Source organism: Quercus lobata, chromosome 4, assembly GCF_001633185.2.
Source record: "Quercus lobata isolate SW786 chromosome 4, ValleyOak3.0 Primary Assembly, whole genome shotgun sequence".
Classification (NCBI taxonomy): domain Eukaryota; kingdom Viridiplantae; phylum Streptophyta; class Magnoliopsida; order Fagales; family Fagaceae; genus Quercus; species Quercus lobata.
The window spans coordinates 30,458,828-30,530,916 of NC_044907.1; the positions used below are offsets into that span (position 1 = coordinate 30,458,828).

The following is a 72,089-nucleotide window of genomic DNA, read 5'->3' on the forward strand; positions in this document are numbered from 1 at the left end:
AATTAGGTTAAATATATTGTGTTTTCTAGAGGTCTAAAATGTTGGAAAACACAGTTTTGTATGTCATACAAAAACACAGCGGAAATAAACGAATCTACTTTATTCATGTGAGATAACATGGAACATCTGTATTTTAGAAACAAAGAACAAGAAGATGTACCTTAATGCAGTAAAAAAAAAATAATAATAAAAAATAAAAAAATAAAAAAAACAAACAAACAAACAAACAAAGATTGAACTTGGGAAGACTTTTAATCTTCACTTCAATTCCACATATGCCCAAGATGTATGGTCTCTCAATTAGTTTTGTATGTACTTGTTCAAGAGAATAATAGAGAGTATCGTGAGAAATTTGTATGTTTCTCTTTTAATCATATGTATATGTCCTTAATTGCCCTTAGCATTTATTTTATTTAATAAATTTTATTAAATAAACAACTGATTATCTAATTGTGTTAGCCTTTTGGGCCAACCCAATTGGGGTTTAGTGTGTGGCTTGGGGTGGGACCAAAAGGAACAAACAAAACTCTAGCTCCAATGGGCTTTAGGTTTATCTATCAACTTTTGACAAGCTCAAAGTTACCATTAATTATATTTAATACCACGGTATAAATATAATCACATTCTTGACCTTATTAATAAATTATATCCTAAGACTTTATTATCTAAACATTTAACCCCTTCATGAAAATATTCGTAGCAATACAAAGTCATAATATATAACTGTCACTTTGAAAATTACTACCTCTTAATCCTTGAGTATCTGGTTTAATCCTTTAAGTTATTCATATAAATATATATATATATATATATATATGAAATCCAATTTCATAAAATAAAAACTTTAGTAACTCTTTACTAAAGTGATTAGACCTAACACTCAGAATAATTAAACTTATTAAACTTATCTTAAGGGAATATTTTATATCTCTATAAAAAGATTATGAATTCCATCTTGAGAATATGTTTTCCTTTAACACTACATGTGATTGCCCAACATACTGAGGTTTTGACCATTAGATTAGATCTCTGATGGTTTTTAGACCCTTTAAAACACAATTGATTTAACCTAGTTAATTAGCCAAGTTGTTACTTAGTCCAATTTAACAAATCTAGGTTATCACAATCACAAAGATCATATCATGCAAAGCAGCGGAAAGATAAATAATACAAGATATGATCACCCAGGAAACTAAACCAGTAAAAACCTGGGGAGGATTTGACCTAGTTATCCTCAAGGTAAACTTGAATCCACTATCTTGAAATAATAGAAGTTCATACAATAAGACTTACAAGCCCCCACGCTCGACTTCTTATTGCTACCAACCAGTAGAACTTACTGACACGACCACGTGCAAGCTCCGAATCCACGGACTCCTTCTTTCTTGGATTCACCACCAGATACAAGCACACCCGCTTGTGTTTTCTTTAAACTTCAATGGCAGCAACCGAGTTGATCTTCAAGGTGTAGAAAATGTCTTCTCCTTGAAAACCTTAAGTTTGTGTAAAGGAAAGCTCCTCTAGATCTCACAAGAGATTTACATAAACCGCAATATGAGCAACACTAAAACGTGGCTAGGGTTTGCCTTTTATACTCAGGACAAATTAGAAAACCCTAAAACGTTTTAAACAACTAGGGCTGAGTTGGAAATCTGCAGAAAAAAACATTCTGCCCGAGATTTGATCGATTGAGCCTAAGTTTCGATCGATCGAGCCAGGCCGAAATGCACAATACTTTTTGCATTAGCTCGATTCCAACTTTACATAAAATATACAACTTTGAGCAAGACTAAAACACTTCCAAACACATTGTTTTGATCATGGTTTGCCAACAATACACATTAGAGTTCTAAATACATAAATACCTAAGTCTTTAGAACCTAACAAACTCCCCCTTGACAATCCGTGACAAAACACAACTAGAAGCTCAAAGTTTACAAAATAAAAGCCCTTTACACAAATAATGCTCATAAAACAAATTCAATCCTAACTACTATCCATCAGTTGCAAGTGTAGACAGTAGCTCAATTGAATCAACATGTATATTTCCCGAAACATTAAACAAAATGCATAACCGCATGTGTGGAAAAAATACAAGTAAACAAATTAAATTCTTGATTTCAAACAACACACACTAAAGACATATATCAATGAATAACTCATAAATATAAATCAATAAACAGTTTGAAACAAGAAACATATAAGGTAGCAAAAAATAACACTCCCCCTAACATGAATATCCTATCAAAAACATGGCAAGAGCTAAAAAGATAAAATACAATGTGAAGGACCTAGATACAATCTAAACTCCACAATATCCAACCAACAAAATACACTCCCCCTGAAAACAAAAACTCTACAAAGTACTCCCCCTTTTTGTGACGAAATGCCAAAGGGCAAACAAAATCTATCATCAAAAGGGAGGTGGTCTAAACTGTGCCAACTCCGCACACAAGGTACGGATCTCATCGAGCACGTCCACCAAAATCTGTCCATAAGCCACCTGAACGGTCAAGACATGATCCAACGTATGTCAAATGTCTGAATCATCCGAAGTAGTCGGTGGAGGAACATCAGCATCAGCAGCAACAACACCAAACGTCTCAGCATCTTCAGCACCTGTAGATGAGGGAGGAGGGGGGGGGGGGACAGCACTAGATGACGCACCTCTAGAACGCGAAGGAGCAGCTCTCAAGTGAGCAGCCCTCTGTTTAAGAAAGGTGGCACCTATGGGAGCAACGACATGAACAGGCTCACCAGAAGGGAAACCATCTAGACCCAAAAAGAGCAGAATCCTATGAATGAATATAGGATGAATAAGCGCATGCCCTATGGCAGAACTCCTATGAACTTCGTTCAAAGAACGAAGGAACAGATGAGGGAAATTGATAGACGCTCCAGAAACGAATGCATACAAAAACGCACATCGCTCTAGAGGGATGGTGTGGAGATGAGAAATAGGCCACAACAAATGACACGCTATCTTAAAGAAAAGATAGGTAGTCTCGGTAAACTCAGCGGACGTGATCTGAGGATTAGAACCGCACTGGATAGATGACCCAGTGATGTAAGACATGACTACATCTAAGGAAGAAGACTCATCATAAGGATAGTCAGGCTCCCGAACAACCGGAACCCCAAGAGCCTCAGCCACTACCCGAGGGGTAATGGTGAACTCAACACCTCGTATCCAACTCCTAACAAGGGTGTTGGAATCATAGACGTGGCAAGAGAGGTTCGAGAAGAACTCTCTAATCAGGGCGGTTGAGGGTGGATAATCTATCTCTAAGAGAGGCAACCAACCTCTAGACTCAAAGTTAGCCCTAATGGCTGGATCAATTTCATCTAATATCACAGCACACTTAGCCCAAATCTTGCGCTTACTGTTCAAAGTCTCAAAGGCCTCTCTGCTTCTATCATTCCTAAACACCTTACTCCTAGAGGGAGACTCAGAGGAAGTGAAAGGGGTCCTATGGGCTCTAGTTTTCCTAAGCATGGTGCTAGGATAAGGACCAAAACACAAAGCAAAGGAACAAAAACACAAAAAAATACGAAGGGTAGACTGCAAGTTAGCACATGAAAAAAATATAGAACAAAAACTATATGATGCATGAACAATTTAAATGGCATGATGCATGTCCTAATGCAGTGCAATTAAGTTCAAATTTACAAAATTGGCTTGAGCATAGAGTTTTTAACACAAAAACCCCAAAATTTTGAAAAACCACTTGATCAATTTGAAAGATATTGACTAATTGATCATCATACAAGATAGATTTCAGAAAATAATGACCAATTACACAATTGAACAGGCCAATTTCATCAATTTAGCCAAATTTGAACAAAATCCCCAATTTGGGTCAATTACAAGCCCTAGAATTTTTAATTTTCCACAAAGCCCCAAATTGATCAAATTAACCAACATATGTCAAGAATATAACAATATAGGAGCAAAACCCAAAGATCAATTTCAGAAAAAGAGGATTGATTCAACAAAAATCCCAACAGTGAAAAGTTCCAAAAATTCCCTTAAAATGCATGAGTGTATGCATGAAAATAGAAAATAAATGAAAAAGAGAGGGTAATATGGACATACGGGCTTAGGGAGAGAAAAACCTTGCAAAAAGTTTGGCCGAAAACGACAAAAAATCCTCAGTGGAGCCTTGAAAGTCAGAGAGAGAGAGAGGAAAGTTTGCAAAAGTAAGTTTGAAACAATCCAATTTGAGTTTTAAAAAAAACTTGAGTCACGAGTTTCGATTGATCGAAAAATAGCTTCGATCGATCGAAACAGACAGAGACTTAACAAAACAATTTAAAAAAATTTTGATTGATTGAAAATCAATTTCGATCGATCGAAACAGACAGAGACTCTCTAAAACATATTTTAAAAAATTTCAATTGATCGAAAAATAGAATGGATCAATCGAAATGGGCAGAGGCTCACTAAATTTGAGGAAAAACACAGTTTTTGAAAAAAAAAAATCCAGACACAACTCAAAGCATTGAAATTGAAGAACAAAATGCATGAGTATATGATGATGTGATTTTCACAAACAAGAATTTAAGCTCAAACTTCCCAAAATCAAAATTTCTTGCATTCTCCCTAAATTTTCAAGCATCAAATTAATTTTGCACAAAATTCAAAGTATTTGCAAAACTTGGTTGGTTAGACCATAAACACACACAATAACATGTACAATGTTTAGCAAAGAGTAACTTGTAGAGTGTGTGCAACTAGCAAAAGCTTGAGATACATGTGAGGTGATATGTGAATAGCAATCAATCACAAAGTCTACAAAATTCATCACAAAGAATTTAAAAGAGACTAACACCTAAAGAGTTACATCATATAACTCCCACATCTCCTAGATCATAAGCTTGCAATCATGTAAGTTTCTTGAATTTTTGCCTCATAATATACACACCAATTTTAAGTCATGTGATTTTGGCATCAAACCTAACAGTATACACCAATTTTAAGTATTAAGCAATTTAAACCGAGGTTTCATCTTATATTCTTTTTGTGCATGTACTACACTTTCTCGAGCACGAAATCTTATGATATACACTAAGGTGTTCATGATTGGCTAGTGAACAGTAGTGAGATAGTTATTTATGTCTTTCTTTAAAAGTTCAAGTCCGACAGTCAAAAACATGTGACTTCAAGATTAAGATAGAGTAATCGAAGACCATAAACATCTTTTCCACACAACATGCACTACAAAACTTCAACTAGTAAAGTGCAAAAAGTAAGCTCATCAAAGCTAAACAAGGTACAAACGATATGTTATGTGAAAATAATTGACCAACCTTGTTCTCAAAAACCAAGAAGAATAGTACAAAACGCATTTTGCTTTCTTTTTCTTCCCTTTTTCCCTAAAAAAAAAAAAAAAAAAAAAAAAAAAACACCTAGAATGAAATGCATGAATATTATGCAATGCAAATCTTAGAAAACAAAAAAAAAAAAGAACAAAACCAAAGAACCATGGTCACAAAGGGTAGAGCAATGAAGTATAAGGACCATATCAGAGAGACTCAGTTAGTTCGAGTCTTTTGCATCCAAAACCTTTTAGATACACCATGAGCATTGGAGTTCTTGTTCACATAGGAATGATTACCAACTCCAGGATTAGAATAAAGGTTTAAAACCTTTACCAATTCACCAATAAGTACCATAAGATCTTGTGTTTGAGGCACAGCTACTTTTGGTTTGTTTGCTCTCTTTGCAGCTTGCAGCTTGTAACAGTTTGGACATATGTGTCCAGACTTTCCACAAAAGTGACAAACCTAAGCAGGCTTATCATGTAATCTTGTCCTTATATAGGGTAGGCTTCTTAGACTTAGACTCTTTCAAATTGACCCTAATCTTCCTAGACGATGAAACTTCTATGGGTTTGACAATCTCACTCACAGGGGGTTTGACAGTTTCACTCACAATCTCACTCACAAAAGGTTCATAAGAAGATAAAGGGAAAAAATTTGTGGAATGGGAAGCAGACACAGAGATGCTTTCAACGTAACCTAAACCAGATTTGTCAGAAGGAGACTTTTGAACACTCAACAATTGATCAAGTTTAGAACTAGTAGATCTAGCAACAGATAAATCAAGTTCCAAAGATTTAACTTTATCAAGTAAAAGCATATTCTCAGTTTTCACATTGTTCAAAAGTTCATTAGCATCAAACAGTTTTACAAGCAAATTCTTCTTATCAAGTTCAAGAGATTCAATTTTCTTCAAGCCAAGTTCAACATTCATAGCATCCTTTGCAGCAACTTTGCAAAGTTTATTATAGGCTTCTTGAAGATCTGCATCCTCAGAGAGTTCCCCATCAGAAGGGTTCTCTTCAACAGATATGCTCTCATTGACTACAGTAGTAGCAGTGAAAGCAATGAAGTTTCCATCCTTATCACAATCAGACTCGTTATCAGAAACTTCACCATCACTAAGGGTTACAGCCATAGCCTTACCCTTAGACTTCAAATAGGTAGGACATTCAGATTTCATGTGACCATACCCTTGGCATCCAAAACATTGAGAACCCAAAGAATTATTAGAAGATTGACCTACTTTTTTTCTAGGTTTATCATTATTGTTAACCTTAGTGGGATCATTCTTCTTAAAATTTCTAGGTTCAGCAGTGTTCTTGCCTCTTGCCTTTCTGTTACTATTCTTGAGAAAGTTTCTAAAGTTCATGGCAAGGTAAGCAATCTCTGTAGTAGAGAGCTCATCATCAAATTCACCACCTTCAACATCATCAACTGACTTAAAAGCCATTGATTTGGATTTGGTAGTTTTGGGTAGATCCAACTCATAAGATTGAAGAGATCCTACAAGTTCATCAACAGGGATGGAGTCCACATCCTTGCTTTCAGTAATGGCAGTCACCTTGGGTCTAAAGTCTTCAGTTAAAGATCTAAGAATCTTCCTAACAATTTTAGGTTGATCATAGATTTCACCCAAGTTAAAAGCAGAATTAACATTATCATTCAATTTAGCATAAAATTTATCAAAAGATTTATCATTAGACATCCTAATGCTTTCAAATTTAGAAGTCAGTTGCTACAATTTATTGATTTTGACAGCCTTTGCGCCTTCATGCACAGTCTAGAGGATATTCCAAGCAGTATGAGCAATCTCAACATTAGAGATTCTCTTAAATTCCTCCATAGAAACAACATTAAAGATAGCATTCATAGCCTTGCTATTGAACGCAGCTGCTTCTTTTTGAGAAGTTTCCCACTCACTAATAGGAGTAGTGTGCTTCTCCCATCCGTATTCAACGAAGTTCCAGACTCTCTCATCAATCGATTTCAAGAATGCTTTCATCCTTACTTTCCAATAAGCATAGTTATTCCCATCAAAGTGAAGAGGAATAACTAGAGAGTGTCCATGTTCCATGGTAACAGGGGTCAAGGATAAGCTCAGTGATCAAAAGATCAACAACAAGAAAGCAATCCACTCTGATACCACTTGATAGTTTTTAGACCCCTTAAAACACAATTGATTTAACCTAGGTAATTAGCCAAGTTGTTACTTAGTCCAATTTAACAAAACTAGGTTATCACAATCACAAAGATCATATCATGCAAAGCAACGGAAAGATAAATAACACAAGATATGATCACCTAAGAAACCAAACCAGTAAAAACCTGGGGAGGATTTGACCTAGCTATCCTCAAGGTAAACTTGAATCCACTATCTTGAAAGAATCGAAGTTCATACAATAAGACTTACAAGCCCCCACGCTCGACTTCTTATTACTACCAACCAATAGAACTTACTGACACGACTAAGTGCAAGCTCTGAATCCATGGACTCCTTCTTTCTTGGATTCACCACCAGATACAAGCACACTTGCTTGTGTTTTCTTTAAGTTTCAATGGCAGCAACCGAGTTGATCATCAAGATGTAGAAAATATCTTCTCCTTGAAAACCCTAAGTTTGTGTAAAGGAAAGCTCCTTTAGATCTCACAAGAGATTTACACAAACCGCAATATGAGCAACACTAAAACGTGGTTAGGGTTTGCCTTTTATACTTAGGACAAATTAGAAAACCCTAAAACGTTTTAAACAACTAGGGCTGAGTTGGAAATCTGCAGAAAAAAACATTCTGCCCGAAATTCGATTGATCGAGTCTAAGCTTCGATCGATCGAGCCAGGCCGAAATGCATAATACTTTCTACATTAGCTCGATTCCAACTTTACATAAAATATACAACTTTGAGCAAGATTAAAACACTTCTAAACACATTGTTTTGATCATGGTTTGCCAACAATATACATTAAAGTTCTAAATACATAAATACCTAAATCTTTAGAACCTAACAATCTCACTCTTAATATATCATAAAACTTACATTTCATGATCGGGTTCACTATTCTCTCAAGATTAAGAGTTCATGTAAATAAAAGTTGTGAGATTTATTATTCATTTGACAGTCATTAATAGAATAATAAATCTCATAGCGGTCTAGTTCAATATGTCTTATACACTTAAAATATATTAACATATCAACTAGAAGTTTCCACTTTCACGATTGAGACAAATCATCTTAGTTAATACATTATAGTCTTTACAGATAAAATGCCCAATTTCATCACTGACTATGAACTAAGATTTTGATTTTACAAAGAACTTGTGATTTACATCTTTTGTGACTAAATCACATAAATTACATATTATGCATCTCAAAAACTATATGATAATGTCCAAATATTCATATTACCATTATTTTAGATAATAAAACAACTTTATTACTTATAACATAATGTCATACATAGTATTATACAATAGGACTTTAGGACACTAATCCTAACATAAAATTTATGGGATGGTACTGGTAGAGAGATTTTGTTATTTATAAGTACTTTTTGAATGTGTAAACACTTTGTAACCTCTCGTTGACGTTAAACCATGTTAATCCTTGGTGTTTGTGTAATCGATTTTTACTATATTTTTTTGTTCCAATTATTTATTTATGAAAATTTTCCCAAGTCCATTATAATATTTACAATCAATCTTGCATGGAAGTGCTTCTGAGGCTCTTTTGCATAACAAACTAGTATTATAGAATTTACAGTCTCAACAAACTGGTATCATAGACAAGATTCATTATTTATTCGTTTGAATTTGTTCTTCAGAACCAATGTTTACTGCCTATAGGAGTTTGGATTTTTCTTCAATGCCAGGTTTGGGGCTATAGGCTTTAAGCCGCGTTTCCTATGGCTGTGTTTATAATGCGGCTTAAAGACCGCAGCTCAAAGACTATAGCCGCGTTTTCTAACCACAGCTATAGGATTCGGCCTATAGCCACGTTTTTGGAAACGCGGCTATAGACCAGATTTAAGCCGCGTCTGAAACGCGGCTATAGGTTTTTTAAAAAAAAAAAAAAAAAAAAAAAAAAATTCTGGGAATTTTTTTTCCCCAGAAAATTCAAAATTGAAAAATCAAATATAAAAATTCAAAATTAAACACAAATACAAAAAATTCAAAAACAAATACAAATCCATAAAATTCAAAATCAAATACAACATACTCACAATACAAACACACCCAAAAAATTTTAAATTAAACACAATATACTCACAATACAAACACATGCACCCAAAAAATTAAAAATCAAACATAAACCCAGAAAATTCAAAATCAAACACAAACTCGGAAAATTAAAAGCAAACACAACATACTCACAATACAAACACAACATTCTCACAATACAAACACAACGAAAAAATTCAAAATCAAACAAAACGTGTTCCAAAATATAACACAAACCCATGAATCTCCTCTCATTCAACAAAACCAACCAAATGTAACACTAATTCCATTTAATAAAACAAAAGCACAAGCTCAGAATCAAAAAAGAACACAAACCTGTGAAGAAGGAAGAAAGAAAAAGGAAAAAAAAAAAAAAAAAAAAAAAAAACGCAGTACCCAGATGTGAAGGAAAAGAGAAAAGAGAAAAGAGTTGCCTGGATGTGGAGAAGGAAGGAACAAAAAAAAAAAGAAAAAAAAAGAAGAAGACTTACCCAGATGTGAAGAAGGAAGAAAGAAAAAGAAAAAAAAGAAGAAGAAAGAATGTACCATCTGAAGAATGAAGAAAGAAAGGGAATAGGAAGAAAAGAGAGCAAGTGGGGGTAGGTGGGAAAGTGGGGTGCAAGTGTGAAAGGTAGTGTACATGGGAAGCTTCAGAAATTTTTTTTTTTTTTTTTTTAAGCGCTACCTATAGCCGCGTTTTTAAAAAGAAAAAACACAGCTACAGGTTACCTATAGCTGCGTTTTCTAAAAAACGCGGCTGTAGGTAACCTTTAGCCGCTTTTTAAAACACAAAAACGCGGCTATAAGTCCACCTTAAAAAATTATTCGGTTGGACCTATAGCGGCGTTTTTTAAAACGCGGCTACATCTTATCTTTAGTTGCGTTTTAAGTAAGCTATAGTGGCGTTTTTAGAAAACGCGGCTAAAACAAACGCGGCTATAGCCCGCGTTTTTTGTAGTGGACCTAGGAATTTGGATCTGTTCTTGTTGGAGATTTCGTTGATTGATTCATGGATTTGAGTACTATTGGGGAAAAATATGTCAAAGAAAGATTGGAAGAAGATTAATATATTACTATAATTGGAAAAGCTTTTTCTTTTGTTTTAGTTTCCTTGGTTCGGAAAATGTTTATGAAAGAGTTTTCAGGTATGTCGGTGATACTAGCTTTGGAGGGTTTAAGATTTATAGGGAAGACTGAAGAGAGTTTAAGATGTTTGCGCACTTTGAGGTTAGATTTTGTTATTATAATATTTATAGCTTCGATAATTATTCTTTTCGACATTTCTGTGAAAGTTCTTGGTGGGGTTATATTTTGTCACGTGGAGTATTTGTATAAATTACTACTACATATTTTGTCTTTTTATAGCTCATTTATTTTAGTTCCTCGTTTAGTATTTTAAGACTTATTAATTTGATTTTAGATGTAAGTGGAGGCTGATTAGCGATGACATCAATGCTTTACAAAAGCTGTGATTAATTAGCAAGCTAATATATAAACTATAGAAAGATACAATTGCATGTGTGGAAAAATTAAAAAATATTTCAAACAAATTTTACAAAACCCTAGATTCCTTAATATATAACCATAAATTTATTATATCTAGAATCCACAAACCCTTTTCCTAATGAAGTTGAAAAAAGAAAAAAAAAAAAAAAAACTCAGTTTTAAATATAAAGAATTGCTTGACTAACTTCAAGGGATCATTTTTTTTGGTAATGCTTAGACTCACTCAATATGGAAATAAATTCATAGGCAAATTAGGAAGATAAAATCATGTTTTTCCAAAGATTTCATAATCAAATGATCAAGAGATATACAAGAATAAAATGCGAATCATCCAAGAGGTCAAAGAATATCGATGATTTACATATAATTTGCTTAATCTTCCATCGACCTTATTTCTCCAAAATCCAAATACATTGTCAAAAATATATTACATCTATTATTCTAAATGTAGTAAAAGAAACTAGCAGTTCATAAAAAAATTAAAAATTAAAACAAGTAAAAGAAACTAGCAAGATAGAACTCAAAACAGAAATATATAAAATAAGGGTATTAAATTCAATCATACAATAATTGTGTAATATAGAGGAATGATAACTTGGTTGATAGTATCCAACGTCACAACCAATAGAATAGAGAAAACAACCAAATAAAAGGCATATTAAATTAATCCAACATAGTGGGTTCTAGTTAAATTAACTGGAAAAATTTTTTATAGTTAAATAAAAGATCTAGGGTTCAAAAACCGATTGGTGTTTTGGTCTGATAATAAAAAACTATCATCAGGAGTGGACGCCATAAATTGAAACTCTAAAAAAAAAAAAAAAATACAACATAAAACTTAACTCCCATATGACATCAGTTTTGGACCCAATTGATCATGTATCTTTAAAATTTAATATAATATAAACGCAAGTGATACACTTTCTTTGAATAATGCTATTACACAATTCAAAACACATTTTAAAATTAGAGACACTTTAAAATTTATACATAGCAAATATTATTCTTGCACCAGTCTCAAAATTCCTCCAATTGAACCTGTATCCATAACACGCTGAGAACGTAAAACAAAACTCAATAAATAAAGTAGTAGAAGAAGAACATAAAAGAATATGAAGATTAATGGAGTGTCGCAGCGAACCGTCTAATCATTAATGGAGTATCGGGCTGCCCAGCCAAGGAAGCAATCAGTACCGATCAGAACTCGTGCTAGGTGGTCTCCGCCTCCTAGGAATCGATATAAAATTAACTTCGACAGCACTGTGTTTAAGGATGAAGACAGAGCAGGTATTGGTGTGATCATTCAAGACAGCCAAGGCATGGTCATTGCTTCTTTATCTCAGAACATTCCTCTCCCTTATTCTATTGTGGAATTGGAAGCGATTGCTGCTAGTGGAGCACTTGAATTCTCCGTAGAGCTTGGATTTGAAAAAGCTATCCTTGAGGGAGACTCGGAGATTGTAATGAAAGCACTTAAGGATGATTCTTCATCTTTAGCTTCTTTTGGTCTTTTAATTTGGGATGCTCAAATGTTTGCATGCTTGCTTAATGGTAACCCTGTAGCTCACAACTTAGTTAGACATTCATATCATGTCACTAGCTTTTCTGTTTGTATGGAAGATATTTCATTCCATACTTTTGCTGCTTATCAAGCCGATTTGCTTGTTTCTTAATAATATTCAAAGTCTTCATTCTCAAAAAAATAAAAAAAAATAAATGTTCACCATAATTATAATATGAGACTCTGATAACATTTCTTAACAATTCATCAAAATAACAATTATGAGTGCTATTGTACATAATGCATGTCTACAATAAATGCATTTAAGAGGTTATTCCCTATAATAAGGTGAAGATTTCTTGGTGAAATTTGAGTTAAGGTGAACATTAGTTAAGAACTGTCTCAAATTCCTAATTTGACTTGTTTTGTTTTCTTCTTTCATTCTTTCATCCGTTTTTATTTATTTATTTTATGAAAGGAAAATATCTATTCTTTGTTGAAGAAGTAAATTGGTATTTCTTGTCCACAAAAGAATATATTTCTTATCCACAAATAATAGGCATTGAAATATTGTAAATAGCCAATATTACAAAGTGTTTTGAGAGTTTGGTCCAAAAGTCATGGAGAGACTTTGAATTAATTTGAGAGAGCTCTACAAAGATTTTGTTATTTGTGAGTGCTCTTTGAGTGTTTAAACACTTTATAACCTCTATTTGATATAGTAAATTCATCCCCTACTACCCAGTGAACTTGGTCTATTATTGAACCATGTAAAACATTGACGTTTGTGGGTTTTTTTTTCAAAAATTATTTTTCTTTGTTGATATAATTTATTTATGAGATCTTTCTCACGTTCATAACAGTAATCGCTATCAATCTTGAGTGGAAATAATTTTGGAGGACCAGTGGTGCAACATAGTTGGGGTTAGGGGAGGTGGAGTTTCGAATCGTGAATCCTACTTCCGAAAGCAAGTAGCGCCTCCTGCCAACAGCCCAAGTCGTGCTATCCTGGGGGGAATTCATCATCCAAGAAGATTCACCTTTGAATAGAAAAAGAAATGTACAGCTAATTTATAAAGATATTGATACTAAAAACCATTTGGCATTTTCAAAAATTATGGCTAAATTTAAACCTGATAGTAATTCTAATACGTGTTTGGGGTTGCTGGTTGGAATTCAAGTCTGTATTAAGGTGCACCGCACCTAATAGAGTCCAGCCAACATGGAATCCTATTTCATATAGAAATAGGTGTACCAATTGCACAAGAAGTCCATGACTTCTGTTCCTAATTATATTAGGAATGTCAGGCGGCTTGAATGCTTTATATAAAGCTTAGTAGGTGTATTTCATAGATAGAGAGGGATTCAGAGAGAGATTGAAGAGTGAAACACAGATTTGCAGTCAACTAAAGGAAAAAGAATAGTGCTTTGTGTGGCATTAAGGGAAAAAAGAAAAGTTGATTTTTCTTTTGCTCAAGACACACAAGAATGATAAATTTTGGGTTTTCTCTAGTACGATTATTTGAGTGCTGAAAAAAGAAAATGTGATTTTTTCTTTTGCACAAGACATACAAGGAAGATAAATTTGGGGTTTTCTCTAGTATGATTATTTGAGTGCTATAATTACAAAGAGTTGAAGTATTCAAAGTGGAAAATCTTACTAATGGGTTTTGTGATGAGGTTGTATTTGTTTCTAGAGGTATTATTGCATTTTTCCAATTTATTGTGAACTCGGGTTTGGGTATAACTTCAGTGTTGTAATTTGTAATCTCTATTTTACTATAGTAGATTGATCGGATTTGGCTCGTAGTTTTTCTTTCTACATTGGAGGGTTCTCCTTGTAATTCTTGGTGTTCCTGTTGGTTGGTTTTTTTAATTGCTTCTGTAGATTTTTATTTTCTCTATTGCTTATGTTAGGGTCATATTTTATACATAATTGGTTAATCCTTTGTCAAAATGCACTTGTAATTTGGATAGATCTAAATTGGGTTTGATACACAACAAGTGGTTGTATTAAAAACATGAAAATTAATCCAAGAAACAAGTGAAGAAAAACTATTTTACTGAAGCTTAATAGATGACATCTATCAAGATTTACTGGCAAGCTCAATACCAGCTCGATATATCAAGCTTTATGAATTCAGAATTTCCATATTTGAATTTCGGCCCATGTTGATGTATTTGTTTAGGGTTTCTTTTCTTATAACCCTAGACATATAAAGGCTTATTTTAAAAGCCATCATACACGGAAATAGAGACCAAGAGCTTTATTTTCTGTGGGAAGCTATTGCATTTGTACGCCATAGGGTTTTGTAACCAAGTGTTTTCTGATCTTCATTGTTGATGAAGTGAAAACTTTGCTACCAACAACATCCATTCAAGTTGTCAAAGTCAGTCATGTACTAAGATCCGTGCAAAAGAGTTAGTCACAGATTGAAGATTTGTGCATCAAGGGAAAAAAGACTACTACAATATCAAGTCCAATTGAGTATTGGAGCAAGGGTTCAACAGTATGTTGGAATTTTAGGATAGGCCAGCATAGTGGTAAGATTCTTTATACTTATAACTGCTTGATTGTTGATTAGTGGATTTTTGAGAGTGATGACCTTAAAATCACCCAATGGGGTTTTTGCCTTGCGAGAGGTTTTCCCCATTTGTCAACAAATTACCGTGTTAATTTAATTTCCACTGCATTTAGTTTAATTGGTGATTTGTTGGTGCCTCCATGATTTACATGCAATTTAACCTAATTAATCAACTTGAGTAATTGAATTAATTAACCGGGGTCAAACTATCTTAACCCAACAACTTGGGTTATATTTAATTTAAGTCACACATAGACGGGAATTTATCTCAACAAGTGTTTGGTATCAGAGCCAGGTTAATGAGCATGATTTTCTTGTGTTGAATTAAATGGAAAATATGAATATGAGCACTATGATTAAACTCTCAGCATCAAATTATTCGATTTGGAAGCTGATAATGGAGGATATTCTTTACTGTAAGGATTTGCATGACTCTATTGAGGGTGATAGTGCTAAGCCAAGCGAGATGTCTAATGAAAATTGGGAGAAGTTAAATAGAAAAACCATTGGATGTATTAGACAATGCATCAATATGAATGTGTTTCATCATGTATCTCAAGAGACTAATGTAGAAGCTCTTTAAGAAAAATTGAAGAGTCTCTATGAAAGAAAGATAGCTCAAAATAAAGCTTTTGTGACTAGAAAGCTTGTGAATTTGAAGCTTAAGAAAGGGAGATCCCTTGCCGAGCATTTGAGTGAGTTCCATAGTTACAATCAAGCTAATAATTGATGATGAGCTTCCTGCTTTATTGCTTTTAAGTTCCTTAGCTTACAGTTGGGAGACTTTGGTGGTGTCACTTATTAACTTAGCTCCAAATGGTGTGTTACAACTTGCAATGGTCAAGGATAGCTTGTTCAATGAAGAAACAAGTAGAAAGGACATGGGCAACAATAAGGCACAAGCACTTGTCACAGAGAATAGGGGGAGGAATAAGACTAGAAATTCTAAGGGACGTGGTAAATCTGAAGTTAGTTAGAATCGAAAGGAAAATTCAAGTGTTTCTATAGTAACAAAGTATGTCACATAAACAGAAAGATAAGAAAAATCAAAATAAGGCAAAAGAACAGAATACCATTACTGTCTCGACAATTGAAGATGTGTTGATCTTTATAAGAGATGGTGAATGTTGTATTGTTTCACAACCTCATGTTGAATGGGTGAAAAGAGGTTGCAGGGATGTTGTAGGGATGTTGTTAATGCAACTCAAGAAGATTCTATGCCTAACTTGTGGCATAGGCGGTTGGCTCATATGAGTGAAAAGAGGTTGCAAATTTTGGCAAAGAAGTCTCTCATTCCTTTTGCCAAAGTTATGTCACTTAAATCTTGTGATTATTGTTCATTTGGAAAACAACATTTCACATGCCCTCTACTAGAAAGCCCAATGTGTTAGATCTTGTTGATTCTAATCTATATGGTCCCATTGATGTGGAGTCCATAGGTGGCAATAAGTATTTTGTTATTTTTATTGATGATGCTTCACAAAAGGTGGGAGTGTATTTTTTGAAAAATAAAGACCAGACATTTGAGCACTTCAAGAAATTCCATGACATGGTGGAAAGAGAGAAAGGGAAGCCTTTGAAGTGTCTCCATATTGGCAAAGGAGGTGAATATACGTCTAATGAGTTCAAGAGTTACTGCTCTAAGAAAGGTATTAGAAATGAGAGGACAGTTCCTAGTACCCACAACAAAATAGTGCGGCAGAGAGGATGAACCGCACTATTGTTGAGAATGTCATATATATGTTGAGAATGGATAATTTGCCTAAGTCATTCTGGTGTGAAGCTGTTCAAACTGCGTGCTACCTAATTAATCAGTCTCATCAGTTCTATTGGAGTTTGATATTCCAGAAAGAGTACGGACTAGAAAAAAATGTTTTCTACTCTCACTTAAAGATATTTGGGTACAAGGCATTTGCACATGTGCCTAAGGAACAAAGATTGAAACTTGATAGCAAAGCCACTCTTTGTATATTTGTTGGATATGGAGATGCAGAATTTGGCTACAAGTTATGGGATCTTGAGAAAAAAAGATGATTAAAAGTAGAGATGTGGTTTTTCATGAGAATGAAAATTTGGTAGACCATGAGAAAAATGAAAAGAAAAAGGATGCTATTGTAGGTGTTCCTGACCTTCCACCTACCTTTTCTTCCTCCTTTCACACCATAAATAGAGAAGAGGTGCTAGATAAGAATCTTGGTGATGAACCAATAGCAATTGATGGTGATGAGCCAGCAAGAGTTGATGGTGATGATGCTCAAGATATTGAAGATGTTGAACAAAAGGAGTAGCCTGTTCCACCAAAGATGGAAGAACCTCAAGTAAGGAGGTCTACTAGGGAGCGTTGTTCATCAACTAGATATCCCTTTTCTGAGTATATTTTACTTACTGATGAGGGGGAGCCAGAAAGCTTTCAAAAAGTAGAGTCTCATAAGGACAAGCAGAGCTGGATAAAGGCTACGTAAGAAGAAATGAATTCTTTGCACAAGAATAACACTTATGAGTTGGTTAAACTTCCTATAGGTAAGAAGGCATTAAGAAACAAATGGGCGTTCAAGCTAAAGAAAGATAGTGAAAAATTAGTGAAGTTCAAAGCTTGATTGGTGGTCAAGGGTTTTAGTTAGAAACATGGGGTTGATTTTGATATAATATTCTCTCTAGTAGTCAAGATGAGTTCCATTTGAATAGTTCTGGGATTAGTAGCTAGCTTGGATCTTGAGCTTGAGCAATTAAATGTGAAGACTGCTTTTCTCCATGGTGATTTGGAGGAAGAGATTTACATGACACAGCCAAAAGGATTTGAAGTGAAAGGAAAAGAACACATGGTGTGTAGATTGAAGAAGAGCTTGCATGGCTTAAAGCAAGCTCCAAGGTAGTGGTACAAGAAGTTTGACTCATTCGTGGTGGGTCACAGGTACATAAAGACAAATGTAAATCATTATGTGTATGTTAGAAAATTTCCTGATGGTAAATTTCTTATTCTTCTATTATATGTAGATGATATGTTATTAGTAGGACAAGATGCTAGTATGATTGGTAATTTTAAGAAGGATAAGTTCAAGACCTTTGATATGAAAGACTTAGGTCCAGCATGACAAATTCTAGGCATGGAAATTACTCGTGGTAGGAATGCCAAGAAGCTATGGTTGTCACAAGAAAAATATGCTGAGTGGATACCTGAAAGGTTCAACATGAAGCCTGCCACACCAGTCAGTACACCTCTTGGTGGTCATTTCAAGCTAAGCATGAAATCTTGTCCGTCATCCACGAAAGAGAAAGAGAACATGGCATTAGTTCCTTATTCCTCTATAGTCGGGAGTTTGATGTATGCTATAGTTTGTACATTAACAGATATAGCTCATGTAGTTGGTGTTGTCAATAGGTTTATGGTTAATCTTGGTAAAGATCACTGGGAAGTAGTGAAGTGGATTTTTAGATATTTGAGAGGTAGCTCTAAGTCTTGCTTGAGTTTTTGTAGCTCTAAACCAATTTTAGAGGGTTATACAGATGCAAATATGGCAAGTGACCTTGATGGTAGAAAATCTACTTCTGGGTATTTTTTTATGAATGCTCACTTAGTGTATTTAAATTACCAACACAAGCTTATACTCAAACAATATATGTGCGGAATGATAAATATAAACTATACCCAAACATGCAAACTACTCTAAGCCATAATTTAATCACAACACAACAGTAATTAAAAGCAAAGAGTAAGGGATAGACAGAAGCAAATGCAAGATAACACCGGCACGTGTTATTAAAGAGGAAATCGATGAACTTGGCGAAAAACCTCTCTGCTACCCTCCAAGCGGGAAAATGATCCACTAAAAAATCAGTTGAGATACATGAATAGCAATAGACCCTCCAAGCCTAATCTACTCGATGCACCTAAGCCCTCTAAGTTTCTTGCTCCAACAAGGTTATGCCTAACCTTATTTTCTCTAACTTACCGAATCCCACAATAAGCCCATTGCATTAACCAAAATGAATTGGTTCTCTCTTGAACTGCTTCCCGAACACCAAGAACCTTCTCATTGATATGAATAAGGTGAGGTAAGGATTTAGCTAAAGATCCTCTCAAGGGTATGACAATGGAGAGGGTGGGAGTAGAGGAATTTGGAGAATCAAAAGTATAAGATTGTGGATGAATCAATCTTGTTGTTCTCTAGGGTTTGTCTCTCAAAATTCTTTCTAGAAGCTTTCTACATTTCGTGCGTATAAGGATATTTATAATAGGGTATGAAAAGAAATGTGAAAAGTCATTTTTCTACAAAATAGAGTGCACTGGTGAGTCACTCGCGACTAGGACAAGTCGCGAGTTCCAGTCGCTAGTTAACAAAATACCCAGATTGTACTTTTTGCCTTGTAGTGATCCAACTATCCTAACCCTTCAACTTCCTACATGCTTTACAAGTGTGTTGGATTCTGGCGAGTCACCACTTATGAGTCAGTTGTGAGTTCCAGTCGCGACAAGCCTCTTCATTGCATACACTTGATCAGTTCTTCACACTATCTCACACACAACCCTTGTATTATTCCCACCTAAATGTAGGGCTTCTAAATGCTGAATTACAAGCAAATTTGGCATGAAATAAAGCCAACACATAGTTGAATAAATTCAATCTTACAATCTCCCTATTTGGCTATTCCGTGACAAAACCCTAAAACAGACTCTAGACTTAAAAATGTAAGTTGGGAAAAGTTGACAAAACTCACTCACACCTAATTCTAGATTTGTGAAGCTTTTGAACTATACTATCAAGTTTCCTGAAAACAATATCACAAAATGCACTCATTAAGTTCATTGTAAGCGAAAATCTTAGAATGCATATGAAGCAAGCACAATATGATCAACCAAGTATGAATATGACAATAAAGCATAACTTGACCAAACAAGAACAATCACTATAAATAGTGATTACAATGAACATTCACACGGTGAATGAACATTTGGACACGCAAGCTAATAAGCTTAATGCAAAGTATCATTTGCATGCCCAACACTGAACCGATGCAATACACTAAAGCAATTGCATCAAGGATACACGATTCAACAAAGGCACAAGAGTACTAAGGTAAATGCAAAACATTAACCAAAAGTAATAAGCTACATAAGCAAAGGTACAAAGAAAACATAGTCAAGTACACAACACAAGCTTAAACTATGAAATATGAACATAGACTAGTAGTAGCATCAAAATAAGAAAGTGGAAAGGCTTGTTGCAGTTTGCTTTTCTTGCTTTTGCATTGCATTGCATTGCTCCCCATTTGATTTAGCTCTCTCTCCCCCTATCATGAACACCATCTCTCCCTTTTTGTCATGGAATAACTAGTCATCATCTTCTTCTAGCTTCTTTTGGATTTGATCCAATTGAGTTTAGAGAAAGGTGAACTTTGTGTCAAATTGGGTGTGCTGAGAGTGCATGATAGATGCGAGACCGGACAATTTGGTGCTGATGTCTTGCACAAATTTCATTATATTGCCCAACTGCTCATCAAAAGAGTGTGAGCTAGAGCTTGTATCAACTTGAGGAGCATTACTCTCTTGCTTGACATTCTTTCGGCTGTGGCCTATGATAGCATTGAGAGTACGAATGTTGATTAGGGTTTTCATAGGATGAGGGTACTCATCTTCCAATGTGTGTACTCCTTTGAGCTTCAATATCTTTGAAATGAGACAACAAAATGGAAGACAGCTCCTAGAGGCCGTCCTCTCAGCAGTTTTGCCTAAAATGTGAAAGATATGAGAACATATATCAATTTCTTCATTGGTAATCAAGTCATGAAGAAATAAAGCCCGACCAAGATTCATGTATCCGGTGCTTGACTGAGGATAGAGATTATGAAACATTATTGTTGTGAGCAACCTCCATTCGGGAGAAAATGATCACAAACCGATTGCTTTCCCATTTGAGGATACTCTAAGTTTTCTCCGAGAGCATCCTGAAGCATGTCAAGATCCAGTTCTGACTTATCATACCCCAGTGGTTTGACAAACACTGGTCAATTGATGTTCAGAATGATAGCAAGATAGGAAGGTGTTACAGTGAAGTCCTTTCCTCTTACCCAACATCTTAGCTCATCCCCATCGAAAATGGCATTTTCATAGAATTCTTTCACCAGCTCTTCATATGGATCTTCAAAATTGGATAGAAGGTAGTTACAATCCTTAGAGGCGAACAATTTGGGAATGTTCATATCGAGAAGAGAAGCTTGCTCAACAACCCTTTCAATCAACATAGGGGCATCCTTAAAGCAATTCAAATATGCTTGATATGCAGCACATGATTTGAAACGAGTGTCATCATTAACTCTAGTCGAAGATCGAGTTTTCTTTGACTTAGGGGAAAAGCTACTGAGATCAAATACTGGTTCCTTTCCTTTGCTGCTACCTCCTTTCATAGCTTACTTTTTGAAAGGAGACATCTTCAAGCAAAGATCATGAAATTGCAAAGAGCAAGATGAAAAACAAGCGGCAACAAACTTGATTAGGAACAAGTTAGTACCAAAACAAAAACTATAAATTAAACCCTAAAAATTGGAATTTAAAAAGTAATTCAAAAATTTGACAAGTGAAGATGCTAAACATCAAAGCATGATACAATCATGGCATTAAACACTCAACATGTCAAAGGTTGTGTGTGTGTGTATCATATGCAAAAGTGTGCAAATAGGACATGAAAACATGCAAGGGGCAAAGTGTGAAAACACATAATCATTTGATGTTTCAAGACAAGGAAACATGATTATCCCCAAAATTTTTGTACTCAATGGAGTCCAAAAATACATACAAAAACATCTAAAAGACATTTTATCACCAACATGGTATGCACAACACCACACAAATCATAGCATAATGCATGAGCATATAGTATAAACATGTAGAACAAGCATTATACTATTAATCTCATCAAAACCCATATATCAAACTCAACAAAAACATCAAAAACCCATATTCATCAACCATATATCAATATCTCAACATAAACAACAAATCCAAGAAAACTAGGGCTATAAACTTGAAATAGAGTGAAAATAAGTAAAAACCCATACCTTTTCGTGAAGTTTGAGTGAAGATTGAAGATGAAAATGGAGGTTTTGTGAGTGAAAATGCCGGTTTTGAGAAAAGGAGAGGCAGAGAAGACAAAGAGGTTTGCACATGATGCGAGGGAAATTGAAAAGTTTTTGAAAAATTGTCTGAGATTTAACCCTATTTTTGCAAAACAAGCGTTTTTCGTGACTCACATGACTCGCAATTAAGTCGCCAAAATCCCTTGATCAAGATTTGAAAATTTTCTCTAAGTATTTTTTTTTTTTTTTTGTGACTAGGACTTCCACTCGCCAGTGAGTTGTGAACGCCTTTAAGTAATCTCGCGACTTGGACTTCCATTCGCGAAGGAGTCACGAAAATGAGTCACCAAAAGGTCAAAAACCCAAAATTTTTGAAAAATTTTCTAAGTGTTTTTCACAATTGGAAGTCTCACTTGCTAGAGAGTCGCGAACACTTTTGTGTAACCTCGTGACTGGGGCCTTGAAACTTGCGAGTGTGTCGCCAAAAGGCAAAGTTGAAATATTTTTGGATTTTCTAAAATTTTTCAAAACAAAAACACTTTCCAAAAAAAACTAAAATACTCAAAAATCTTTTTGTGTTTGATCAACATATGCTTGAGTATGTACAACTCATTTAATCAAGTACAATCACACAAATGAATAAGGCATTCATTGAACATAGACATGTGTGATGTGGGTGGGTATCAAATGTGAGATAGTCCTTAGTCTAACATGAAGCTTCAATGATCAATTCAACTAAGACATACACAATTAGCACTAAGTAGAGTAACCAATCTCAATAATAGAAATAAGCATATTTGACCTCCTACAAAAACTTGATTACATAGAGATAGAAGCTTTTCATTTGGCTTCTTATAATTCAAAACATTTGATCATTTTGATCTTTACATCTCTTTTTGAAATTGATGCCTGAAATTTTTTATATTTTAATTTGATGAATAAGCCTTTGGCTTTCCATACATTTCAACACAAGTCATTTTCCCTTTTTTTTAGTCAAATACTAGTATGTGCAGTGACTTTTGCAGCTCATTATCTTTTTTAGAGATTTGACATTGGGTGAGCTCTTTAAGCAAAAACATAAATGAGTGGAAAGAGATATAGGCACAAGTCTATGCATGTCTCCAGATCAACAAAACTATTGACTAATCATTCATGACAAGTTTGAAGATCTATTTACAATAGTCACATAGATGTCAAGATGTTTCCCACAAAGATACAAGTGCATAAAAAACAAGATAAGCTCATTAATGCATAAAGCCATTAGTATGGAGGTAAAAGGCTAAACATGTGTGTGACAATACGCAATAATGTCGATCAAACTTTTTTGGATTTTCTACTTTTTATGTGTTTTTAGATTTTTGACACAAAGCAAGTAAAGATTGATAAAAAAAACAAACAAACATTCAAAGGTTAAAACAGCAAAAACAATAAAAACATGCTAGAATGCAAAATAAGCAAACAATCAACAATGTCACATCATATCGAAAGAATTAATGCATGGACATGTTATAATGCTTATGCATGAGTACCTTTCTTCACCCACATGGCACATGCATTTAGGGTGATATCCTTAAAGAATTGGGTACTTCAGCCACGATTCTCAAACCTTAGGGGGAAGTTGGCTAAGCATGAGGTGATGGTGTCAATCATCTTCATCATGTCACCAATAACGGGTTCTACTTCTCGCCCTATTGATTGCTTGGGGTTGAAGCTTGCGGCAATTTGGCCTAGCATGTCCTCGGATTTCACAATGATGGCAAAAGTGTTGTGTTTGAGAACCTCTTTGTGCCTTTGGAAGAGACTTTCCTTTTGCCTTGGGCTTAGCCACAATTGGATTCGAAGACTTTGTCAAAACCTTTTGAATCACAACATTTGGTTTTTTTTCAACCTTCACATTCTCAACAAGAGGAGTTGGTATCAATGGTTCCTTGGCTTTAACAAACTTCATCTCCTAAAACACATTTGCGCTTGAGCTACTTTCTCTGGTATATCCCAAGCCACTTCTATCCGACGAGGGCTTTTGATAGGCAAGCACCTCATCAAGTTTCTTGGAAGCAACACGCTCCACTTTGGCATTAGCTTGAATAACCTTAAGCTCAAGAAACTTTATCCTAGAATAGGCATTCATTAGCTCTTCATTCAATGCTTCAACTTCACATTTTGTCTCTTTATACCTCACGAGAATGCTTTTGTAATCTTGTTCTACTTTCTTCATCTTTCTAATGGCTATCTTTGCCACTCTAGCATATTCTCCACTCTTCTTAAGAAGGGCATTGTAGGATTCTTGCAATATATTGGTTCCTTCATAGATGCATTCTTCTTCTTCATCATCAGATTCGTCTCCAACGCCTATAGACTCCACTAAAGTATGTTCACCAAGCTCTTCCACTAGATTGCTTAAATCTTCTAAATAGTCTACAAATGCAATGGTCATGAAAGCGGAGTAGTTTCCTTCCCCATCACAACTTTCTTCCGAATTAGAGTTAGAGCTATCTGTGTCACTAAGGGTTGTTTCAAAGACTTTACCCTTTGCCTTCAAATAGGTGGGGCATTCTTTCTTCACATGACCATGCCTTTTACACTCATAACAAGTGATTGCTTAAGAAGGAGAAGAGTCTTTGGAATCCTTCTTCTTGAAGTCCTTCTTGTCTTTTTTGAAATTTTAGAATTTCCCTTTCTCAAAAGACTTCCCATCCTTTTTGAATTTTAAGAGCTTACGAAAGTTCTTTGCAAGGTATGCCACTTCTTTTTCAACCTCACCCTTATCCAACGAATCTTTAGCTTCAATTCTCTCATTGATTGTCTTAAGAGTAAGGGATTTGCTCTTCCTTTGAGATGGTAGAGATAGCTCATATGTTTAAAGAGAACCGATGAGTTCTTGGACCTTTATCTCATCAAGATCATTGCTCTCCTCAATGGCGGTCACCTAGGCATGGAAGCTCTCCGACAATGATCATAGGATCTTCCAAACAACTTTGGAGTCCTCCGTCTTCTCACCCAAGTTAAATTTGCCGATTACCACTTCATTCAACTTTCCATAAAAGGAGTCGAATGATTTATCTTCACTCATCTTCAATTCTTCAAAGTGAGTGGTAAGCATTTGAAGCTTGGTATCTTTCACCTTCTTGGTGCCTTTGTAGGTAGTCTCCAAAATTGCCATGCCTCCTTGGCAATTGACACATGAGATATCCTATGAAATTCATCTAGTGAGACACCACAAAATATAGTATTAAGTGCTTTACTATTAGCATTAGCCACTGCAAGGGCTACCTTATTCCAGGTAGATTTGGCAGCCTCCGGCCTAATCCAACCATTTTCAACAGCATCCCATACGCTCTCATCAATAAAGCACAAAAATGCACGCATGCGCACTTTCCAAAAGGCGTAATGCATTAAGGGATTAAGACCTATCCATTCTAGGGGTCAAGGATCACACTAAGGATATATAAATTCGTCAAAGTGTACCCACTCTGATACCAATTGGAAGCTCACTTAGTGTATAAAACACTAGTGAATGTTCAGACTCCCAATTACAAGATTACCAACACAAGCTTATACTCAAACAATATATGTGCAGAATGATAAATATAAGCTAAACCCAAACATGCAAACTACTTTAAGCCATAATTTAATCACAACACAGTAGTAATCAAAAGCAAAGAGTAAATGATAGAGAGAAGCAAATGCAAGATAACACCGACACATGTTATTGAAGAGGAAACCGAAGAACTCAGCGAAAAACCTCTCTGCCGCCTTCCAAGTGGTAAAATGATCCACTAGAAAATCAGTTGAGATACATGAATAACAATAGACCCTCCAAGCCTAATCTACTTGATGTACCTAAGCCCTCCAAGCTTCTTGTTTCAACAGGGTTATGCTTAACCTTATCTTCTCTAGCTTATCGAATCTCGCAATAAGCCCATTGCATCAACCAAAATGAATTGGTTCTCTCTTGAACTACTTCCCGAACACCAAGAACCTTCTCACTAATACGAATATGGTGAGTTAAGGATTTGGTTAAAGATCTTCTAAAGGGTATGAGAATAGAGATAATGAGAGTAGAGGAATTTGGAGAATCAAAGGTATAAGATTGTGGATGAATCAATCTTGTTGTTCTCTAGGGTTTATCTCTCAAATTCTCTCTGGAAGCTCTCTTCATTTCGTGGTTATAAGAGTATTTATAGTAGGGTATGAGAAGGAATGTGAAAAGTCATTTTTTTGCAAAACAAGGTGTACTGGCGAGTCACTCGCAACTGGGATAAGGCGCGAGTTCTAGTTGCTAGTTAACAGAATGGCCAAACTGTACTTTTTGTTTTGTAGTGATTCAGTTGTCCTGACCCTTCAACTTCCTGCATGCTTCACACGTGTGTTGGATTCTGGCAAGTTACCATTCGTGAGTCAGTTGCGAGTTCTAGTGGCGAGAAGCCTCTTTATTGCACACACTTAATCAATTCTTCACACACTCTCACACACAACCCTTACATTATTCCCACCTAAATACAAGGTTTCTAAATGTTAAATTAAAAGAAAACTTGGCACGGAATAAAACCAACACATAGTTTAAGAAATTCAACCTTATAATTTGCTTTTGTAGGGGGAGTTGTATCATGGCAATCGAAATTACAGACGTGTGTCACCTTATCTACAACTGAGGCTGAGTATATTCCAACGAATGAAGTAGGTAAAGAAATGCTTTGAATGAAACGATTTCTCCAAGAATTAGGTTTGATGCAAGACAAGTTTGTAGTTCATTTTGATAGTCAAAGTGTAATAGACTTGAGCAAGAATGTTATGTTCCATTCTTGCTTAAAGCACATTGAAGTGAGATACCATTAGATAAGACTAGTTGTTGAAAAAAGATTGATGCAACTGAGAAAGATTTATACTGAGAAGAATTCAGCTAACATGTTGACTAAGGTTGTGACCGAAGAGAAGCTTGAACTTTGTGTTAGAACGGCCAGCATGAATTCTAATTGAGGAATTGGGATGAAGATCTCTTTCCTCGATGAGCTTGAGGAGGTGATTGCTGAGGTGCACCGCACCTAATAGAGTCCAACCCACATGGAATCCTATACCAATTACACAAGAAGTCCAAGACTTCTATTCCTAATTATATTAGGAATGTCAAGCGGCTTGAATTCTTTATATAAAAGCTTAGTATGTGTATTTCATAGATAGAGAGATTCAGAGAGATACTGGAAAGTGAAACACAGATTTGAAGCCGACTAAAGGAAAAAGAATAGTGTTTTGTGTGGCACTGAGGGGAAAAAAATGTGATTTTTCTTTTGCTCAATACACACAAGAAAGATAAATGTAATGTTTTCTCTAGTACGATTATTCAAGTGCTACAACTACAGTGAGTTGAAGTATTCAGAGTGGAAGATCTTACTATTGGGTTTTGTGGTAAAGTTGTATTTATTCCTAGAGATATTATTGTATTTTCTCAATTTATTGTGAACTCAAGTTTCGGGTATAACTTGAATATTGTAATTTCTATTTTATTATAGTGGATTGATCGGATTCGCCTAGTGGTTTTTTCCTCTACATTAGAGGGTTTTCTACATAATTCTTGGGGTTCTTGTTGGTTGGTTTTTTTTTATTACTTCTGTAAATTTCTATTTTTTCTGTTGCTTGAGTTATATTTAATTTAATTCACACATAGATGGGGATTAATTTCAACAGTATGCAGATGTGAGATTAGCTTATGCTCAATTTGAATTCTTAAATAGCACATTGGAACAGGTTACATTCAGTGAACTCTGTTAAGTTTCAGTACCTGTGAATCACTAATCAGTACGGGCTTTGACAATCATATATATGTACCTTTTAGTTCATGTACTAGCTTATCATGAGGAGCATTGAGCATCTTTGAATTGGTGGCCTATGAGTTTGACAATTCTCAAAACGCGTCTGTGGTTGAAATTCAAGACCTCGTACAAGGGTAAAGTTCAATATGAAGCAAGATCGATCAAATTTTTTTCCGTGAAAAACACTAAACCATAAAATAGATTCATTTGAAATGATGAGTTTTTTTTTTAATAATAATTTTTGGACGGCTCCTGTCATCATGATATGCTGTGGAATCTAGCGAGATTATTTCAACAAAATGACAACATACCGCTTTAATGGACAATTACCAACACAAGACTTGATTGTCCCCTTAAGAGAATAAACCATTCTTTAAAGATTCACATCGGTTTATGTAAATAATATGTTTGTATTTTACCACAATAATAAAAAATTTAGCTAACTGAATTGAAAATCATGCTTCCTCAAACTTGTCATGATCACGCTAAATTCAAAGATACAGTATCTTACCAAACGAGGGTTTTCATTTTTTATTTATTATTTAGGTATTATGCATGCTTGGAAACATCTCCATCATAAGCCAAATTGAAGACCCTTCAAGAATGGCCACCAACAGCAACATTGATGTTTTCAAGCATGCTTACAGCTTACTCCTCTTCGATGTAGGACTATAGTATATTAGGGAGGGGATGATAGTATTTAAATCTTTTGTTTAAAAAAAAAAAAATTCTTATAGGTTATTCTGCACAAAATAAAAAGAATGGGTGTTTATTAGTTAATTTATGTATATACTAATTTGAGGTGAAGATTAAGACAAACCCTAAAAAACTTACTTCCTTATACATATATTTTAAGTTTAGCTTCTACTGAAGAATCAATATGCAAGGTTGTGAGTGGCTGAGTGTTAATAACATATATGATAAAAAAAAATAAAAAAATGTATGATTAATTTGTGATCTATTATATTTTTGCCCAGCTTATTTGAAAATTTTGCAATCTAATAATTTTCTTCTTCTTTTGAAAACACAGAATCCAACAATTGACACATTATATATTTATCATTGTACCATATATATATATATATATATATATATATTTATATTTATATATATAAGATAGAAAATTTTCTCTATCCTAATTTAAGTGTATATGTATATATAATTCCTTCTTGGAAACTTGAACTATGACCCTTGCCCCCACACCTCACAAGTACTTATATTTGTGGAGTAATCATCGCACCAAGGATATGCGATGGTCATTGTACCATATAGTTACACTACCTAAACTCACTTTTTTTCTAATTTTCCTCAAGTCACATTCCTTTTTCATTTTGGTGAATAAGAAAAGCATGTTTTTCTAAGTGTCTCAATTTTTTTTTTTTTTTTAAATAACTATGGCAATATTTAAAGTTATTGTATTTGTTCTATGATGATTATTCTTTACTATCAGTCCAAAACATCAATTGATTTTTGGTGTGCCAAGATTCAAACTTAACTTCTTTATTCATTAACAAAATACTTAATCATGTATTAATTTGTTTCAATAGATTCAAATATGAAGCTAAATGTAGGCATAAAGGAAATACATATTACTTGAAAAATATGTATACATTTTCCTATGAAACAAACAAAGCTCGAACTATCAAATGGACCAACTTTGTTTACCAATCATTCCAATTGGAGTAGCTCATTTTATTATTTTAATAGGCAATCTCAAACCATTCTTAATTTCAGAAAGTGTGCAATTCGAGAAATTATTAATTCACTTATAGCACCATGCACTTCAATAATGTCCAATGATCCACCTACGCAATAACAAATGTCATGTTTTGATATTTAATGCCTCTGATCATATTCACACAATTAATTAGTAAAAGTTAAACAGATCAAAATACCCTATCATCTTTGAAGAGCTTGAAGATGTTAATTGTACGTCAAGGTCCATTGACCTAATTTATGGCAATGTTGATGTCCATGCATTGTTAGTAACAAAAAGAAGAATATGTTGGGTTAAAATGAATTGACCCCTTGCAAATTAATTAATTACCCAAATTAATTAATTAGATCAAATTACATGCAATAGTGTGGCAACACAAACAAATCACCAAATTATCTAAATACAGAAAATAAATTTGACACAAGTGATTTGTTTACGAATGGGGAAAACCATCGAGGCAAAACTCAACCAGGTGATTTTGAGGTCACCACTCCCAATAATCTACTATTATCAATCACAAGCGGTTACAAGTATGAGGAATCTTACCAAACCCTTTGGCCTATCCCGAAATACCACCTTACAATTGAACCCTTACCCCAATACCCAATTGGACTTGTATTGTAGCGGCAATCTTTCCCTTGATGCACGAATCCCAGCACATGACTAACTAATGTGCATGGATCCTAATACGTGACTAACTCCAGCAACTTGAAGAGGTTGTTGGCTGCAAAGTTCTTCAGTTCATCAACAATGAAGATCATGAAACTCCTTGGTCACAAAACCCTTGGCGTAAAGACGCAGTAGCTTCTTCAGAGAGAACAATGAACTAGGCTACTTTTTACCTACGCGACAGCCTTTAAAATAAGCCTTATATATATTTAGGATTGTGAGAAAATAAACTCTATACAAATATTTCAGCATGGGCCGAAAATCAGATTTAAAAGTTCTGCTTTTGTAAGTCTCAACAGAAACAGCTTGTGTCAAGCTTCTGTTGAGTCTCAATATTAAATCTCAATAGAAAGGATTCTGTCGAGACATCTATCAAGTTTTAGTAAATAGCTCTTTCTTTACTTGTTTCTTGGTCAGATCTTCATGGCTTGAACACTTGACTTGAACACTTGACTTGAACAACATGTTTCTTAAAGTCCTAAACCCATCCTAAATCTACTCAATTACAAGTAAAATGCATTTTGTCAATGGATTAGCCAATTATATAAAATATGTCCCTAATAGAATATAATGTAACTTCCTTTTTGGGTATTCAATGGCCTCTTCAACTTCCAACAAGCCTTTGATATATAGATTCATCAACGTTGTTGTCAAGGTTAACTGCATCATCGAGCTTCTCAAAGATTATAGGGTATTTAAGTTTTTTCAACTTCTATTAGACTGTGTGACTGTGATATGATTCAACAAATTAATTAAAAGACATGGTATCTTTTTCATTGGAAGGGAGGTTCACATAAAGTACCATACATTGTTGACTTGATCCTTCTGATTCATTGAATAGTTTCTCTCATGTAATTCTAAAATATCAACCAAATGAACACCAGTCTATCAAATGTACTCCATTATATGCCCAAGATTCAGCTCTTTAGTTTATAATGATATTGATACTACAAAGTAAAAACCATTTTGCACTTTCAAAAATAATGGCTAAATGTATATCTGATAGTAATAGTAATACTAAAACGTGTTTGGGGTTGCTGGTTGGAATTCATGGCTGCACATGCGAGATTAACATAGCTCAATTTGAATACCCAAGTAGCACAATGGAACAGATTATATTCGGTGAACTCAGTTAAGTTTCAGGATCGCCCTTAATGTGAGTTGCCTGTAAATCACTATCAGTACGGGCTTTGACTATATATATGTATATATATATATATATATATATACACCTTTTAGCTCATGCACTAGCTAATTATGAGGAGCTTTTAAGCGTCTCTGAATTGGTGGCCTTTGAGTTTGACAGTTCTCAAAACGTGTCTGTGGTTGAAATTCAAGACCGCGTACAAGGGTAAAGCTCAATATGAAATGAGATCGATCAAATTTTTTTCCGTGAAAAACAGTAAACCATAAAATAGATTCATTTCAAATGATGAGTTTGTTTTTTTACCAATTTTTGGACGGCTCTTGTCATCAATGCAAGACTTGATTATCCTCCTAAGAGAATAAACCATTCTTTAAAGCAATCATATTAATTCGTATAAATAATTTTTTTTTTCACAAAAATTTAGCTAACCCAATGAAAAATCATGATTCCTCAAACTTGTCATGATCACGCCAAATTCAAAGATATTGTACCTTACCAAACAAACTTTTTCATTTTTTTTATTTTTTATTTTTATTTATTTTTTAGGTATTAAGCATGCTTGGAAACATCTCCATCATAAGCCAAAATTGGCGACCCTTCAAGAATTGCCACCCAACAACCACAACAACATAGATATTTTCAAACATGCTTACTACTCTTCAATGTAGGACTATAGTATATTAAAGAGGATGATAGTATTTAATTCTTTTGTTAAAAAAAAAAAAATCTTAGTTATTCTGCAAAAAATAAAATGAAAGGGTGTTTATTATTATTATTATATATACACACACTAATTTAAGGTCAAGATTGAGACAAGCCCTAAAAACCCTTCTTCATTATACCTAAATTTAACTTTAGCTTCTACTGAAGAATCAATATGCAAGGAATTGGGAGTGGCTGAGTGTAAATAACATATATGATTACAAAAAAATCAAAACATGTATGATTAATTTGTGATCTATTATATTATTGCCCAGCTTTTTTGAAAACGCGGAATGCAACAACTTAAACATTATATTTTATCATACATGTTTTGATTTTCAATAGAGTCAAATATTAAGCTAAATGTTTTGATTTTTGGTATGCCCAAAACACCGGTTGGTTTTTGGTATGCCAAGATTCAAACTTAACTTCTTTTATTCAATAACAAGATACTTAACCATGTATTAATTTGTTTCAATAGAGTCAAATATGACGCTAAATGTAGACACAAAGGAAATACATATTTCTTGAAGGATGTGTATACAATTGACATCTATGAAAAGCTTAAAGATGTCAATTGTCAAGGCTCATCGACCTAATTTATGGCAATGTTGATGTCAATGCAATTGAGATTGATAGCAACATTGATGAAACCATTGACAAAGGCCTAGCAAAACCCTTAGAGGTTGTTGAATATGAAGCAATCTTTGTTGAGGTTGAAGCACTTGAGGTTGTATCTAGATGTCACAATTTTTTTAAAATAGCAATGGTAGTATTTGAATTTATTTCGTCTTTTCCATGATGATTATTTTTTACTATCAAGCCAAAACACCAAATGATTTTTGGTATGCCAAGAATCAAACTTAACTTCTTTATTCAATAACAAGATACTTAACCATGTATTATTTTTCAATAGAGTCAAGTATGACGCTAAATGTAGGCACAAAGGAAATACATATTTCTCGAAAGATATGTATACAATTGACATCTTTGAAACGCTTGAAGATGTCAATTGTCAATGCTCATCGACCTAATTTATGGCAATGTTGATGTCAATGCAATTGAGATTGATAGTAACATTGATGAAACCATTGACAAAGGCCTAGCAAAACCCTTAGAGGTTGTTGAAGATGGAGCAATCTTTGTTGAGGTTGAAGCACTTGAGGTTGTATCTAGATGTTGCAATTTTTTTAAAATAGCAATGGTAGTATTTGAATTTATTTCATCTTTTCCATGATGATTATTCTTTTCTATTAAGCCAAAACACCAATTGATTTTTGGTATGCCAAGAATCAAACTTAACTTCTTTATTCAATAACAAGATACTTAACCATGTATTGATTTTCGATAGAGTCAAATATGAAGCTAAATGTAGGCACAAAGGAAATACATATTTCTTGAAAGATATGTTGCATTTTCCTATGAAACAAAGAAAGCTTGAACTATCAATTGGACCAACTTTGTTGACCAATCAATCCAATTGGAGTAGCTCATCTTATCTTTTTAATAGACAATCTCAAACAATTCTTAATTTTTGAAATCGTGATTCGAGAAATTTTTAATTTGCCAATAGGACTTCAATACCTACCCAATAATAAATGTCATGTTTTGATATTTATTTTCTTTGATCATATTCACATGGTAGTAAAAGTTAAAAGGATCAAAATACCCTATCATCTTTGAAAAGCTTGAAGATGTCAATTGTCAAGATCCATCAACCTAATTTATGGAAATGTTTATGTTAATGTAATTGAGCTTGATAGCAACTGAAGAGTCAGAAATTTATGATCGTCATTAAGCTGAAACTGTCATTAACCAAGAGACAACATCACGCATTTATTACGCTCATTGATGACAAAATGTAACGGACGGAGCAACGGTCACAAAATGAGCTATAAACTTCAAATCAAGATTTTGTAACGCACTAGCCGTTGAGCATAAATACAACAATTCATTGCCCATTAATGAGGCACACAACTATAAAAGAAAAGGCAACAGAAGTGAAAGGTACCCACAAATACTCTACGAAACATCACTCTCCAGCTTGTTTCTCTCTAAAATATTTCTCCCTTATTGACTTAAGCATCGATGGAGGTTTGGCTAATCCCACACCGGCATGTTACTTTTCCACCCAGTTAATTTTGTAAGTTTTCCTCCAACAGGGACGACCCTAATCATAGCTTCGTCCATCCACTATGATGAGGAGCTCAACTGTTGATTTTTTGGCATCATCAGTTTGGCGCTGTCTACGGGAACGCTAATCATTCAAGCCATTTTTTCCAGTGACAAAAGAGTTCCTCAAAGTACGAGATGGAGGCAGAAACTGCACAACAGCTAGAAGCTATGCAACAACAACAAATCCAAGCCCTCCTAGCTAATGTGGAAGAGCTGACTCACTAGAATGAAGAACTTCAAAAGACAATGGAATCCCAAAACGTAGTGTGTCGATGAACAGGTGAAAACCAAAATGAAGAAGAATCAAACTCTTAAGCCAACAGACGAGATAGGACCTCAGGAGAAGATTCCTCCAAAATGGAGAATGAGCTTCACAACATATGGAAGGAGATGGACGAGCTAAAAAGGACAAAGGTAGAGAGAATCTGGATGGGATGATTTAAAGGATAGACTCACTACTGAAGTACTGAACCAACCCCTCCCATCGAAATTCTATCTCCCATAGTTGGAGTCGTATGATGGTTCCAAGGATCCTTTGGATCATATTGAATCATTCAAGACACTAATGTTATTACAGATGACCCTAGACAAGGTGATGTGCAGGGCATTCCCAACAACACTAAAAGGAGTAACCAGAGTATGGTTTAGCAAGATACCCCCAGAAACTATTGCAGATTTTGAGCAACTCAGCAAGGGTTTTGTTCGTCATTTCATTAGGGGGCAAAGACACAAGAAACCAACAAGTCATCTTCTCAACATCCAACAAGCAAAAGGAGAATCACTAAGACAGTATGTTACCCAATTCAATAGGGAGCTACTACAGGTAGATGAAGCTGAAGATCAATTCATCCTAACAACATTTCAAGCAGGGTTGCTGCCCAAAGATTTCTTCTTTTCAATCACTAAAAGTCCACCAAAAATAGTCGCAGAGTTGCTCCGAAAAGCTTGAAAGTACATGAATGCAGAAGACGCGGTACTTGCAAAAGAAATGAAAGGAAAAAAGAAGAGAGACGAAGGAACAAGCAGCAATCATGATAAGAAGAAAGAGACACGAAGTGTTGGGCAAACCGCAAGGAAAAAGAAGGAACTTTCGGATAGGAAGCCAAAGTTCACTAACTTTACTCCTCTAATAATGCCAATTGAGCAGGTTTTGATGCAGATAAGGGATGATTCCTCCCTACAATGGCCGAAGCCAATTAGCATTCCAGCAAAAAGAAGAGATAAGAGCAAGTACTGTAAGTTCCACCAGGACCACAGGCATTGCACCGATGAGTGTAGGCATTTGAAAGACCAAGTGGAGACTTTAATCTGACAAGGAAAGTTACAGAAATACGTCAGGAAAACGGAGCCCCACAAATACTAATGAAAGGATGATCAGGAAAAAAATCAAGGAGCAGGAGATAGTAAACCTCTTGCAAGATAGATAAAGACAATCTCGGGAGGACTAACAGCATGTGGAACAATGAAGTCCCTGAAAAAAGCCTGTGGGAGAGAAATAAATAGTGTCCATTCGCGGCTCCCTCCAATGAAGATGCCAAGGAATGACGAACCTGATATTGTTTTCTCAGAGAGAGACGGTTGCGACATTAGGCAACCCCATGACGATCTGCTGGTAATCATGCTCAGAGTAGAAGAATTCAACATCCATTAGGTGCTCATTAACAACGGAAGTTCAACAAATATCATCTAATTACCTGCCTTTTAGCAAATGAAACTGGACAAGAAAAGGATTAGGCCTTTCACCTCTCCTTTGGTAAGCTTCACTGGGGATAGAATTGTCCTTAGGGGCATCGTCACTCTAATCGTAATTGCAGGCACTTACCCAGCACAAGTCACCAAGGAAATTGATTTCCTAATAATTGATTGCCCTTCAACATACAACATTATCTTGGGAAGACCTGCACTCAACAGGCTAAGAGTAGCAACGTCAACATATAACTTGAAGGTGAAGTTTCCAACAGTCCATGGAGTAGGGGAAATCAGAGGAGACCAAGTTCTGGCAAGAGAATGCTACCAAGCTACCTTAGCATCTAGGGAGAACCACACGTGGGTGATCAATGAACTAAAGCCCATCCCTGAACCGTCAGAAACACCACAAGAAGTTGAGATCGTCCCAGGAGATTCGATGAAGGTATTGAAGATAGGATCAGCACTCCCAACTCTAGAGAAAGAGAAGATGATTTTCTTCTTAACGGCAAACCAAGATGTTTTTGCCTAGAAACACAAGGATATGCCCAGGATTGATGGGAAGATCATATAGCATTGTCTCAATGTCAACCCAGAATGCAAAATTGTACAGCAGAAGCAGAGAATATTTGCACTAGAACGCAACAAAACTATAACTGAGGAAGTAGAGAAGTTATTAGAAGTTGGTTTCATCAGGGAAGTCTTCTACCCAGATTGGCTAGCAAATGTGGTAATGGTAAAGAAGAGCAATGGCAAATGGAGAATATGCACCCATTTCACAGATTTGAACAAAGCGTGCCCAAAGGATAGCTTCCCTTTGCCAAGGATTGATCAATTGGTAGACTTAACTGTTGGACAAAAGCTCTTAAGTTTCATGGATGCATTTTTTGGATACAACCAAATCCTTATGGATGAAGACAATCAAGAGAAGACCTTGTTCGTCACCAGCCAAGGGTTGTACTACTACAAAGTTATGCCCTTTAGATTGAAGAACGCAGAAGCCACATACCAAAGATTGGTGAACCACATGTTCTCTCACCAAATTGGAAAGAATGTGGAAGTATACGTAGACGATATGCTGGTAAAAAGCAAGGACGAAGCCAACCACTTAAACGATCTAAAAGAAACCTTCAGCACATTACATAAGTACAATATGAAATTAAACCCTGCAAAGTGTGTTTTTGCTATTACTTCAGGAAAGTTCTTGGGATTCATGGTGTCCCAACGAGGTATAGAGGCAAATCTAGACAAAGTGAAGGCAATAATCGAGGTCAAATCACCAAAAATAGTGAAGGAGGTACAGAACTTGACAGGAAATGTTGCAGCCCTAAACAGATTTGTCTCATGGGCAATGGACAAGTGCATGTCATTCTTCAAGGTATTGAAAAAGGCTTTTCAATGGATTGACGAGTGTGAAGAAGCCCTTGCAAAATTAAAAGAATACTTTATGAAGCTACCATTGCTAAGTCCTTTGGTGATGGAAGAGAAGTTGTACCTCTACTTAGCAGTGTCTAACACCGCGGTGAGTTCGGCGCTGATTAGAGAAGAAGAAAATGTCCAAAAGCCAGACTACTATACTAGCCAAGCATTCCAAAGAGAAAAGGCAAATTACCGAAGGATGGAAAAGATAGCTTTTGCTTTGTTAGTCGCTTCCAAAAAACTTCGTCCTTACTTCCAAGCACACTCCATCGTCGTCATGATAAACCAACCAATAAGAAAGATTATGAACAAGATAGATGCAGTAGGACGACTCATTCAATTGGCAATTGAACTGGGCCAATTTGACATCGAATATCGACCTCAAGCGGCAATCAAAGCCCAAGTACTAGCGGACTTCATTACAGAATTCACTTACCCCTATAAGGAGAAAGAACTCCCCATGGAAACATGGACAGTCCAAACAGATGGGTCTACCACAAAGAAAGTAGGAGGAGCAAGAGTGGTGCTCATATCTCTAGAAAAAGAAGTGTTGAAGTATGCAGTTAGATTGCAATTCTCAGCAACGAATAATGAGGCAGAATACGAAGCATTGCTAACAGGGCTAAGTCTAGCAAAAGCTCTAGGAGCAAAGAATCTTATTGTTCAAGCTGATTCTCAGCTAATAATTGGACAAGTGAAGGGAGATTATGAAGCCAAAGAAGAGAGGATGCAGAAGTACTTGAAGATCGTCCAACAACTCTTATAGCATTTTGACAGCCTAGATTTGTGCAAATCCCTCGGGCCAAAAATACAAAAGCTAACTTCCTAGCAAGATTGGCTTTGTCAGATGACTACAATGCGACCTCCAAACTATGTGTAGAGATAAGGGGGCAACCAAGCACAGAAGGTGAGTAGGTTCTGAAGATAAAAAGACAAGATGAATGGATGACTCCCATCATTCGTTACTTGAAAGAAGGATAGCTCCCAGAAGATAAGACGGAGGCAAGGAAGATACAGATCAGAGCAACCCGCTTCGTCATTATTGACAATGTGCCATACAAACGAGGGTATTCACTCCCATATCTAAGATGTGCCAGCTCAAAAGAAGCGGATTATGTGCTCTGCAAGATACACGAGGGAATTTGTGGAAATCATGCTGGGGCAAAATCTTTAGCAGGAAAGGCACTCAGAGCAAGATATTACTGGCCAACCTTACAGAAGGACGCACACGACCTCGTTAAAGCATGCGATAAGTGTCAACGCTTTGCAAATGTTCAAACGAGACTAGGAGAGATGACGACACCCATATCCTCACCTTAGCCCTTCGCTCAATGGGAGGTTGACATTATGGGCCCATTCCCCTCAAGGAAAGAAGCAACTTAGATTTCTAATCATTGCAATTGATTATTTTACAAAGTGGGTAGAAGCAAAACTAGTGACGATGATAACAGAGGCTAATTTCACAAGCTTCATATCTAAAAACATCATCTGCAGATTTGGAGTCCCACGTGTCCTAATATCAGACAATGGAAAGCCAAGACTTATAAGTTAAGAACCACTGCTCTTCTCTAAGACACCCTTAGGCCAACGATCAAACAAAAGTGACAAACAAGAGCTTGCTCAAAATTATCAAAACTCAGCTTGAGGGGGCAAAGGGGGTATGGCCTGAAGAACTACCAAATGTCCTTTAGGCATATAGGACAACCATAAGACTTCCAACAGGAGAAACACCATTTAGACAAACATTTGGCACTAAGGCCATCATACTAGTGGAACTAGGATTGACGAGCCTCCGAGTCAAAACTTACAAAGATTAGAAGAACCAGTAGGAGCTTAATAGCAACTTGGTTCTAATTGATGAAGTTAGAGATGAAGCCACGAAGCGAAAGGCCAAACACAAGGAAGTAATGGCCAGATACTACAACAGAAAGGTCAAGGTAAGAAGGTTCAACACAAGAGACCTTATCCTCAGGAAGGAATCGCAGGCAATAAAGGACCCATCCCAAGGAAAACTGGGACCAACTTGGGAAGGCCCTTATGAAGTAATCCGTCACTCTAGAGAATGCTCCTACTACCTAAAATCTTTAGACGGCCAGGAATCGCCTCAACCATGGAACATAGAATACTTGAAGAAATACTACCAGTAAGAAATACTACCAGTAAGAAATACTTTACATTTCAAGTTACCTAATCTTCATGTCAGTACGTACGACAGTTATTACTTTCGTCATTCATAGATCAATAATACATGAAAGCATTATCCATGCATATTTATCAATGGTTATCCATGAATTGTTTAAAATATGTGCCGCACTTAGGAGTTATCCTTAGGAGACGTCCCAAGGATCTCCATCGTTAAAATTTCAAATCAAAAGCTGTTCATACACAACCAATGGCGTCATAGCCATCAAAGTTGTTGATACACGACTACCAAAGTTGACTAAATCAAAAGTTGTTTAAACACAACTAATATGACCATCATTCAAGCATGTATAAACAAAAAAAAAAAAATGGTTAACCTAAAGACACTCCAATACCATGGCTTTAAGTCACGAGTACAGTGTAGCATCGTCATACAAACATGACTCAATAAATAAGTTGTTCAAATACAGCTAAAAATAACAAGTTGTTCAAACATAACTAATATCATAATTCAAACATGACTTAATAAAAAGTTGTTCAAATACAGCTAAAAAATACTAAGTTGTTCAAACACAACCAAGATTGTCATTCAAACATGACTCAATAAAAAGTTGTTCAAACACAACTAGAAAATACTAAGTTATTCAAATACAACTAAGATCGTCATTCAAACATGAGTCAATAAATAGTTGTTTAAACACAACTAACAATACTAAGTTGTTCAAACACAACAAAGATCATCATTCATGACTCAATAAAGAGTTGTTTAAACACAACTAAAAATAACAAGTTGTTCAAACACAACTAAGATCGTCATTCAAACATGACACAATAAAAAACTATTAAACACAACTAAAAAAATACCAAGTTATTCAAACACAACTAAAATCGTGATTCAAACATGACTCAATAAAGAGTTGTTTAAACACAACTAAAAATGAAAAGCTATTCAAACACAAGCTAAGTGTAAAAAGTTGTTTTAGCGCAACTAATATCGTCATTAAAGGTTGTCTAAACACAACCAAGCATAAAAGGTCATTTACTATAGCTAAAGCGTGAAGTTCATAAATCTACTCATCATTGTCAAAAAGAGAATCTATGCCCAAAATATACGGGCCCAAAGAAATTGTTCAGGTGAATTACTCAAAACAACGAGCCCATAAGAAGACATTGTTTCCATCTTACACACACACACACACACACAAAACTAGAAAACAAAGGATAAATTACTGTTCGTCAGGAGCAGTTTTTGCAGGAGTTATGGGCGTGGCCTCTTCAGTCACCTCCGCAACAGTTGTGGCTTATTCCATCACATTTTCAGCTATAGCGTCAGAAGGACTATCTGATAGAAGCTCCTTCCCAACATCACCAATAACCAAACCAGAAAGGTCCAAGTTAAGGTGATGCTTTGTCATCCATTTCCTGAGAAGATCAAAGCCTTCCATGTAGTACCCACACAACTTGTTGAAGTCTTTGAATTCCTGCACCGCCGTAGCCCCAACCTTCTGCAATTTGAGCTACAAATCTTCCATCTACTTATCCTTGAGCTTACAGAAGCCCCTTTCCACTTGAAGACTTTTCTCCAAGGCAGCCACGCGTTCTTTGTCATTCTCAGCCTCAACAGTAAGGATGGCGACCTTGTTCTTCAACGTTTCATTCTCAGCAGAAAGGGATTTAACCATAGGCTCAACTGTGGACACCTTCTTCTCCAAGTCTAGAAGCTTCCCCGAGACGAACAAAGATTCCCCAAGGGCCTACACATACAATCTCTCTTAGGAAAAGCAAAACAAAAAAGAAAAAGCAATCTAAGTTATTGATACATACCTGCACAAGTTTCTGAATGTGAGACGACATCACTTCGCTGGACGACTTCGCCATCAAAGGGTTTAGGTCGTCCATAGAAAGCACCTCATGAGCCTTCAGAGCAGCAACACCTGCATCGTCCCAGAAGGAATGAAGAAAAGGCTTGCCACCAACCTTCTTCTTCTTCTTAATCTCCTCCCCAACAGAGGCAATTACCTCTAGAGACAAGGTGGGAGAGGTAGGATGCTTAGTAGGAGAATGGGCAGAAGGAGGAGTCACTGCGGGATCATCCTTGGAAACGTCCCCTACCTTCAAACGTTTCTTTGAGAGAAGACCATTGATGAGGCCACCTTTGGCTTTCTTCTCTTGAGCTTTGGCCAACTTTTGCTTACTGAATCTGGTCGTCATTCTTGAAAGGAAGGAGAAACTACATAAAAAAAATAAAAAATAAAAAATAAAATGAGAGAAGAAGAAAAGAAAAAGGAGAGAAGAGGGAACACTCACTCTTCTTCGCAATTTCAAGATTTCTTTGGACCTTACTTGGCGATTCCGAACCTAGGAAATGAAGGAATAACGATTGGGGAAAGACGAGCTCGTCAAAGTCCTTGACAGTCTCCAAATATTCCTTTAGCTTTTTAGCACAACGTTGATATCCCTTCTTTAAATGAGGACGTTGAGAAACTGCAAAAAAACAAGTATGTCACATACCACCATCACTCACAAAGAACGAAAATTATCAGAAAGACGAGAAAGACACACTAGACATAGGGATTCCCCAACTACAAAAAAAAAACTTGGGGGCTTCGTCCAAGTCCTTTCCAAGGACGAACTCCCAACCATTGCCAGAAACAAAAAAGAAGTTTGGTTTCCAATTTCAAAGAGATGATGGATAATCAAGTATTAGTCTTGAAGCCCTATCCCATGGCTTAAATTCATAGTAGCCAGGGTCTTTTGATTTCCTCAGACAATAAAAATGAAGGAATTCATCTTTCTTGATGACATCACCGTCATTGGCAGACATCCACACCACCAAACAAGAAATGACGATCCGCTAAGAATTGAGTACTAGCTGTGTTGGAGTAAGATGTAAGTACGCAAAAATTTCCCTAACAAAGGGTGAACGGGAAACGAAGACCACTAATAAAGTCTACCACATAGAAACAGACTTCATCAGCATAAGAGTGATAGGCCCTATCCTTGTCACTTGGAATCCTAATTCTAACCAAATCAGGGAATTGAAACCTATCCCTAATCTGTTTCTCATCTTTTTCCAAAAGAGCGCATGGGATGTTCCAAGCTTTATAAAGAGTGGAAGGAGAAGTAACCTCAGGGATCACACGATCATCAAACGAGGGTAACCTCGTCTCCAACTCACTAGACCTAACCTCCCCAGACATCTTCAGTGATCTAGCTACCTTAGCAGAATGGGAAACCAAAGGGAATAAAGAAGAAGGGACGAACTTGTGTGGACAGTCCTCCCCCACGAAGAAACTAACCTACTTGAGACACTCTTCCTATATAGCCTCAAGCAAACAACCTAAGCGAGCAAAAAGAAAGGCTACTAAAGGACAATCAACCCTAACAGAAGAGTAATCTACCATGGAAGAACAGAAAAAGAAATAGGGGCACGAAGAACTTACTAGGGAACATAGGACAGACAAAAGAAGCTTGAAGGAGAAATAAACCCTAAAATGAAAACTGAACAAGGAAATATTATAGAGAAAAGGAAACAAGAGGGAAAAATGTGAATTAAGTGACCAAAACACGCGCGGGAAAATCGAGAAGTGTCTGTACGTCGAACGCATCCTAACAGTACATGTGGCACTCAATTGGTCAAACATCAACTCGTTATAAATGCGCAAAACGTAGAATACAAAGCATCAGATGAATATGTTCTCATCTTGTCCAACAGACGAAGATTTAAACAAGGGGGCAGCTAATGAGTCAGAAATTTACGATCATCATTAAGCTGAAAAATCCATTAACCAAGAGATGACATCACGCATTTATTACGCTCTTTGATGACAAAATGTAACGGATTAAGCAACGGTCACAAAATGAGCTATGAACTTCAGACCAAGATTTTGTAACACACTACCGGTTGAGCATAAATACAGCAATTCATTACCCATTAATGAGGCACATAACTATAAAAGAAAAAGCAACAGAAGTGAAAGGTACATACAAATACTCTACGAAAAATCACTCTCCGGTCTGTTTCTCTCTAAAATCTTTCTCCCTTACTGACTTAAGCATCGGAGGCAGTTTGGCGAATGCCACACTGGCATGTTACTCTTCCACCCAATTCATTTTGCAAGTTTTCCTCCAACAAGGATGACCCCAATCATTGCTTCATGCATCCACTACAACAAGGAGCTCAACTGCTAATTTTTTGCATCATCAGCAACATTGATGAAACCATTGACAAAGGCCTAGCAAAACCCTTAGAGGTTGTTGAATATGGAGCAATCTTTCTTAAGGTCGAAGCACTTTAGGTTGTACAGGAAGACATGGTCAAACAACATCTCCAATGCAATAGAGGCATGGAATCCTAGGCGTTCCTCTAAGAAGAACAATCAATGTTGAAGGGCCCTACCAAGAGGCCAGATTGATCTCCATATGATAGTAGAGAGCATGGTGATGGAGTGCTCTATAACAAAGGAAAAAATGCTAGGACCACAGAGCAGTTTATAACTTTTGCCACAATTTGCTAAATGGCGAGTTGATCTACACTATTCAAAACTAGTCACATGATGAATTATGACAAAAATTATGTACTTTTTTGTGGTCCTAGCATTGTTAGTAACAAAGAAGAATGTAACTTCCTTTTTAAGTATTAAATGGCCTCTTCAACTTCCATCAAGCCTTTGATAGATTCATCAACGTTATTGTCAAGGTCAACTGCATCATTGAGCTTCTCAAAGATTATAGGGTAGTAAGTTTTTTCTATTACAAAATTTTAGAGTGTAGCAGAATCAAAACAAACATAAACCTCCAGCTATAATTGTTTTAAGTGTTTAGAGGGGAAAAAAAAAAAACTCACTATAAGATAGTGTATATATAAAAGGGTTCTTCTAGTCAATGGCCTTTACCTCACACATCTCCTTTTGATGGAAACACAAGCTATATATATTGATTGGACTAGGAATCCTTTTTCTCTTTTCATCAAGGAGTTTAAAACTTGTAACTTCAAGGGGTTTATTAATTAGATGGGTTATACAAATTGAGAGTTACCTAAAAATTGTTATTCACTGTAAAATCTTTCATAAATAAAATTCTTATGACATGAGTTTTCATTTATTACTTAAATGTGAGCCACAAAGTCTTCTCAAAATCTTACATTTTCAACTTCTACTAGTTGTGTGGCTGTGATATGATTCAACAAATTAATTAAAAGACATGGTATTTTTTCATTGGAAGGGAGGATCACTAAAGTACTAAAAATTGTTGACACGATCCTCTTGATTAATTGAACAGTGTCTCTTGTAGTTTTAAAATATCAACCAAATGAACGCCAGTTTATCAAATGTACTCCATTAATATGCCCAAGATTCAGCTCTTTAGTTTATATATATATTGATTTCCGCGAAAATGAAAAGAAAAAAACCTTTGGATATTAATTACAAAGTTGATAGACTATAAGCCAAAAGAAATTTCAATTAGATTATTTCATCAACTTGTTCGTCTACCATAAAAACAAGCAGAATCCAAATAAAGTCATTATCACAATTAACGAGTAATTATATAATATTTTTGAAGTACAGCAATATAGTAATTTCCTTTCTCACATATCCGAATAATTAAATTCATACTGGGATCTATTGCTGTTCAAAACCATTATGCCTTCATCATCACTAAGTACAATTGATTATGAACCCAATTCTGAAATCGTGCTGTGGAATCAAATTCTCTATGAACTATAGGTGAGAGAACGAGGAAGCTGGGATATCATAACACAGATAATCTAAACTCCTCCACCATGTGATTGGTTCATTAACCAATGATTGCCAAGTAATATCTATAGCTTGATCACTTGAACCCTCCTCTAATATTGGACTACTACTACTGCTTCCATTACTGAACTCAGCTTGACCCACTGAGCTAGTATACTCCAGCTTATGATCTACTACTCTTGTTCTTCGAACCACCATCATCAGACAACGGTGATGACAGCTCCGACAAGCGGCATTTGTGAGTGACTCTAACAGGCTAGGCTCCACCACTTGGCTCAATCCAATCAATTGTGGGAAACTAAGCTTAGCCTTAGAACCACGCATTTTGTAAGCAGCTTTATCATAAGCCAAAGCTGCATCCTCGGGTGTCTCGTAAGTCCCAAGCCAAACTCTCGCTCTATTCTTCTTTGGGTCCCTTATCTCCGCCGTGCACTTCCCCCAAGGCCTCCTCCTCACGCCACTGATCAAATGCGGTGCTCATGTCTCACGCGCCGCCACCACCACTTGCTCGCTTCTCGTGGCTAGCTCAACTTTAACTGGGTCGACCTCATCATTCGAGGGAACCCAAACTTTGAGAAAACATCGTGGATTCGAAATCATAACCCAAGATTCAGCTTTGAATGGAAAAAAAAGTGTACAACTAATCGATATATATATATATATATATATAAAACCGAAGCCTCTGCTGGCACCACAATTTTCCACATCAGCATCATTTTAAAAAAAAAAAAACAAAAATTCTAATTTATTTTTTTCTCTAAAACCTGATAATACATAAAGTGATAAAACCCAATAATACAAACCCAATTCTCTTCAAGCCGACTCCAAACTTCTAAAAAACCTAAAATAACACACGGTCGACTCCAAGTTTCTGAAAAACCTAAAAAAACACACAGTGAAACCTTCAACTACCTCCTTCCTTCTCTCTCACTCCAATCTCTATATATCTCTATCTCCAATGAGACCCAGAAAACTTATAAATCAACCATTGAAGAGTGAAAAAAAGTTTTCAAAGCTGTGATCCTTGAACAAATAACATTCTTGGATGACAAAGTAGTCTTTTTATTCAATTGGTGATAAGAACACATATTTCTCTCATCAAAATTTATCTGCAGTTTCTGTCCCAAGCTCTTTTGACCAAGACGACGGCTTATATATAAGTTTTCCTAGCACGGTCATACGGACTCATACGGCCAAACTGGGTATTCTGGATTGATAGTTTTTAGACCCCTTAAAACCAATTGATTTAACCTAGGTAATTAGCCAAGTTGTTACTTAGTCCAATTTAACAAGTCTAGGTTATCATAATAACAAAGATCAAATCATGCAAAGCAGTGGAAAATAAATAACACAAGATATGATCACCCAGGAAACCAAACCGGTAAAAACCTGGGGAGGATTTGACCTAGTTATCCTCAAGGTAAACTTGAATCCACTATCTTGAAAGAATCGAAATTCATACAATAAGACTTACAAGCCCCCACGCTCGACTTCTTATTGCTACCAACCAGTAGAACTTACTGACACGACCACGTGCAAGCTCTGAATCCATGGACTCCTTCTTTCTTGGATTCACCACCAGATACAAGCACACCCGCTTGTGTTTTCTTTAAGCTTCAATGGCAGCAACTGAATTGATCATCAAGGTGTAGATAAATCTTCTCCTTGAAAACCCTAAATTTGTGTAAAGGAAAGCTCCTCTAGATCTCACAAGAGATTTACACAAACCGTAATATGAGCAACACTAAAACGTGGCTAGGGTTTGCCTTTTATACTTAGGACAAATAAGAAACCCTAAAAACATTTTAAAACAACTAGGGCTGAGTTGGAAAATTCTGCAGAAAAACATTCTGCCCGAGCTTCGATCGATCAAGCCAGGCCGAAATGCATTAATCTTTTCTGCATTAAGCTCGATTCCAACTTTACATAAATGAACAACTTTGAGCAAGACTAAAACACATCTAAACACATTGTTTTGATCATGGTTTGCCAACAATACAAATTAGAGTTCTAAATACATAAAATCCTAAGACTTTAGAACCTAACATGGATGTTTTGACTCACATTCTCGTTGCAGCATATTCCTTCGCCTTCCTTCATCAATATACAGCATCGACTTTTCTTTGTGTTGCAGCTAGGACAGGAATTCCGAACATATGGACGTCGGAAACCATAAGGAAGGTTTTTTCCATCGAACAAAGGTTTGTCACAATTCACTAGTGCTAATATAAATGCCAATAATGTAAATGGTACAGTCCATTTATACTCCATATTTTGCATCTAACAATTTTCTTTCTTCATTAAGAAATATTACTATATAATTTTAACAATTACAGTAAATAGTGTCATTCCCAAAAACAAGTGTTTAACCATCACCATAATATCAACTGTATTGCTATATTCTTCCAATCATTGACATCCAAATGCTCTTAGACACTGAATATTGTGGAAGCGTTGAAGCAATAGCTGAGAGAGGTTGCCTTTCTCAGTTATATACCTAGCTATCATTTGTTTGTTATGACTGTAAGAATGCACGCATGGGCCGCAATTCCATTATTTTGCTTACATTCTTTTCTTCTAAAAGACTATATCCATACAAATTATATATAGGAACCCCATAATACCATCATGCTGTGGCAAATACTCTCTGAGAAATGCTATATCGGTATATCCATAATATTTTCACAATATTTTTATAACAAATATCAAATGGTAGATTGCTACAAAAAGTACTAACACAATTCAAACTGCATCAAACGGATCTAGCTTTTCCAGCCAAATTTTTTATGGAGATATTAATGAAGGTTCTCTGATTGTTTGAGTTACAAAAGCAATGTGTCCTTGAGCGCATCTGTTTGTCAGGTGGTAAAATCATTTTGGTTCTATACCTGTGTGTGTGTCCTTTATTGTTTATCAGTTTCTAATTGACTTGTAGATAACTTTTACGTACAAATTCATATATTGTGAGCTACATATCATACGTTATAATATTAAGTACAAAAATTTTATCAATGCTTTAAGGGAACAAAACCAATCTATTCAAATTTGATAATGGACTACTATGAGGGAGTCCAACCTTGAACAACATATGAATATAATGCCCTGTTTGTTTAATTATAAATGTTTTTTTTAGAAAATTGGTGATTTTCAAGAAAACCATATCATTTTTCTGTGTTTGGTATTGACCTTGAAAATGAGCTTAAAAACGTTTTCTAACCAAAAGTATAACTCTGAAGTATTATCTTATTTTTTTTTTTTTTTTTTCTTCTTCACATGTATTTAGGGTTGTGTTGGGAATCAGGAATATTTATATAAATTGAATATAAATTGGATTTTTTGGCTTAAGCGTATATTAGATTTAGGGATTAGGTTTGCACAACATAATTAGGGGAATGATGATTCAATTTTACTTTGAATTAAATTACATATTTTCATTCATTTTTTAAGTCATTATACCATCAATCAAAATAAATATATGTAATTTTTTTTTGTTCTTTGCTTTCTTTGCTTTCTTTTTATTTTTATTTTTTTATATCTTTTATCCTAATATGTCAATGAGTTTTTAATTTCTAGATTACATTATTCAATTTTTTTTTAAAGTTCCTCTATTTTAGCACCTGTACATCAATCAAGTTCTATTTCTTGGCTATATCTGTTAGGTATTTGACAAAGGGCCTACAAGAGAATTGTTGTACATGTATTGGAATAATAAATGAACTGGCATAAACTATTTGATGATGGCCCATGGTCACTAAGCTGCATCTTGCTGTTCAATGTGTCATTAAGTCATGTATTTCTGTTTTATAACTTATATTCATGGGTGTATATTTTTGCTATATGAAAAATGGGGTGTGATGATGGGGTGAACTGACTTGATTGTATTTTTGAAGACTAGGTTTGATTACTGATGTGTGGATTTCTGTTACCTGATTGTTTGATTCTCTGCTAGTAGATGGGTGCTTTAATAAAAATATGTTGGATTGCTTTAATTGGAAATACATACCTATGCAAATATTTATGTTTGGTCTGTTATCCGCTCATCCTGTAACTCCCTTGATATCCCTGCTCCAGGAGGTATAAAACAATGCAAGAAAGCTTGGCGAGCTAAAACTTTTAGAGTTACTTCCTTTCCAATCGAGTCTAAAATCTTAACAATTTATGCTAGGTTTGTTAATTCTGCTTCCAACAATCTCCCTCTATGTTCTTGATATTTGGTTCTTCATTTTGTGAATTTTAATTATTTTTATTTTGCTTTGTTCTTCTCTCTTCAAATATTACGATTATTTGCTGGTGATATTTCTGCATTATGGTGTTTTTAATACAAGGCTACTTTTGACTCAATCTGTATCTGTGCTAATGGTGCATATATTGAGAATTTTAATAATAATGGCATGTAAGATTTTGATAAAATCATAAATCTTAACTTTTGTTGAGGGCTACAAAAGTAGGAAATGAAAATTCTAGAATTCTGCTTTTGTCTGCATAGTTTTGCAAGGCAGGTTGCTTATGATGGGGGAGCTTTAGTTGTAGAGCAGAGAGAAGAATGAAGCAATCCAAGAGAGACTCTTTGTGATACAGTGTAGAGTCAACAACAATATGCCTTCACCTATTTTCTCATATTTAATATGACAACTTAAACAAGTCTTATGAAGAAGGTTATTTTTATTGATAAAATATAGTTAGTGAAGCTGCCCCCAGCAATTTAATAAGATTTTGTTGTTGATTTACAAAACTCTTTGAATATTATGATCATTTGTTATTAGTGCATGTCATATATTTTACTTTCTGTTAGTGTTTCTTTTAAATGTGATATGTAATCTTGGTCACTATACACACACACACACCTACCTTGGTTGACCAGCTCAAATCTTAATGAAATTTGTATATTTCTTTTTGTGTGAATTATTCCTTAAAATCCAAAGCGAAAAGGTCCATTTATATATACACACACACCTACCTTGGTTGACCAGCTCAAATCCTAATGAAATTTGTATATTCCTTTTTGTGTGAGTTATTCCTTAAAATCCAAAGTGAAAATGTCCATTTAAGTTAAATTTCTCTCAACCCAACAAAAAATGCATTTAATTTGATTAAAAAAAATATTTAACATTTCTAAGAACTTTCCTGTGCATTGCACGGGTTAGCAACTAATTTATAATGCTATTGGTACTAAAATGTAAAACCCATTTTGCACTTTCAAAAATAATGGCTAAATGTGAATCTGATAGTAATACCAAAACGTGTTTGGGGTTGCTGGTTGGAATTCAAAGCTGCACGTGCGAGATTAGCCTATGCTCAATTTGAATACCCAAGTAGCACAACGGAACAGGTTATATTCAGTGAACTCTGTTAAGTTTCAGTCCCCCTTGTGTAATGTGAGTTGCCCTTGAATCATCAGTACGGGCTTTGACAATCATATTTATATGCATGAACCTTTTAGTAGTTCATGTACTAGCTTATCATGAGGAGCTTTAAGTGTCTTTGAATAGTTCATCAAAAAAAAAATGTGTCTTTGAATTGTTGGCCTTGAAGTTTACAGTTCTCAAAACGTGTCTGTGGTTGAAATTCAAGACCGCTTACAAGGGTAAGCTCAATATGAAGGAAGATCGACCAAAAACAATAAACTATAAAATAGATTCATCATTTCAAACTATGAGTTTTTTATTTTTTATTTTTTTATTTTTGGACGGCTCTCATTATCAACGCAAAACTTAATTGTCCTCTTAAGAGAATAAACCATTCTTTAGAGTATTCATATTAGTTTGGATAAATAATAAGTTTATTATTTTTTTTTACAAAAATTTAGCTCACGCAATTAAAAAATCATGCTTCCTCAAACTTGTAATGATCGCGCTAAATTCAAAGATATTATATCTTGCAAAAGGGGGTTTTCATTTTTTTTTTTTTTTTGTTATTTAATTTTTAGGTATTAAGCATGCTTGGAAACATCTCCATCAAAATCCAAAATTGAAGACCCTTCAAGAATGGCCACCCAAGAACTACATTGATATTTTCAAGCATGCTTACTCCTCTTCGATGTAGGACTATAGTATATTAGGGAGGATGATAGTATTTAATTCTTTTGTTAAAAAAAAAAAAAATTTCTTAGTTATTCTGCAAAAAATAAAATGATTGGGTGTTTATTAGTTAATTTATATATACTATTCTGAGGTCAAGATTAAGACAAACCCTAAAAAACCTTCTTCATTATACATATATTTTGAGTTTAGCTTCTACTGAAGAATCAACATGCAGGGTTGTGAGTGGCTGATTGTTAATAGTATATATGATTAAAAAAAAATCAAAACATGTATGATTAATTTGTGATTTATTATATTATTGCCGAGCTTATTTGAAAAATTGGCATTCTAATAATTTTCTTCTTCTTTTGAAAAAACGCGGAATCCAACAACTTACACATTATATTTTATCATTGTACCATATAGTTACACTACTTAAAACTCCTTGCTTTTTTCTAGTATTCCTCAAGTCACATTTCTATTTCATTTTGGTGAATAAGAAAAGCATGTTTTATCTAAATGTCGTAATTTTTTTTAAAAATAGCTACGGTAGTATATGAACTTATTTCATCTGTTATTTCATTTTATGGTTAGAGGTAATTTTAAGGATTCTCCCGAGGGAAAATTATTCATGATGATAATTCTTTACTATCAGGCCCAAACACCAATTAATTTTTGGTGTGCCAAGATTCAAACTTAACTTTTTTATTCAATAACAAGATATTTAACCATGTCTTAATTTGTTTCAATAGAGTCAAATATGAAGTTAAATGTAGGCACAAAAGAAACACATATTACTCGAAAGATATGTATACATTTTCCTGTGAAACAAACAAAGCTTGAACTATCAAATGGACCAACTTTGTTGACCAATCATTCCAATTGGAGTAGCTCATTTTATCTTTTTAATCGACAATCTCAAACAATTCTTAATTTTAGAAAGTGTGTAATTTAAGAAATTATTAATTTGCTGGTAGGACCATGCACTTCAATAGTGTCCAGTGATCCACCTACCCAATAACAAATATCATGTTTTGATATTTATTGTCTCTGATCATATTCACACAATTAGTAAAAGTAATAAAAAAAATCGAAATATATATACCCTATCATCTTTGAAGAGCTTGAAGATGTCCCAATTGTCAAGGCCCAGTGACCTAATTTATGGCAATGTTGATGTCGGTGCAATTGAACTTGATAGCAACATTGATGAAACCATTGACAAAGGCCTAGCAAAACCCTTAGAGGCTATTGAATACTGGGCAATCCTTGTTGAGGTTGACTTGAGGTTGTACAGGAAGACATGGTCGAACAACATCTCCAATGCAACAAAGGCATGGAATCCCAAGTGCTCCTCTAAGAAGAACAATCTAATGATGAAGAGTCCTGCCACGAGGTCAGATTGATCTCCATATGACAGCAGGCAGAGTACATGGTGAACAATTGAGTTGGGGGTCATCCAAATTCAATGGTGATGGAGTGGCTTGTAACAAAGGAAAAATGCTAAGACCACAAAATAGTTCACAACTTTTATCACTATTTGCTATGTAGCGAGTTGTGATCTTCACCACTTAGAACACACCATATGACGAGTAATGGCAAAAGTTGTGGACTTTTTGTGATCCTTGCATTGTTAGAAACATAGAAGAATGTAACTTCCTTTTTGGGTATTCAATGGCCTCTTCAACTTCCATCAAGCCTTTGATAGATTCATCAATGTTGTTGTCAAGGGGAGCATTCACAATGGTGAAGCTAAATTTTTTAGCTTTTAACATCTCAAAAACTCACTTTATCTATTTTAACATACTACTTTATAACACGCCCAACATCAGTTATTCTATTTTTTCTTAGCACTTCATTTAAAAAATCTTTCTTTATCATTTTTAATTCTTTCTTTATTTTTTTCATTCTTACTCTCTCCTCTTTGATCTCTATCTTCTTCTCCATCTCTTTCTCTTCTCTGTTGTCCACACCCACTCTCACCAACCACCACCAGTTAAAAAAAAAAAAAAAAAAACTACAATCCACTGACCACCACCACCACCATTGAAAAAAAAAAATCAACCACAAATAAGAACCCAACTACTTGCAACCCATTGCCAGCCACCACTAGGAAAAAACAAACCCACAAAACACGTGACAACCACACCCACAACCGGCCACAAAACCAAAAAAAACCCATAACCCAAACAAAACCACTGTCACAATCACAGCCATCATGCATTTTGGCAGTTTATTGTAGCTTAGTTGCTAAAATTTTTAGATTTAGCACTGTTGATGCAGCATGCATTTTGTTGTTTGCAGTGCTAAAAAAAGCTTTTCAGCATTTTGAGAGCTTCACTGTGAATGTTCTAAGATTTTTCAACTTCTATTAGTTGTGTGAATGTGATATGATTCAAAAAATCAATATATATATATATATATATATAAAAGCAGAGACCGCATGTGGGAAAGTATGAGGTTCTGCCAAGTAGCATATTGTATGACATCCTTCTCATTTAGGCTTCCACCTCATCTAAATTTAGCATTTATATCTAATTATTAAGTAATGACAAATGCATTTATTTTAATATATTAATAAAATTCAAAGAATTTGTATACATTTATAACTTTACATGTTTTAAATTGATATGGATGGATTTAAAAAATCATGGGAAATGTAGGAATAAAATTCAAAGAATTTGTATATATTTATAACTTTACATGCTTTGAATTGATACAGATGGATCTAAAAAATCATGGGAAAGGTAGGAATAAAAAAAAAATTCAATTTTCTGCATAAGACTTGTAAGGACACGATTATTAACGACCCAAGAATGACATTGGGCTCGTACGTAAAGGACCCGAACAATATAATTTGTAGAGTGTGGGCTTGAAAGACTTGACCTTGGTCACTGGACAACGGTCTAGTCGTGGTTTTTATGGAAGTTCTTATGAGAGTAGATCTGGCGTGACTAACAAAACCTTCCTTCAATGCGACCTATGGGGTTTTTGTCCTCTGACCCTGTCCGAGGAGCTTCGTGTTCTTCCCCCCCCCCCCCTCCCCCTCTTAGGACTTCTTCCCTTTTATACTAGTAGTTACTTTCCTTTTAATGTCCACGTGTTAGTTTCACTTTCTGGAATGAAGACTTGTTCTATCAGCCCATACCTAGAGTGGTTGGGAAATAAACGTAAATGTTGAATAGCATGGTCAAGAGCATGGACCTGTCAGACGCAGAGTTCTTTATCACAACATTGGTAGCTTTTTCACTTGTCCTGCCCCTGCACTGAGTTCGTCCTTTTTCTTTAGGTGTCCTATGGGATGCTGAGCTTGAGATCGTTCTCTGCCACATCCTTGGACCTTTTTGGGACTTTCATTATGCGTCCTTGGCAATAGGTCTCCTCGGCTTGGGTCTTGGGCCCTAATGTAAAGTGGACCGGGACCACAAATTCTCTGGCCCCACAATAGCCCCTCAAAATCCTACTGTCCGACCTCGTGGTTAGGGAGGAGGGTTTTGGTGATGTCGGGCCCAAACCATGGCTTGCCCAGCTCTGCACTTCATTAATGTCAGGGTTTCTCCATTTGCATGGGAGGCACGCCGGATTATGAGACATCCCCCTAGATTTACTCACGCAGCGTCCTCGACGTTTCAGGCTCGAGGCGCGTCATTAATATGTTCCCTTCACAAGGCTATCCAAATCTTATGGTTGCAAACGGCATTGGGAGTCGAGCAAAAACCGTCTCGTCTGTAGCATTTCTTGGGAACCTGCGTAGATTAAATGCCTCCAACTTGCCCTCTATATAAGAAGCAGGATAGGAGGTTACTCCCTTTATGTACAAAACCCTTTGGCCCTTTCAAATTCTTAATCCTTCAGCTGTGCTCCTAATTTTCGTCTCCAGTGCAATCAAACCTTAGAGTAATATGTTTGAGGCACGAGTGTGGGTGAAGGAACCACACCCGCTCCAGAAGCACTGGGTCTCTCCGAGTCTTAGGATAGCGCGGTCAGGGCAGGGAAGACAGAGACTCAAGACAGCTCTCCGCTTTCACAAGATGGGAGCGATTCCTCCGCCTCTTTCAGTCAAAATCCGAAACAGGTACTGGTCGCGTCAGATTTTTGATGCGACAGTAGTGAGATTTTCTATCATTAGCACCATCCGCTCTATCGCGAGCGCTGCTAATAGGGAGGCTCATCAACTTCCTGTGTGGCCACCTACGAATACCTAGCTCCCTGCACCTTTTCTTCAAAAGTGTTAACCCCACGTTAAGTTCTTTTGCCGTCTGAGTTATGGGCATGTAAAAATATTGAGAAATGGTTTCCTTAGACAACATTTTGGAACTATTGCATCTTTCTTCTCTGCAGCTCTTCTTCTGCTTCCTCTTCTCTCCTTTGTCTCTTTTCTCCTTGCTCAGGTAGTTAGCTTTTAGTATAGGCTTACTTAAGCTCCTTCATTGTACGTTGTTCGTTGTACTAGTTCTTTGTCTTAATAAAAGATGATTCTGTTTCATTCTAAATATTTTTCTTTTCTACTGTAATTACTTTGTGAATGGATGTATGTCATGTATATTTTTATTTAACGAAACTTGGGGCAGGAAACCTTGTAACAAAAAGCTATTAATTTGAACTTATTGAGACTATCAAATATGATAATACCAACCCACAGTAAATTAAACTTATGAGACTAACCGAGATAACAGCTGAGTGCTCCGTAATGTGCGTGAGGTAGTCGTCCGAGAATGAGAAACCCAAAATAAACCATCCGAGAGGGTTGTCGAGTAGTGAGGAACTTTGGTCGTGTTTTTGATAAAATCTTACCTCTGATCCGAAGACTGAGGTATGGTTGTACCGGGCCCCAACACATTCGCATCAGTTCCCTTGGTATTGAGGATCTGAGGATAGACCGGGACTTTTATTCGGTCTAGGGATTAACCCAATTATTAATGGGTAACCCCTCCATGGGACAGAGTCCGGGGACCATACAACGTCCGGGTTGTGTCCAAAACTCAGTATTTTTCTTTTAAGTAGTTGGTTTCCCCATAGGCTTGAGTCCGAGGATCATACAAGGCCTTGGTTCTGTCCAAAACTTGTAGTTTTTCTTTTAAGTAGTTGGTTTCCCCATAGGCTTGAGTCTGAGGACCATACAAGGCCTTAGTTCTGTCCAAAACTCAGTGTTTTTCTTTTAAGTAGTTGGTTTCCCTATAGGCTTGAGTTCGAGGACCATACAAGGCCTTGGTTCTGTCCAAAACTTGTAGTTTTTCTTTTAAGTAGTTGGTTTCCCCATAGGCTTAAGTCCGAGGACCATACAAGGCCTTGGTTCTATCCAAAACTCAGTGTTTTTCTTTTAAGTAGTTGGTTTTCCCATAGGCTTGAGTCCGAGGACCATACAAGGCCTTGGTTCTGTCCAAAACTCGTAGTTTTTCTTTTAAGTAGTTGGTTTCCCCATAGGCTTGAGTCCGAGAACCATACAAGGCCTTGGTTCTGTCCAAAACTCGTAGTTTTTCTTTTAAGTAGTTGGTTTCCCCATAGGCTTGAGTCTGAGGACCATACAAGGCCTTGGTTCTGTCCAAAACTTGTAGTTTTTCTTTTAAGTAATTGGTTTCCCCATAGGCTTGAGTCCGAGGACCATACAAGGCCTTGGTTCTTTCCAAAACTCAGTGTTTTTCTTTTAAGTAATTGGTTTCCCCATAGGCTTGAGTCCGAGGACCATACAAGGCCTTGGTTTTGTCCAAAACTCAGTGTTTTCTTTTAAGTAGTTGGTTTTCCCATAGGCTTGAGTCCGAGGACCATACAAGGCCTTGGTTCTGTCCAAAACTTGTAGTTTTTCTTTTAAGTAGTTGGTTTCCCCATAGGCTTGAGTCCGAGAACTATACAAGGCCTTGGTTCTGTCCAAAACTTGTAGTTTTTCTTTTAAGTAGTTGGTTTCCCCATAGACTTGAGTCCGAGGACCATACAAGGCCTTGGTTCTGTCCAAAACTTGTAGTTTTTCTTTTATATCATTTTTTTTATTTTTGAGGATTAGCCCTTCGACCAAGGTGGGGGGCGTTAGCTTGATGTTGGAAGCCCCTAGAGCTGCCCGTGTCATTGACACTGCGAGGTGTAGCCCCTAGCGGAAATTTATGTCGGGACAACAACAGCGTGTTGCTGGAAATAGAGGAGTTTTCGCAGACCCTTGTTTGATAGAGGCTTGACTCTGCCACCACCTGTGCCAACGCGCAAGCCTTCCCACAGACGGCGCCAATTGTAAGGACACGATTATTAATGACCCAAGAATGACATTGGACTCGTACGTAAAGGGTCCGAACAATATAATTTGTAGAGTATGGGCTTGAAAGGCTTAACCTTGGTCACTGGACAACGGTCTAGTCGTGGTTTTTATGGAAGTTCATATAAGAGTGGATCTGGCGTGACTGACAAAACCTTCCTTCAGTGCGACCTATGGGGTTTTTGTCCTCTGACCCCGTCCGAGGAGCTTCGTGTTCTTCCCCCCCCCCCCTCCCCCTCCCCCTCTTAGGACTTCTTCCCTTTTATACTAGTAGTTACTTTCCTTTTAATGTCCATGTGTCAGTTTCACTTTCTGGGATAGAGACTTGTCCTATCAGCCCATACCTAGAGTGGTTGGGAAATAGACGTAAAAGTTGAATAGCATGGTCAAGAGCATGGACCTGTCAGACGCAGAGTTCTTTATCACAACATTGGCAGCTTTTTCACTTGTCCTGCCTCTGCACTGAGTTCATCCTTTTTCTTTAGGTGTCCTATGGGATGCTGAGCGTAAGATCGTTCTCGGCCACATCCTTGAGCCTTTTTGGGGCTTTCATTATGCGTCCTCGGCAATAGATCTCCTCGGCTTGGGTCTTGGGCCCTAATGTAAAGTTGGCCGGGACCACAAATTCTCCGGCCCCACAATTTCAATGCAGAATTACAAGAGTCAAATTCAATAAATTTGGCAAATATTATTTGTCTCCACATCAATTCAATTCAATATTTATTCATTCAATATATATATATATATAAAAGCAAAGACCTCGTGTAGGAAGCATGAGATTTTGCTAAGTGGCACATTGTATGACATCCTTCTCATTTAGGCTTCTACATTTATAACTTTACATACTTTGAATTGATATCGATGGATTTAAAAAATTATGAGAAATGTAGGAATCAAAAAAAAACTTTTCAATTTTCTGCATAAGACTAACTTCAATGCAGAATTCTAAGAGTCGAATTCAATGAATTGGGCAAATATTATTTGTCTCCACATTTGTCCAATATAAATCCCCATTTCCATTGGACTTAAAAATTAAACTTATATAATTTTCTCACAATATCTTTGTTTTTCTTTCTGAGAGGTATGTTAATTTTCAAAATATTACGTTTGTCTTAAATATTTTATTTAGATTTTATGTATACGGTTTTACTTATGTAGCATTGTAATTTATTTAAGCTTATTTTTTCATATTATGTGCCAATTTATATTTTTGGTTTTCTTTATGATGCGTATACTTGGTAAGAATCTATTTTTGGCTACTTTTAGTTCAATTAAAATTTGGAAATTAAATTGTGATATTATTGCATCACTATGGCATTATTTTTCTATTATTGTATCATGAAATTCTAGAATTTTTTTATAGCTAATTGATATATAAAACATAAATAATACAAGAAAGACACCTAGGAACCAATAGATTTGTAGGTGACAATTTCACTATAATCTAGTGACATTTTTTGGTTGCGTGAATTAGAGGAATTTTCCCCCTAATTTATTTAGTTAGAATTTAGTTTTAGTAGAAAACCTCATAGATTAAGTGTAACTAACAATAATAGTATTCATGAAATCAATGGATCATAAATAATTTCTTACAAAATTATTCAAAATGCACCGCGCATCATGTGGGATATCAGCCAGTTAATTAAAAGAAATGGTATTTTTTTACATTGGAAGGGAGGATCACTAAGTACTAAATATTTTTGACATGATCCTTTTGATTCATTGAATAATTTCTCATGTAATTCTAAAATATCAACCAAATGAACACCAGTTTATCAAATGTACTCCATTAATATGCCCAAGATTCAGCTCTTTAGTTTATATATATTTCCGCCAAAATAAAAAAATAAAAAATAAAAAACTTTGGATATCAATTAGCTAGAAAATCCGAATAATTAAATTCATACCGAGAACTATTGCTGTTCAAAACCATTGTCCCTTCAACACCAAGTACAATTGATTATGAACCCAATTCAGGCAATTCTTCAATCGTGCTGTAGAATCAAGTTCTCTATGTACTACAGGTGAGAGAACGAAGAAGCAATTAGCTGAACATCTTTGTGAAGTGTAAAATTAAAACATTGAATTTGGGATATCATAACTCAGATAATCTAAACTCCTCCACCATGTGATTGGTTCATTAACCAATGATTGCCTAGTAATATCTATAGCTTGATCACCTGAACCCTCTAATATTGGGATATCAGCTTGACCCACTGAGCTAGTACTCCAGCATATTCTACTCCTCTTGTTCTTATTCGAACCACCATCATCAGACGACGGCGATGACAGCTCCGTCGAGCGGCGTTTGTGGGTGACTCTAACAGGCTCCACCACCTGGCTCGACCCAATCAAGTGTGGAAAATTAAGCTTAGCCTTAGAGCCACGCATTTTGAAAGCAGCTTTATCAAAGGCCAAAGCTGCATCCTCGGGTGTCTCGTAAGTCCCAAGCCAAACTCTCGCTCCTTTCTTCTTCGGGTCCCTTATCTCCGCCGCGTACTTCCCCCAAGGCCTCCTCCTCACCCCCCTGAAATGCGGCGCGTGCGTCTCACGCGCCGCCGCCGCCACCACCACTTCCTCCTTGCTCGCTGCTTCTAGTGGCTCAACTTTAACTGGGTCGACTTCGTTATTCGATGGAAACGAATAACCCCGACTCTCCGTGAGAAAAACTTTGTCGCCAAAGCTCGGGTTCTGAGAAAACATCATCGTCGTGGGTTCGAAGTCACCGAGGAGATATTGCTGAATCGAATCGAGTACAGCAAAATCTGAATCCATTACTATAATTAGAAAGTCGGTGTTTTTTTTCTTTCTTTGAGCTTGTAAAAGTTAACGAAAACGAAGAGTTTCAATGTTTGTCGGTGTGTGTGCGAGAAATTGCTTCGATGTGTTTAAGATTTTATAGCGAAAGAGTTCGCGTACGTTACTGCTCGTTGACGCGTGAAGATTCTCGCCAAGTTGGGTTATTTCGGCACGTGTCGTACTTTGTTGTAATAATTAACTACATATAAATTTTTTTTTAAATATTTTTTTTAATTCAACTCTTTTTTATTATTATTATAAAGTTATTATTAAATTGTTTTTATACTTTGTGTTTTCAGAGGATGATTATATGCGGATTTGGTGTGACGAATTGCGTGATAAAGCCAATGCTCCCACGTAAGCTGACATTTGCACGTGGAATTAATTTATAAAAAGTTTACACCGGTCCATCATTTGTCCTTTCCTTGGTGTAACCTTTTTTTTTTCTTTTCTCCTTTATTATATTTTTTTCCCCTTTTTGACTTAATTACCTTTCCTTTGTTTCTCCCCCAAAAAAAAAAAAAAATTGCCTTTCCTTTAGAATTTTCACTTCACATTAAAAAAAAAAAAAAAAAATCATAACTTTTGTTGTCAACTAAAATAGTTTTAGCAAAAATGGTAACTTTTTATCTAAGTTACACGGACATTTCATTTGAGGTACTGTATTCATATCGTATCTATATCGTAACGGTATTCTATTTATCGTATTGTGTTATAATTTTTTATAAATTTCTCATATCGTCGTATCGTACTTGTATTTGTGCATTCTAGCTTTTTATGTGTTATTAGAATTACTCGAGCATAAAATAATGGCAAGTGGGTAATCTTAAAATAGTTTACTTTGAAATTTCATGTTTTTCCATTTAAATTGATGGAAAATAAAAATTAAAATAAAATTCTTTGTCTTTTGTGTTCGTCATTTTTCATCTATTCGGATGGAAAATATAATGATGGAGATAAACTGATAAAGTATTCAAAAAGTCAAGGTGTGTATAGGAAGGTATCTTGTCATTTACCCTAAAAGTGCTTTTTCTTATATGCAATTCATAGCCTTGTCACTAAATTGTGGGTACTTAATTTGGGATGATTTGCAGTTAGCAACAAATTTTGAGCTGTTTACCAAAAAAAAAAAAACAAATTTTGAGCATTTAAAGTTTGGACTTTGGAGGTTGAACTAGATGCCAAGGCGGCTATCCAGCTCCTCCTGAATACTTCGGCGACTAACTTCTGCTTGAGTTCACTTGTGTTTGAATACATGCTTTTCATGAATTTCTTTTACAAGTGTGAACTTCAATCGATTGAAAGTCTTTATATAGCCTTCAATTTTTCAAATAATTATAGATTTCAAGGTGGGATTCATAAGTTGACCTTACTATTATATGAGAGAAAAATGTAATATATCAGATACACGGAACGATTTCACCTATTATTATTTGATGTATTTAATGTATTGAACTATATATTGTCGAGTTGATATTTAATTTCTAGCAAATATACTTTCTTAAGATAGACCCCAAATATGGGTTTTTAGTATATGAGATTTACATTTATGTAAAAGGAGGGTATATGTTAGGTTCAAAATATTTAGACATAAATGTTTAAGTTCTAAATACTTTGTATGTTGGCAAATCGAGAACAAAAAATTGTCAAGAATCAAGAACGTACAAGCTACAAAAAGAAGAATTAAAAACTGCAGAACTCGATCGATTGAGAGAGAGCTTCGATCGATCAAAATGCGATATGTAGAATTTTAAATAAGACCCAATAGCCCGCGAAACGTTTAAAGTTTGAGTCCAACTCTACTACATATATAAGAAAAACCCTAATACAAGTTTTTCAAGTCTAAAGAGTTACTTTGTGAGATATGTGAGGTTATTGTACCTTCTAACTCTATCAAGCACCTAACGAAGATTACATGCATATTGCTAGTACCGGTGGAGTAAAGTTGCAGTCAAGTTTTAGCTATCAAGCATACTGAAGATCAAGACATGAACTGGAGGTTCATGTGAGAGCAAGTCCAAATCAAAGAAGTCTGAGGAGTTTAGAGCCCAGTTTGGTAACTGTGTTAGATTTACTACGAATTGGTATTCTTGACTGTAAATCTCAATTTGATATAGTGGATTGTTCTCTTAGGATAGTTCCTCCCAGGTTTTTTACCTTGAAACATGTTATTTTATTAGTTTTCCTGGGTCATCATATCTTGTCTTATTTAAATTTCCGCTATATATGTTATATGTGATGAATGTTTAACTTAGATCTGAATAATTAACTTAATTAAGAACTTGGTTAATAAATTAGATTGAATACATTGTGTTTTTCAAGGGTCAAAACTTAATTGTATAATTGATCACGGGACGTAACAAATAATTTCTCCACTAGTTCATCTACTTGAGACTTCATTACTTAGGAGCCCGGGGGTAGGGTTTGACAAATCATTAGAATTTATCTATTTTAATTTATTTGTCCACTTTCTTTATGGTTGATGGGTGCATGATTTTGTTCTCTTCTTTTGTACTTTCTCCTTGAAGAACTACACCTACGTAAATAGACGATAACAATAACAGGATCACACAAAGTAATTTACTCTTATTGGTTATACTTATACCTTACACACTCGACTTAGGTTATAGACTTGATGTTAGGATATAGACTCGAGTTAGGTTGCAAGTCAGACTCAAAATCTGAATTCAGGTAAACCTGATTTACCAAACTCCAATCATACGGGCTATAGACCAATTGCATACTAGCTAATCATTTAATTTGAAGACTAAATTATCTTGAACTAGACGTTTAAGTTAACATAATTAAGTTTTTCTGAGACAGCTTCGAAACTTGACTTATGCGACCAATATTTGACCAGTACAAGTTAAGAAACGTGACCCTCGTTGTTTTGAAATAATTAAAGATGAATCAGAAACAGTGTAAAAATGTTTTTGTTACGAAAATTAAGATGCAACTACAAAGAAAAAAATGTAAAAGCAATACGAATTTGACCACAAAAGTGAACAATGTCTTTTGCCCACGTAACAATTTTATCTTACTAATTAATCTGGAAGGTCAATTTTACGGATTGGTACGGTTTTGAATTCTGAACCCAAAACAAAGCTATAATAAGGGTGAGTTTGGTTCAGCTTTTTGAAAAAGTGCATAATGAAAAAGTAGAGTTTTCAAAAAGTGCATAATGAAAAAGTGTTTTTTCAAAAAGCTCAGTGTTTGGTAAAAACTGTTAAAAAGTGCTTTTTGAAAAAGCTGAGTGTTTGGCTAACACTTATAAAAGTGGTAGTTTGAAAGATAAATTACCAAAAATGACAATATATATATAAGGGAGTTTATTTCATACTTAAATCAATATTGTGAAATTATTTTTTTCTCACCAATATTAGCTAATAATAATTTACCACTTAAGATTTATTGTGAAAGTATTGTGATAATTTATACTGATTTTAATTTGAACGTACTATTATAATTATTTTTTTCAATTTCTAAACAAATTTTTTTTTCTCACCAATATTAACTAATAATAACCTACCACTTAAGATTTATTGTGAAAATATTGTAACAGTATTTCTCAATTTTAATTTCTTATTCTTTATTTTATGTTTCCCTTATTTTATTTTATTTTTCTATCCATATTTCCTTCTTTTTTTTCCCTCTTTTTTTCTCCTCCACACACATACCCTTAATTTTTTTTCTTTTTTCCTCATTTTCCCTGCCACTTCCTCCACACACGTGCCCTTACTTTTTTTTTTCTTTATTTCCTTATTTTTCCCTTCCACTTCACACTCCACTCCAGAATGTTCCACACACTTCAAACCCCTCTCTCATCCCTCAAGGTCTCTGCATCTCTTTTTCTTTTTCTTTTTCTTTTTTTTTGACAGTTCAAAAGCTAATGATGATGATGAAGAAGATGAAGATGATGATGATGATGATGAAGAAGTCTTTGCATCTCTTTTTTCGTCTTTTTTCTTTATTTCCTTATTTCGTCTTTCCTTCTTTATTCTTTTTTTTTCACACTCCAGAGAAGAAGATGGTGATGATGAAGATGAAGATGATTGAAACATAAGGATTTTGGGTGGATTTTGGGATTTTGGGTTTTTTTTTTTCTATGGATTTTGGGTTGATTTTGAGTTGGGTTTGGGATGGGTCAATGGGGTTTGAGTTGATTTTAATAAGTTGCTTTTGTGTTGATTTTGAGTTATTTTTGGTTTGGTTTTGTTGATTTTGTGTTTGGAATATCAAATGTAGAAATGGGTTTTGTTGATTGTGGTGGTAGACTGGTGAGGGTGGTGTTGTGTTTGTAGTAGCACGATGAGAGGAATGAGCTTCAGGGGCGAGAACTGAGCTTCGTGCAAAGGAAGAGCAGAGAGATGAGATGAGGGGCGTGAGGCTTCAGGCGTTGAGGGAACTGATGAATTTTATGGGTATTTTCGTAATTCATCATCAGCCAACGGTAATAGTCCAAACGCAATTAAACTTCAGCTTTTTATAATATGGGCTTTTTCAGCTCCTAAAAGTGCAAACAAACACACACTAAATTTGTCAACTTGTTATCTTCATCTTTGCTGCTGTTAAGAGCATCTCCAGCAACTTCTTTATATTTTTGTACTATTTTGGTAGTAAACAATGATATTTAACTTTTACTTACCTACTTTTTCAAATACATCTTTCAATAGATTCTCTATCATTTCTCTATCTCATTTAAATATTATTTCTTCATTCATTATTTATTCATTTTTTTAACACGTGTATCCCCGTACCTCCATCCTCACTCCTTTCTTTGCTAATTTTAAATTCTATTTTATTCTTTTGCTAATGTATAATAGCTCATTAGACTTGATGAGCTATTGTTCATAAGCCAAAAAAAATCGTGATTTAGAGAATCCATTGGAGATCATTTTTTTGGTCTCATTCTCTTTTATAGAGATTATTTTGCTTTTACCTAAACTATAGGAGATGCTCTAAGGATGTGATCTAACTGATGGGTGTAGGGAAAAAAGAACACCACATTTTTTTCCTCCGACAAAATCAAATATATGATGGGATTGAAATTCAAGAACCTGTTAGGGGAATTCTAGCAGGAAAAGTCAGCTTCTACAAAATGTTTTTAGATTGGGACAAATAACTCATGAGAGTGATATATTTCAAATATACTTATGATTTAAACAATTTTTGCTACAGTAAAATTTCAAGGGGCTAATTCCATGATATAGTACACCTGTTAAGACGAGACTTGTGATAATTAACAACATAAGTTTTGTTTTTTTTTTAAAGAAAACACTCAAAATTTTGCAACATATGTACTTTATGATCATAAAAAAGAAATAATGCAAAATTACAAATTATACAATTTAACTTTGATATGTTTTCACATTAGTTCAACTGGTAAAGTTTTTTATGGTTGAATAAGAGATCTAGGGTTCAATTCTCATCTACACCAAAAACTCTAATGATAAAAAGCTATCATCAGGAGTGAATATCAAAAATTAAAATTCTCTCAAAAAAAAAATCTACCAAAAAAAAATCATTTTGAGAAATGAATGATACGAAAACTAACCGTGATATTAGATGGAACTAAATAGAAAGGCTAAATCGAAAACATATTAAAGTTAAAGAACTGAAATAGAAATATAAAAAATAACTAAAATAAAATAAAATATTAAAGGATTGAATTGAAAAAAAAAAAAATTAAAGTTAATGTAAGTAATTAATGTGCAGCGCGCAAAAGCTCATAAAGTTGTGAACCCTATTAATATCCTTCATAAAAAATTTCAGATTTTACCATCAATATACTATATGTAAGGAAGCTCTTATTAAGAAAGGGGTCTTGTTAATTGATGCCTAATGGGCACAAGTAAAGAAATATTAAATTTATACTTATCAGTTGTAATACGTAATTTCAAAATATATATATATATATATATATATCAATGATTTATTGATGGCGTACATATTTTTTTAAGAAGAAAGATTAAAATTCCATTAAAGAAAAATCATATTGACTTGGATTACAACACTGAGGTGACACATACATAAAAAAAATGTTTTTGGTACCATATTTCAAGTTTTAAATTGTGATAAAACATGTAGATTCCAGCTAGTTCAACTGATAAAATCTCAAAAGACCCTCCTTGTTCATCCCATCTCCCCCTCTTTGCTCTTCCAAACTTAACACAAGTTACTATACCACAATATTCGTATAGTACTCTATTTATTATAGTCCATCCTTCTATTTTCATATATGTGAATAAAATTATGATGAGCATAAGGCTTTTTGTCAATTTCGCCAACCGTTACGAGACAAAACTTCATTTTGTCATCGTCTTTCCTATGGCTATAGTTCATACATTTTGGTACTTTTTGTTTATTGGTTCCTTTCTTTCTTGTTTAAAGTAGGACTGAGCGATTGGAACTTGTAGATGGATGAATAAAAAATTAATGTTCTCATGAGAGTTCTAGCTCTGTGTGGCAGTGCCAGCCCAACAAAATTTGGGGCCTAATGCTAAAAATTTATATAAGGCCTTTTATATGTAAACATTAATTAAATAAATTTATATAATACTAGTTATATCAAGACTAATTTGATGTAAATACAGAAATTGATGAATAATACTAATTAAACTAAGGTTAATTTCATATAAAGGATTGAATACCATAGGTGAACCATAAATTTAAACAAAAAAATTCCCAAAAATAAATAAATAAATAAATTTAAACAAAAAGAACTTAAAAAAATATTATTTAAAAAAAAAATAAATAAAAAACTTACTTTAACTTGGATATATAACTATGCATAATTAAGTAAAGTTCTAATCTAAATTTTAATTTTATATCTTCCTTTTAAGAGGAAGAGATAGATAGATATTATTTGGTGTGTGATTTTGTAGGAGATTAGTTTACAAAAATTAAAGTCTCAAACTATTAGAAGAGATTAGTCATCATTGATGATCTATTACATTTGCAGCATTTTTTTGAAACATTTTAAGGTTTCAATTGGGTTAAATTTCTATTTGTCTCCTATTTTGGAAGTCTTGTTAGAAATGAAAAAGAAAAATACTAAAGATATTACAAAATGTTCACAATATAATGTGATAATGACTGTAATTGACAAATTTCAACAACTTAATTTATAAGTGTTTGAATTAATTTTTTATGTGGTTGGTGACATGTCAATTAAGCCTATAGTAAAATTTGTGGTACCCCTAGTTTAGCAACACTCATAAAAAAAGTACTCAATTATTTAAAAAATGTTATGTTTTTATAAAATTTTAGGTCTTTTACTAAGGTAGATGGGGCCTTTTTTTACTAGGGAATTTATATTTTTGGTTGTGGGGCCTTAGGCCTAGGCCTAAGTTGCCTAGGCCTTGGGCCGGCCCTATTCTGTGGTCATTGTCATTGACCTATATTTGTGGAATTATGAATCGATGCTTATTGGATGCGGTTGTCGATGCCATATGGGTGGAACAATGCACCACTTCAAACAACTAAACAACCACCACGAGTTGACCTGAAGATGTTGGCAATGCTGCATGAAGCCCAGGATTAATTGTTGAGAGAGAGAGCAGAGAGAGAGAGAGAGAGAGGGTCCAATTGAAGAGAGAGAAAGAGATTTGAGTGTGAGACACGTTTATGTTTAATCAAGTCAGTTTTGTGGGTCCCACATCTTTCTAAATATTTACAACAATGCCACTCAATGTTGTTATTCAAAAACTGAAAACTGGTATGGATGTGTTCTCAAAATTTCAAAATATAGTGTTTAAATACCCTATATTAATAACTGTGACTCAAACACTCTTGATAAAAAACTCTGACCAAACACACTTTTTTTGGGTCCCACAATTTTCAATGTTTAAATACTGAAAACTATTGTTTGAGCTTCCATACCAAACAAGCCAGCAACAAGTAAAAAAAACTCAGTAGCAAGAAGAATAAAAAGAAAGAAATAGCAAATAGAAGCAAACCTAAATGAAGATCAAAGAAGAGCAGCTAGCCGAAGAATGCTATAAAAATAGAATCAAGATGGAGACTAGAGAGAAGCAAGGCGAGCAGGAAAAAAATACTAATTGATACTGTATTTGATTTCTTGAGACTTAAGATGGAGAGAATGTTTTTTGTCATTTTTTTTCTATAGATTAAAGTAATAAATGTTAGTTTTTATCAATGAAGTTGTTTATGAAACCATTAATTTTGATTTTAAATAGGAACATTATCTCTTCAATTTCTATGTTTTGGGAGAGGGGGCTTTAATTTTTTAGGTTAGGCTTAAGTCCAGTGTCCAGTATTACTGGGCTTGTTGAGATGATGACATGTGTCCACTTTTAGACACATGTCACCATTTGACCAAGTCCAGTGCACTGGATGCACTGGACCTAAACCAAGTCCTAATGTTTTTGATAAACTGAAAGTTCAAATAGTGTATAAAACACTCTTGAACGTTTAGACCCCCAACAATAAAAATACCAATTCAAGCTTTGTGACAAACAATAAGTGTACGGAAAATGAACACAAGCTATAAACAGAATTGGTAAATAATCTAAACCAATTAAAATCACATCCACAGCAGAAAATAAAAGGCAAAGATTAAGGGAAGAGAGATGCAAATACAAGAACAACACAACGATATGCTATCGAAGAGGAAACCGAAGCCCTCGGTGTAAAACCTCTCCGCCGCCCTCCAAGCGGTAAGTAATCCATTAGAAAATGTAGTTGAGATACATGAACAATAATAGACCCTCCAAGCTTAATCTACCTAATGTACCTAAGCCCTCCAAGCTTCTTGCTCCAATGAGGGTGCACCGAACCTATTTCTTTTCTAACTTCCCGGATTCCGCTACTTGACCATAGCATCAACTAATGTCAAATTGGTTCCTTCCTAACTGCTTCCCAGAACACCAAACAGCCATCTCACAGTAATGGATATGATAAGAAAAGGTTTTGATAAAAGGCTTCTCAAGGATTTAATAATGGAGAGGAAGAGAGTAGAGGAATTTGAAGAGTCTCTTATATGAAGATTGTGGATAAATCAATCTTCTTTTACTCTAGAGTTTCTCTCTCAAAATTCTCTCTGGAAACTCTCTTTCTTTCGTGGGTATAAGGAGTATTTATACTAGAGTGAGAATGGAATGTGAAGAGTCAGGTTTTTCAAAGCAGGGCTGGCTCGCGGCTTGGCCTCGTAGCTTAACTGGGTTGCGAGATCCAGCCGCGAGATAATTGAACGGCCAGTTATCCTATTTTGTCCTGTAATGCTCCAGCTAGCATGACGCTTCAACTTCTGGCATGCCTGGCACGTGGGCAGCTTCTGACGGCTTGCAGCCGCGAGTCACCTGCGAGATCCAGTCACGAGTCTCTGTTTTTCTTGCACACTCTTGAGCATTTCTTCACACTATCTCACTCACTAGCCTTACAATAATCTCACCTAAATACAGGGTTACTAAATGCTGAAATACAAGCAAATTTGGCATGGAATAAAGCCAACAAGATAGTTGATTAAATTCAACCTTACATAAACCATCAGTTAGAAAGGGGCCTAATTTTCTCTCTTCAAGTGCCCGTTAATTTTTGCTCTTCATATCAATTTATTTATATTAGTGGCACATTAAATTTTTTTCCTAGGTGAAGGAGCTGTAATTAATTTGTATTGAGGGCCTTTCTTTTATTTGGGAGCTTTAGGCCATTGCATCATTTGCTTATATAGTTGAGCCTGTCCTTGACAAAAAGAAGCTAGGAGGCTTCCTCAACTTTCACCTTTCAGAGCATGAATAATGGTGTGGATGTACTGATTCAAGGTGTTTGTAACTTTGTATATATTTTTCTTTACTATATAGGTAAAGTTTGACTTTATTTACTTAAAAGAAGATAAAAGATAAAAATTAAGTAACAGAGTTTTGTGTTAGAACCTCTTTTCCTCTCCTTTGTGTGTGTGTTTGTTTCTCCTAAAAAGAAAGTAATAGAGCTTAAATGACCTAATTTTGTGTTCTTAGTATGGTATTTATTGATAAAACCCTTAACAAAAAATAACCATAGACAAATTATTCATTGAAAGATAGAGAGAGAGTTCTAAACTTCTTTTCCTCTCCTTCCAAAGGGAGTTGTTAATTAGTTTCCTTTTTGGTATAAATAAAGATCACAAACTTCTTTGTTCCCAGTTTCGGTTTTTCTTCTTGCTTCATTAAATCAATAATAGACTCTTGCCAAGACCTACATCCATATGATATGTATAAATGACAATAATAATAAATAATTTCTTCTGAAGGCAAAAAAAAAAAAAAAAAATTGAAAATCTCTTTTTATTAATGAATATTGAGAAGATGGACAAATTAAAATGAATTAATGAAGTAACCATGTGAATGCTACGACAAAATTAGTACTAAACTTTATAAAAAGAAAAAAGTCCCCTTACTATTGAGGTCTGGACGACTGGTAGTTGAAAGTTCAAACATTATGAATGTATGTGTTTTGACTGTAGTTTATGTGAGAACACTAACTTTTTTGGTCGGTCCATTAGAGCACTAGTATTTTGTGTGATAAATGCTAGACCCCAATGTGTTAAACACAAAAAATCACCTTTATGAAATATGTTAAACGCCAAATAAATTTAACATTTGCTATAGTGATGATCTAATAATAGAACTGTACCAACAAATGTGCCCTTTGTTTTTTAGTATATTTTATTCAAACTTTCTCTCTTTCATACAAAATATTTTTCATAATTAAAAGGAATAAAAAAAATATTCAAATAAAGTAGTAAAAGAATAGAATATATGATGTAAAATGTATTATAAAATGGTTTGTTGAAATAATTAAAGTAACTTTTGATATATCAAAATAACATTTTTCACTAAAACACCTAGTACTAGTGCTCTTACCAAAGAACATTCAGTTCTAAATTTTGGATATGTTTGAAATAGTTTCCTTGGTTGAGATGTTATGATTCTAAACTTGCATTTTAATTGTAGTTTATATATATATGGGTTGGGTTTAAATTACACTTGGTGTAACTTTAAGTAATGTTACACCACCTAATAACTTGTTATTGAATTCATATTTTGAAAATACAAACGTTGAATTATATGTCATATATGTTCTTAACATGTATGCCAATTTTCATGCCAACCGATATAATTTACAATTCGATTATAAACTCATCTTTTATGCATTATTTTAAACTACAAAAACCTGAATTTAAATAATTGATTAATGACATAGTTATTGATCTTTAATCATCTTTAAATTTTATAAGTATAGAGAATATATGAAGATAATGTAATCCAGTTGTGGATTTATCAAAATAAACATCTAATAAAAAATTATTGAATGGTATAACATTACTTAAAGTTAAACTAACTAGGTGTAACTTAAACCCTGCCTTTTATATATATATATATGGAGATTATAGTTGCTGTACAGTATGCGAAACTTTTTTAGTCTGTCACCAAAGCTGCGTTGAGTTTATAAAATTTGATGAGGTTTATAATAAATTAATAAGAGTAGATATTAATTTTCAAAATAGGATATTAGGGCCTGTTTGATACACTAACCTAAACACATGTTTTCAGTTTCTAAATAACATTACATGTATTTCTATACACTTTTTCACACACACATGTTTCC

At 35.1% G+C, this 72,089-nt stretch overlaps 2 protein-coding genes across 2 annotated transcripts; both read right to left on the reverse strand.

Annotated features, from left to right (window-relative positions):
• Nucleotides 1-45,317: 45,317 nt before the first annotated feature.
• On the reverse strand, nt 45,318-47,693 carry LOC115985021 (ethylene-responsive transcription factor 12-like). Its single transcript, XM_031107997.1, has 2 exons — nt 47,464-47,693; nt 45,318-45,882 (listed from the first exon to the last, which is right to left on the reverse strand). Exons 1-2 carry the CDS (start codon nt 47,691-47,693, stop codon nt 45,387-45,389), a joined length of 726 nt encoding a protein of 241 aa, XP_030963857.1. The 3' UTR covers nt 45,318-45,386.
• An 11,963-nt stretch (nt 47,694-59,656) lies between these two features.
• Nucleotides 59,657-60,532, reverse strand: LOC115983316 (ethylene-responsive transcription factor 13-like). Its single transcript, XM_031105964.1, has one exon. It carries the CDS (start codon nt 60,456-60,458, stop codon nt 59,757-59,759), a length of 702 nt encoding a protein of 233 aa, XP_030961824.1. The 5' UTR covers nt 60,459-60,532; the 3' UTR covers nt 59,657-59,756.
• Between the last annotated feature and the right edge of the window lie 11,557 nt (nt 60,533-72,089).

What these genes read in the sequence shown, in the direction of transcription:
- LOC115985021 (XM_031107997.1), bottom strand. Translation starts at nt 47,693, where the DNA reads ATGGAGTATAAATGGACTGTACCATTTACATTATTGGCATTTATATTA. An exon ending in AGTCAAAACATCCATGTTAG is followed by an intron (nt 45,883 to 47,463) that starts GTTCTAAAGTCT and finishes GCATTTGATCAG; the next exon opens with TGGCGTGAGGAGGAGGCCTT.
- LOC115983316 (XM_031105964.1), bottom strand. Translation starts at nt 60,458, where the DNA reads ATGGATTCAGATTTTGCTGTACTCGATTCGATTCAGCAATATCTCCTC.